The following is a 72,089-nucleotide window of genomic DNA, read 5'->3' as shown; positions in this document are numbered from 1 at the left end:
CAGTGGAATCCTCACATGATATGTGTTGTGTTCACAGTCATCATGGGATAGTTAGCTATGCCACACCTCTCTCAAGATATACAAGGTGACAATACTTTGAGGACAAATGTAATTAATAACCTGATTATTAATTAATCCTCAGCCTGTTTGTGTTCCATCCCCGGGGCCGCGTAGTGAGAGTGCTAAACTACTTTGAAATGACAAGTCAAGCCTCGAGACAATAACACGTCTGTCTTATCAGTCTACACTAGACCTCTCTCCTCACACACTTCCACTGGCTGAGGGGGGGGGCTGAGTCAGGAGAGGCAAATGCAACCACATTTGTCGCTGAGGCTCTGAAACTATCCAACCATAATCACAATAGATTTTACATAAGCACCTACTTTAATAAGGATGCTAAGAGGCTAATAAATGCATTCATTAGGAAAAGCTTCTGTTTCAACAGACTGCAGTTTCCACATGACATGTGGGAAGAATAAATATGAACTGGTGTTTCAGTCTCATCAGTTTGCAGATTTATCCACGGTGATGCTCCAAAATGTAGGAGAAAATGTAGGAGATGCAGGTTGCATCCTGTACATTCAGAATGAAAAACGTACGTACATCATGCATCATTCAGGTTTTATTTCTCCAGGCTTAGCTGTATCTCTCTGAGCTATCTGCCTTCATCACAATACAATAGAGTTGAGTGGAATTTGGTACTTCCTCACAGTGTTGATGCAGTTTGCCAAAGAAACAGTCCCCAATAGTTAACTGGATGCTTTAGTAGATTATCCTACCTGGAACACTGTTTCTGGATTAAATTAGACCTAAAACAATGAATCTATGAATTTATCAATTATTTGCTTTAGACCCTCTTTGAGTTTTGAATAGTCAAAACAAGGCATTTGATAACGTCATACTGGGCTTGTGTTTTCGCAGATTAAAATGATCTGAGACAAATAATCATTAGCTGCTGCCCTAACTCAGATATCAAATAAAACTAAAATGATGCACACAGCTGGGTATCAGTACAGGTAAGTGAGAAAATCTTTTCCCTCTGTACACAAAGCACCTCCATCCAGTCTATCCAACAGAAGCATCAGTGGCCTTCCTCTGCATTCTCACTGTGTTTCTGTTTCTTTTTTCTGATGACATGACACGGAGGTGAGACTGTGTGAGGAAAACACAGCTTTGGCACTAAATCGTCTTTATCTGTTTAAAACCACTGAGCTGTTCCTTGTAAAATCTTTACATGTTAAGCTGATAAGTGCAGCAAAACAAAAAACAACATCATCTCGGTGTTAGCTTGGGATCCCTCCTTTCATCTGGCTGGAGATTAGGTTCATTTGCTCGACTTGCGGCGCCTCAGTTACCAAGATTAAAACCACGCCAAGGCTTTGTCATCCCCCGATGAACACAACGCCAGGCATTACCTTGGAAAAGATTAAGCCGCGATTAGGCAGATCGGATACAATAACACTGCTGTCATGTCAGCTCGAGACAGCCCACTGGCTGGCAGACTAACCGTCAGATAGACACAGGTTTAAAAATAATAGCTGTAACAATGGCTGTGATGTACTGCCATGGAAATGGTAACCTCTTGGGTATCAGATACTACGACATCACAGAGATCCCTGGACCCAAAGGGGAAGTCGAGAACACATCAAGAGGGACCTTCATATGTGTTAATGTGTCTTTGACAAGGTGCGGAGAGAAACCAGTGGAGGTTTCTTAGAGAAAAATTTAAATGAGACACTATTGCATGACAACCAAACACTATGTGTGTTGGAACTTGGCTTTTTCAGCCTGAAATTGTCGACCAGGCTTTTGCTCATACTTTGTTCTTCATTTCATTGTGGAACTAACAGGTATCAAAGGCACTTTGTCATGTGGAATACCAAAATGCCAAATCTGTGCTGTGTATGGATTATTAATGCTGTTGTGTGTTCCCTGGAGCTTTAGGCAGAACGCCGGGGACCTGTAGCTCCACTATACGCTCTAACTGGATTTCACAGTTCCCCGTGGAGATATGAGGGAAGCCTAGGTAGGAGCCATGGGGAGGCACATCCAGAAAATCACAGCTTTGATTGCTGAGAATCCACATAACAAACACAGGTACACTCTGAGTGTTGGAAACGAGACTTGAATACAAGTCTGCGAATGTTCAGCCTGTCGACTAGCTTGGAGCAAATGTGTTCTCCAGCATGTGAAGATGAAGAGTTTTACTCATGAGCTCCTCCAAGTTTTTTTAAAGCAAAACTTTCCGCACTCCCTTAAAAATACATTTGTTCACTTTAGATCAGCATTTATTTTTGATTATCCCGTCACCTCAGAAATGTGTGAATGACTGTGCTGACTAATGAAATGAAAGGCCGTCGTAAAGCTGTCAAGCATGATCACATGGATATGAACTTCAGTGTCAGCTCTTCACTCTAACACTCCAAGAGTTGAGGAACAATTCAAGTCTTTTGATATCCTAAATAAGAGGAAAGAGAAATCACTGAAACATGAAATCTTGATTGAGTGTTAATTCAGCCGCTTGCTGCCACTCGCCCGCCTGGCATTGATTGACTCCTCTCTCAGTCCCCGTCACCCGCACTGACCCTTGTTCAAGTGTAATTTCATGTCTCGCTCTCTCCCCGGCCAGGAAATTAAAGCCAGTGCTCGTTCTGCGGTCACATGTAATGGAGGACAATAGAACAGCAGCAATTACCAAGAACTGTCAATGTGTAATAAGAATTGAATTAGATTACTCGCAGTGAAGGGAGGGAGGAGAAGAGGGGTGGGGGGTGGGGACAGGGAGAGAGGGAGGGACGGATGACCACTTCCGTCTGAGCATGTTTGGCCCCCTGCTTCATTATTGTGAGCCAGCAAACTGGAACAGGGAGAAAATCGAGGCAGTTAAATGGACTCGGTCAAACTACACCAAATCCATTTACTGTCCACAATTTCATTTCTAAAAGTCCAATTATATTGGAAAAAGGGAGACCTCCTTACACTAACACACACAGATGTGGACATGCACACACACTTGAATTAGCAAACAAAGGCCCCATCCTAATTAAAACAGCACAGTGTGAGTGTGTGTGAATGACCACATTGATAATCTGCTACTTTCTAGCCACCAATTAAACAGCAGCAGTGTTGCTGTTCAGATGAGGCGTCGGCTGAAGCTGCAGTGAGCGGGGAGGGAGAGGTCGTGTCGGTTGATAAGGCAGGGCCAGCGTTGGGTGCAAAAGGGGGAGGCTGTGGGGAGATCTGCTGTCGGAGCAGAGGCTAAGGTCAAAGAACCATCCAAGGGTAAATGGAGGAGAACCAGGGGATTGAGCCAAGGTCAAGGGCCCCCACATGAGCTCTCCTGTATTATGCATACTGCTGCATATTTTATGCATATTTGTTGGCGTGCAGCACAATGTTTTGATAGTATTCCCCTATCTATATCTCATTCATCATGTATGTTTTCAAGGTTTTAAGGAATGCTGTCATGTAAGTGCACAAAAATTGAAAAATGCACACACAAACCACACACCGTTCACCACAAATGTGCTCACATGCATTTCATCAGCATTTTCCTGGAGGGCACTGCATGTCAGTAGTTACAGGGGTTTCACCATCAGTCAGCCAGTATCAGGAGACAAACCATTCTAGCAACAATTCCCAGCAGCACCTCATTCACATTATCACAACTTTACCCATCATTTCGACCACTTAGAAATATGACAGTGACAGAGATATGACAGGAGGGGCCGTGGGCAGTCAACTGATCACATACACGCTTCCTCCAGTCCACATGTCACAGTGTCCTTGAAGCTCCTTGGACGCCAAGTGTGTTAAAGGGTGACTGAGAGGCCAGCTGTAAAGAGAAGTGCTGTATATGGTCTGAAGGCCTGTGTCTGTGTTTGCTCTGTGTGCTCATGTTTCTTGGCACATCAGACTTTGCGCTCTCAGATCTCAGCTATTTTTGTTACTACTGATAAAAAATGATGTCAAAATGTATGAAAATAAGTTACCCAAGTTGTAATAAACTAAATGCACTAGTGGTATTTTAATACATATGTTTGTGTGTGGATGAGTAAAAACCAGTGTGACTGTTGGTATGAGTCAGGACGTGAACTGTACTTTCCAATGGCAGTCACACATTTTGGTAAAGCTAGCATCCACTGTGACCTTCGTCCTACCACCAGGATCACACTATGTGACTGATTTTAGTCTTCTGAGATGGTCATTGTGTCACATTAGGTGATCACAGTCATACATGTGGCTGAGACACATGACAGAGTTCGCCACATTTCACCATTTGGGTGACAGGTAAGATGCCAGAGACTGAACTCACTGTTCCACCTGACTGCACCGTGAGCACATGTTCATGCATGCAAACACACTCTTCTGTGTAAAAGTGAAGCTTGAAGCCCTCATGGTCATGGTCTGTGTGTGAGAGCAGTACATGTGTGTGCAGAGCATTATGTCACCCACAGGTTTGATTCATTTGGTCGAATGCTTGTGACCTGAATTGTTTACAGGTTCAGTGATCTAAAGTGAAGCATTGTTCTCTGTGTTTGCTGTTTTCTGGGCTGTTTCCTGGGTTTCTGTTAGCCAACATCACCACATTCGTGATACATGATGTCAGTTTTGTTGCTGACGGTCCATGTGAGGAGGAAACTTATAGCAGAGATACAGAGAGGCTAGAAATCTCCTCTATCTTAGTCTATGTCGTGGCCCAATGATCAATATAAAAGTGACTTCATAGTACTAAAATCAAATAATGAATGTAACACTCCATGAAACACAACTGTACTTGTATGAGTTTGCGTCCCACCCCAGCTGCAGCAGATAATGGGTTCTTTATGTGGGACTAAAGCTTCGGTGTGATAGCATTCCTCTCTCCTCTCCAAGCTTGCCAATGACTTATTTGCCCACACTAGAATAACTGATGCACCCAACAAAGTTGTCACCCAATATTAATTGCTTAATTAAAAGGTATATATTGTTGCTTCGACTTTACAGGCAGCTCAGTCTCTCCTCACTGCATTTAAAATAGGCGAGAGATCAACGTGGGTGGGCGTGCATGAGATAGAGAGGTGGAGCAAGAGGGTATGAAAGGATGGGAAGGATGAGAGGAGCTGGAAAGATGTTTCTATTCTCATATACATGTAAACTTCTAAAGTTGGACAAATAGGTGTCCTATATATATAAACACATATAAAAAGCAAAGACCAAAAACATACAATGTCTATATACAAGTCAAGTCCTGTTCTATTGTACAGAAATATAAATAGTTCAAAGGAATAAATACTGAAAATATAATGCAATAAATGACTTAATAACTTCAAGTGGGTCCTTATGTACAGTATATGCATGTATACATGTCTATATAAAGTGCATACACTGTGAAGGATTTATGTTATATCCGTTATGTATGACAGTAATATGCTCATGTTCAAGCTTGGTACACACTTTAAACAGCACATACTGTATATATCCTTTAGAATTTATAGGTAAATGGATGTTGTAGTATTACAGGGTTTCTGACACATATGACTGATTTAAGTGTTCAGAGTGACGGCCAGGGGGAAGAAGTGCTCTGTAGTGCTAGACTGACATCACCAGACCATTGCAAAGATGCAAACTGGTCTGGAAACTCAGCTCATTTTCGATTCCCAAGGGCGTCAAACAGCCGCAGGCCAAAATGCCTCTGGGCATTAGTGGATAAACCTACAACCAATCAGAGCAACAAAACGTTTGACATCACCAAGTCCTGTCGGATGTACAGCAAACACATCTTTCTTATCGACAGAAGCTTCAAGTGCTGCTGTTTGGTTTTCTGTCGGAGAAAATACACCGTCCTGTTTATACTGATGTGATAGTGAAGTGAACTGATCATAAATCAATCAACAATCAATGATGATCGAAAATACAATTTCTGTCATGAAAAACTCAGTACTTACTGTAAAAATGCTGTGAGTACCTTACAGAAAGTTACATGTCAGTTGCTGCCAGTACTGTGAATTTTACGGTGATTTTCTTTTTGCAGTGCAGGTATTCACAGTGAGGGGATCCAGTGCTTCTGTTATTCTGCTGGCACCTTGTGATGAAACAGTTCTGTCCGATGGTCTCTTCCAAGATGGCAGTGCCCTGCCTGTCCCTTAGGGTACGAGGGCTCAATGAATGCTTTGAATGCTTTGATGAATCAATAGCAAGGGACACTGAAGCTGTTCTGGCAGCATGTGGTGACCCAACGACACTCGACGTTGGTTTTTCCCTTTTCCTGTATGTAAAGTTTTGTTGCAATGTCATCACCTGTTGGTGCACGGTCTTGTGTGTGTATGTCACTTAAGCGGGTCATGAGGGTTTAAGGTACCCCACCACTCAACTTTCAACATGCTCACACACAAAGACGCACACACACTGCATATACACTGTGTCTGAGTGTAGGCTAGAGGATTAACAGCCCATTTTCTTGGCACAGACGTTTGCTTTTAGGCAACTTTCACTTCTTAATCCACCCACCCAATCTAACGCGATTGCATTGCATGCAAGCAAACATGTATATAGGACAATTTTTTCCCCAGGTACACATGGCAAAATGTGAGCAGTCTAATACAGCAGCCCTGCAATAAATCCTGCTTTTCCCGAGGCTTATCATGTCCGCTTAATGTCTGCTACAAACTTGGTATCTTCCCCCGGAGCCTTTCTGTGCTTTTCTCATCCCTCAGGTTCCTGTGGATCCTGGTCCTGGTCCTGCTGCTGTGGTTCTCTGTCTTCATGAATCACTGCTGAGGATCGTCAGCCACTCATCATGTTTTTCAGTGTTACCATATTGCTAATTTATTAGTCATATTCCTATTGTCAGTGCTATAGCTGCTGTTAGTTTTCTCTTTCTCTCTCTCTCTCTCTCTCTCTCTCTCTCTCTCTCTGTCCAACGTCCACCGAACACGGACCCTGACGGACCCCCCCCCCGCCTGAATCTGTTCCAGGTTTCTTCCCGTTAAAGGGGAGTTCTTCCTGCCACTGTTTCCTAATATAATATCTGACGCTGCTCATGTGGGGATTCTTGAATCCTTAATGTTGAATTCCTGAATCGTTGGGTCTCTCTCTAATGGAAAGGGTCTTGAGATGACACTATGAATTGCTGTTTTGGGAATTGGGATGACACTATGGCACTGTCTTTTCAGAGCTACAATAGAAAATTGTAAATGTGTTCATACAGTGTATGGTTCAAGCATTACTTTTGTAGTATAGTTCAGGTTTCTCTGTGTACATTTGGGCTTTTGTTTTCAATAAATAAATCATTTTTTTGACCGTGAACATTTTGTGCCACAGTTTAGAAAATTGAACGGGTTTCAAAAAAGTGACTTTGGTAAACATTTGAGTGATAAATAGTACAATAGGTTTCATCTTAGTATTTGTTATAGTATGTAATGTTTTTTTCCCTAAAAAACAAGTGGTATGAGCTCAGGTAAATTAGGCCTGCAGGACAAACACAATAAATACAAGTTCAAAACTTGTAATGCTCACAAGTTGATAAAAAGATCTACTACAACATTAGGTGATACTATATGTATTATTGTGGATTTATGATGGAATCCTGGTCAAAAGTGACCGGGAACACTATGAGTGTTAGCCGAAACGAACACAACAGGAGGGTTAAACATTATTGTTAATGGCACTTTCCCCATAAGTAAAAAATTTGATTAAAAAATAATTTGAATATTAGTTGAACAGGTGCCTGGATTTCATTTCCATAACAAATGATAGATTAGGAGAATTAACAATGCTTCCAATGATGGATCTGCTGTGCTTCAGCTGCTGATGGTGCAACAGATAGGGCTGTGAATCTTCGCTAGCACTACATGGATCACTGTGGAGAGGATAATAATTCAGAACCTCATCAAAACAGGGAATGATAGTGATTTGTCTTTGAGAAGCTCCTCTTGAATACAGAAAGGGATTGTGGTGATGGCTGACTACCAGGGCTGGAAGAGAACCAAATGAAGTAGACTCTGCTGAAATCTGTCGCAGTTAATGAGCGACATCACAGCTGGAAACACAGACTTACAGCTGTACTAAGCCAGGTTTTCATGTAAACCTCCACCCATGTTTTAAGCCTAAATGGCACCTTTTTCAAAATATAAGATTAGTCTTACTTAGGTAAGGCACCATATTAACTTAATTTGGCTTTTCACTGTGTGTTTGCTTTTGCATGTACTTGAGAGGGCAGAGCAGCAAAGAGAGCACTGCAGTGATCTAGCCTGGTTAAGAATGCATGAATCAACCTCTCAGTAGGCTTGAGATATGAATCCTCCACATCTTTATATGTTTGTAAAATGATTCTGTCCCGGTTTAGTTAAAAAATAACTGAGGTTCTTGACTTCAGTATCTCAGTCTTGCCTTTCTTCAGCTGTAGAAAAATCCTGACAACCTGATTATTCAGAAAAACCCTGAGTTTTTTGGACCAAACAATCACATCTTTATTTATGTCCCAAAAAGGTCAATCCCAAAAATATCACTTTAAATGCATGAAACGGACACCTCTGGAGAGAAGATCATTATGTGTGGTAACAGGTTTGTCTTCAGCAAATGACTCCATATTTGGCTAAACTTCAGAAATTGTTGAAAAAGCATATACAAAGTTTTCAACTGCAACAAAAGACCAAATGAAATCTGTGACTTGCCTTCTTGCAGACTCCGGACATAAGTGTGATTTCCACTCCATCTAACATTCACAGTTGAGCTCTCTCCCATAAGGGCTCTTTAACATTTCTATCCAAATCTGCCTGTAAACACTGTGATTGATAAAAAGAAAAAGAGGGTGTAGTGGCACAGAGTGGGTAATTTAGCTGTCACTTATTTGATTGAACTGGAACGCCGTCCTGTTTAAGTGTGCTCTGTGTTTACTCAAATGCCTGTCAAAGCTAATGTGGTTTTGTGACTCATTCACGCCGTCTCCAGCAGACTCGACGAGAAATGATTAAATGTAATTGTCTCTGGAAAAGGTTAGACTGCAGTTATTAGACGTTTCTGGTGGAAGTCAGAGAGTATTCTAAATCCCTGTCTAATTTTAACCTTTTTCATTTCAGGCGTAGCTAAGCAACCTGCCACGGATTGCCTCTGACCTTCAACTGAACCTAGAGATTGCTGAAATAATCTTGTACTCTAGTTGTGTGTTTGCACAAGAGTGTGTGTGTGTGTGTGTGTGTGTGTGTGTGTGTGTGCGTGTGTGTGCTTGTGTGTGTGTGTGTGCATGTGTGTGTGTGTGTGTGTGTGTGTGTGTGTGTGTGTGCGTGTGTGTGCCTGCCTGTGTGTGTGTGTGTGTGTGTGTGTGTGTGAAAAAATCATAAAAAATTATGCATATTTCTCACTTTTACTGCTTTGTCTCTCGCCCTCTCTGCTGGCTGACAGAGACTGTATTGCCTCTGCTTCATTTCTCTGAGAGTTGTTAATAACAACCTTGCTTCTGACAATGTGGCACGCACACACACACACTCATGCCAACACACACTACATTCACACACACAGGGTCACCACTGCTGCCAATTGCCATTTTATACACCATAAACATTTGATTATTTCAGTTATCGTCAGGGCCGAAGAATATACACACGCTCTGTCCTACAGGACACTCACACACTTGCACAAACACAGGAGTACCGACATCTGCAAAATTAAAATACTCACATACACATGAGGCATGAACATCTGTGCTAATACATTCTGTGACACGACCTTACACACATAAACACCCCCTTCTCTCTCACACACACACACACACACTCTGAGATGAGGTGAGCGTGTAAGAGTACGAGTAATAAGAGCCAGCTGACGAGAAAATCAGAAACCCAAAGCTGACAGCACATTCAGCCTGCCACGTGTTGCTATAATATCACTTTTACACAGAGTGCACACAAATTCAGCATTTATCTGCACACAGAGGATGAAAGACAAGAAAATATTTATTTTGCTCATGCACACACACAAATAGACACACACACACACACACACACAAACAGTGACAGCATCATAGTGTATCATTAGTGGCATATGTATTAAAATGCCACCAGTGCATTTCATTTCACTTTATTACAACTTGGGTTTTGTGTTCTTAGCTTGGCAATTAAGTTCATTACTGAGGTCTGGGAACCACTAAAAAAAATCTGATCTGATTTTAAGTCAGCAGCAGTAAGCAGAACACGCTCAGCAACTATTTTTATAATCAAGTTATTTATCAATCAAAAATTCCTGTTTGAAAAAAAATAAAGCAGTTTAAAAAAACTCTCAGCCTTCTGTCTCAACACCTGGCATACAAAGCAGAGGGTCGTGGGTGAGAGTTTTCCGTGTTCATTAATAGCATGATTGCTGATTAGCATTTAGATACAGTATGGGACATTTCCCCTGGGCTACCTTAGGTGCAGCTCTGGCAGATTGAGGGGCCGCAAGCTAATGTTTCCTGATAGGACAACAGGGGGCTGCTGCCCCCGCGCACAACAGCAATTCAGTGGAGTGAACCACAAACTTCCAGCTAGAGTAATGGATCAGGCAGCTGAATGTTACAGTGCTGTGAGAAAGTAGAGGTGGACAAACTAATCAGAGACCTGAATGACCTGATGGCAGAGCAGCTTCGGCCTTCCTGTAACTGATGTCTTCCAGTGTGGTGCTCATTTAATCACAGTGCTGGTCGTTAATTCTTGGTGCTGATGCAGTCTGATTGTTTTGGTTCGGGATCTATTTTCCATAATATTCTACTCGTCACAATAAATCATTTTGTGATGTCTGTTCCCATTTGACTTATCTATATATCTGCTAGGAAAACTCACAACAAATGAAGCTCAAAGTGTGACGTGGTTTAAATAAAGCTTAAGTGCATGGTTAAGGTTACATTTGGATTAAAATGACTTCATTAAAGTTAGGGGAGCTTTGTCATCATAGTTTCAATCATAAACATGTAGTTAAGGTTAGTGAAGCATCGTGGTCATGGTTAAAAGACACCAATGTCGGTAGTGACATGTGTTTATGCTAACCTGCTGTTAACCTGTCCGTCTAACTAGCAGGCCTCACAGTGCTGCACATCAGCAAACTGTCCCAACACAGGTTCAGTGTCTTTTAATCTTGACGTGCACAGAGGATGATCACAGAACAAAGCTAACCAATAAAATCTCACCTTCACACACACACACACAAACACACACACACAGACACACACACACACACACAGATAAGATTGAACTGGAGACTTGAAATGGTTAAATTGAATGGACTTTTTACAGCAGTGATATAACTCCATTCCATCTCACGCACTCCTCTCTGCTTTCTTCCTTTCTCTCCATCCCTCTCTCCATCTCTACTCTCTGTCTCTATATAAGAGGGGTCAGCTGTCTTCTCCCATAGCTGTCAACTCTCGGGCCCTTTACAGCAATCTGACAACCCCCCACACTCCTTCCTCCACACCCTCCATCTCTCTCTGTCTCTCTCTATCTGTCTCTTGCTTGGCTGTCAGATGCACCAGGGGTGATTGGGTGTAAGTCAATGGAAGGTTGGAAAACAGAAAAGAAGACGAGAGGAGGAGGAAGATGGAGAAGGAAGAGCAAGAGGGAAAACAGTGGATGAGGGGTGATACCAGATGAGCCTTGGTGGACAATGACAGGCTGGGCTAAAGAAAAACGTACAATATTAGACTGAGGGGAGAGGGAAAAGACAGGATCGATAGACGAGGCGATGGAAGAATGAGAAAGATATAGAGGAAGACTGTAAGAAAGCAAAGACAGAAAATAGAAATCCTTCGGTCTCCAGTCTCCTCCGTTAAAGGTCTTGTACAGTGGCTTGTCTGTCTCTGATGATTTCAGGTCAGCACTTTATGCGAGAAGGAAAAATGTCCTTGCTCCCACCTGTCTGTAACTGACTGGACCAAGGGGAATTGATTGGCAGGCACAGAGGCCAATCGTTTAGGATTACAAGAGCACTGAAACATTCCTCTGACATGGCCTGAGGAGGATGGGGACAGCCATGGATCAGCAGTGACACCCATGTAGCCAGCAGCCACTTCTTTGCCTGTCACGATTCTGCAGGACCGTCTACTAGCTAAGCAGTTCCTAGTTCAGCAGGACCGCTCATGCTGCCAGCTGTGTCCAACCAAGCTGAAAGCAGCACAGCAAGAGGTTAACAATGGGGGAGGAGAGCTTTTTCAAAATGAGGAGCAAGGCCCCTTTACCTCCTAATAATCAGTGTTTCTATGAGCGCTCTTTAAGTCTTAAAGACACTGTTGTGTGTCTGGAAACGTGACATGGTATATTTGACTGTCTGTAATCACTTGTTATTAATTCATAGTATGGCTCAGATAGCCAACTGTTTCTACACTTTGGCACAATAAGTACACGGAAAATAACAAGCTGACATTATTTAGCTTCTACCTCCGATTTTAAGGCATCAAAAGTGTTTTCTTTTTTTCAATAACTCATGAAGACCATCATCTTTTCTTAACTGTAACCAGCAGCTTTCTGCCTAATTACAATGAAAAAAGTTCATCATGCTTTAGTTTGGGTACAAATAGGGTACAAATAATATATGTGCGTGGTAGAAGAGTTAGGGACCCTAACCAACCATTGAGTTCTGGTAACGGTAGGGAACTACTACTTCCATGAAAGTCTGACACACTATATGCCCACCCACCACACCAATCACCAACCCACATCCAGCACAGCTACTGAGTGAAGCTACTGATCATTGACAATATGTAAAACATGAGCCTAACCCATGAGTATGATCATCTGAGATGAGGCTGAATACAAGAGCTTCTGTCTGGGGATAGACAGATGTTTTGTACTCTGGCTAATTGCTGAAATGTTACATATACATCCCTTTGTGTGTTTGCTTTGTGTATATACCTGAAGAGTGTGCAGCTACTGATGTGTATACCTTTACCTCCCCATTTTGATGGAGGGACATTCCGATGCAGCGGCCAGTAGTTCCCTCAAACCTCTCTACATTTTTGTTTTAATCTATTATTTGTTACTGAAACATGGATTGGTTATGATTGATTGAAATGCACTTATGGGTCTCAGAAATCTTTCTGGCCTTACACCAAATGACATTTCAAACGATTTTACTGTCACAGACAAATTTCCAATGTTTGTTTAACAGTTTTAAAGCAGTGTTAGATTAGATTAGATTAGATTCAACTTTATTGTCATTACACCTGTACAGTACAAGGCAATGAAATGCAGTTTGGCATCTAACCAGAAGTGCAATTTGTAGAAAAAGTGCAGAAATATATATAAGGTATGTACAGAATATACAGAATTACAGGATTACAGGTGCTATATACAGAGTAGTGCTATGAACATGTGTGCTAGTAACTACGGTATAAATATAAATATAATATACGGATTAGACTAAGAGTGGAATGTACATATAATACAGGTGTATACAGATTGAGGTGATATACATACTACCTAGATTTAAATACTATATTTACAGAGAGGACAGTATGGTGATGTGTCGGGGCAGGGGGGTCAGTGGGGGGCAGAGTTCAGTAGGGAGACAGCTCTGGGGAAAAAGCTGTTCCTCAGTCTGGTGGTCCTGGTTCGGAGGCTCCTGAAGCGCCTGCCGGAGGGTAAGAGGACAAACAGTTTATGGGCAGGGTGGGAGGAGTCCTTGAGGATGCTGCGAGCTCGACGCAGACAGCGTTTCCTCTGGATGTCCTCAATGGCTGGAAGAGGAGTCCTTGTGATACGTTGGGCAGTTTTCACCACCCGCTGTAGCATCTTACGGTCTGCGGCAGAGCAGTTCCCATACCAGACAGTGACACAGCTGGTCAGGATGCTCTCGATCGCACAGCAGTAGAAGTTCACCAGTACGCTTGAGGACAGGTGGTGTCTCTTCAGTGTCCTCAGGAAGAAGAGGCGTTGGTGAGCCTTCTTGACCAGGTTGGAGGTGTTAGTGAACCAGGAGAGGTTCTCAGAGATGTGAGTCCCCAGGAACTTGAAGCTGGAGACGCGTTCCACAGCCATCCCGTTGATGTGAATGGGGTTGTGCGTGTTTCCGCTCTCCCTCCTGAAGTCAATGATAAGCTCCTTAGTCTTGCTGGTGTTAAGGAGCAGCTTATTGTCAGCACACCAAGCGGCCAGATGCTGTACCTCCTCCCTGTAGGCTGTCTCATCATTGTTGCTGATGAGGCCGATCACCGTTGTGTCGTCCGCAAACTTGATGATGGAGTTGGATCCATGTACAGGTCTGCAGTCGTGGGTGAAGAGTGAGTACCTCACGCCCCTGTCAACCGAGTCATTATATGTATGCTGAAAGTTAGGCTACGCTGCCATATTGCTGTTGTTGAGTCTTGGTGGCATTGGGGTTAAGGTTAGATGACAAGCTGTCAGACAAATGGGCTCTCAATCCAATGGGACATTTTTCAGACTTGGGATTTCAGATTAATTGACCGTTGGAACAGTAGCGCAGCATGATTCACCTGAGGCTCTTGACATCCTTGTGCTTATGAAATTTTGGAGAAACAAGCTTTTCACCCTGCCTCCATCCCTGCTCCCTCTCCCCTACATCCTGATTCTAGCCACCCCCTCCCCTCCTGTCCTTGTCGCTGACTGGTGCCAACCCCTTTTTACCGGCTAATACCACTTCTCCCTTTTCTACTCTCCTCCTTTTCCCACCCCGGGGACTCTCATTCAGTCGCGCTATCTTCCAGCAGCAGGCCTGTCAAATACACCACCACTGAGCAAGGGAAATTTGGGGAGCGGGGGGGGGGGGTGACCACACTGAGACAGAAAGAGTCAGCAATGAATGAAAAAACAGATATGGGGTGAATGTGATGGTGGAGGGACAAGGCAGAAAAGAAAGGGGTAAAAGTGCAAAAATAGGAAGGAAAGGAAAAGAGGGAGAACTGGACAACAGTGAAGACCTAGTGAAGAATGGAAGGGCAGAAGATGAGACCAAAGGGATAAGAGGTTGACAGTGAACGAATAGAGGGAGAACTGGAACCAAGAAAGGATTCCAAGGAGAGAGCAAGAGGAGACAAATGAGAAGAATTCATATATCATTCGTCTGAGAAAGAGCAGTTCCTCCCTCCTCCCCTCCACCTGACTTGTCATTCTGCCTGGTTTGGGTGACTGTAAGCTGTCTATTGTATGTCTGAGTCTCTGTCTGTACCACCAAAGCAGTTTCTCTCTGTGTATCATCTACCACACGTGACCTGGGACCGGGGCGGCTCAGTGGTAGAGGTTAGTCTCAGGTTCCTGTGGATCCTGTGGATCCTGGTCCTGGCCCTGCTGATGTGGTTCTCTGGTTCCTGTGGGTCCTGGTCCCGGTCCCGCTAATGTGGTTCTCTGGTTCCTGTGGATCCTGGTCCTGGTTCTGCTGATGTGGTTCCCTGGTTCCTATGGATCCTGGTCCTGGTCCCGCTGATGTGGTTCTCCATCAGCCAATGGATGTGCGTTTGTCCAAGGCTACAGCCTGTCCGTCCTTGGGAGCTGGATCTCTCCTTCATTGTGGTGCTCCCGGAGGTTTCTCTTTTCCCACTGGGTTTTTTGAGTTTTTCCTTCCCGAAGAAGGAGGGTCATAAAGGGCAGGTGATGCCTCGGACTGATCCATTGGACCGATCCATTGGCCTCATCGACTGCTGGACTCTTTATTAGATTGTTTGTTCGCTTACACTTCTTGTTTATTTCAGTGAACTTTGTAAAGCACTGTGAGACAACTCTGTTGTGATATTGGGCTATACAAAATAAATTGAATTGAATTGAATTGAAATAGAGTGGGTCGTCCCTCAATCAGAAGGTCAGGGGTTCGATCCCCAGCTCCTATGGGTCAACATGTCGAAGTGGTCTTGGGCCAGAACGCCAACTTGCTCCTGAAGCAGCTTCAGCGTTTGAATGAGTATGAAAGAATAGTCTCCTCCAAATTAGATTCCTCCTATATGAATGATGTGTGAATGGGTGAATGAGGATGTGATGTAAAGCGCTTTGAGTAGTTGAAATAACTAGAAAGGAGCTCTACAAATACAGACCATTTACCTGCTTTGGGCAAAACATTTTGTTGACAGGATAACCTAAAACAGCTGAACCAGTCAATCATATAATCTTTAAACCAATCAAGATTTAGTATTTGTAAAAATTTCCCAGATCTTAGAGAAGCTATTCATCAAAACAGAATCCTGTGTCATGGACCACATCAGTCAGCAGTATGCAGCTTTGACTGGAGTAAAAAAAGCTCCATATTGAAGCACAACATTTGGTCCCATGGTGTAGGTGGACAAGAGGGAAAAAATAGCACAATGGAACTAGTAAGGACACAACAAAGAACTGTTTTCTGTCCTTAGCTGAAAGCCATTCCATTGACTCTCCGCTATAATATCAATCATGGCGTCTGTGAATAACAATGAGTGGTAAATTGGTTAGTAACATTCTCCGTATTCCACTACCCCAAAAAACCTTCATGCTGTAGAAGCTTTAATTTTCTGCAAGAATTGAAAGAGCAGAGTAACACACAGCCTTTCTTCTTTCTTTTCTCTATCTGTGCTTCCTAGTGTCTTCCAGTACTCCAACAATGTGCCTATCGTTAAGTGAATCTAAGACAAGAATGTGTGGGCCGCTGTTTTGACAATTTGCATATGTTTCTGACTTCTCTCCATCTCTCCACCAGCACAGCAAATGTGAGCCGGGTTAGCAAGATTTACAACAGCACCTGACGTTGGTTTTTCCCACCAGTGAGCCAGACTCACTGTCCTACTGACTGCTGCACTGCCACACGCTGAAAGACATGGAGATAGTTGTAGAGCTGAAGACAGATGAAGCTGGTGGAGAGGGACAGCGTCTCATTTCTATACCACAGCTGACAGCTGGTCTTAAAGTTGCCTGAGGTGAAATTTGTGTAAAATCCCAAATTCCATCAGCTTCATCAGCCTAAATCACAGAGTGGGCCTCACAGAGAGGAGTGATTCTTAATTGAGACACAGCAGACTGTGCCCTCATGCCAAAGAAATTCTTGAGGGTGGATCGATTTGGAAATTGTGCACACATAAGAAGATTCACAACTCACAAACAGCAGTGAGTGTGGACTCCATGACTGGTAGGCATATTCGTGTTGTTTGCAAGTTGAGGACGGGATTTCTGAGTTTGGAATTTTCATGATTATAATGGATGCCATACTCTCAATGTGCAAGAATTCTACAGTGAAACTTCAGACTGGTCTAGTCTGTTCAGGACAATAAGTTCAAAAACTCACATCATGTATCAGCTTGTTTTTAACAAGCACCCCTTAAAGCAGGACATTTTACAGTGTCAAAATCAACTTGTCAGTGCTCTCTAGTTGACATACAACAGTTTATACTTTTATACATTTTCTTACTCAGACTGAAAGTCGGAATGAGATCTAATTGGGCCTGGTGTTTCCAGGCACCAGCGCTGTCTGTTTAGCACAGTGGCCATGTATCAATTGATACATGGTACACTTTGGCTTTAACTCAGTTATGAAAATGTTTAAACTTTCCCTCTGCAGCCAATGGAAATTTCAATTTGGGCTGGTTTCTTCTCATCTGTGTTTAAATGGAGCATTTTTACTGTCTTTGGGCTTACAATATTAGGGTTAGCAAAGAGGGAACCCTCTGTGAACACTTTTGTTAGTTTCTGCCCATCAAAACGTGATCATTTTCATTTTTTTCAGGAAAGGCTTTTCCTGCTGTGATTCTGTTGTTCCTCTCTTATGCTTCATTGACATTTTTCTGACTCAGGTAAGTAACATAGACGGCATGTTTTTTCAGAGCTTTACAGTTTATCTAGTCAGAGCTTTACAGTTTATGCTCTACACCGAGCCTTCATGTAAAAACTCTTTTTTTACTTTAAAAACATTCAATGATCTTTTAAGATCCACTCTGGCTCCTCGTTCTTATTCATGCACTCCCATTCTAATCTAAAGGCTTTTAGTATGTACAGCACAGTTTTCTGAATAAAGAATGATCTTGTGTTTGAAGGTGTACACTGTCTGTGCCTACATTATCACAATCAGCCTCTTTGTACAAGCTGCGATCCTTTTCTCTCCCCACTCCTTTTTCTCCGGGGTTTTTGTTTGAGAAAAAGCTTTAAACATCCAAAGTTGAAATACTTAGAGGTTAAGAGTCACAAAGCTCACCAGCTCTGGCCTCGAGCTGCAACTACAAACAGGGAAGTGTTGCCTAAGTGTGTACAGTACGGTGAAACCGTTTGCACAGTTTGCAGTGTGGAATAGGTGGGCCACAGGAAAGCTGTAAGTGCAAAGGACTGGAGGGGGGGTGCTGAAGCCCCCTGAGGCAGTTTCTGATTTGAAAGAAGATGAAGGTTTGAAAACATATGTGAAAATACAGTTATACCTTTAAACAGATGGCAGGAGGAACAGGAGCAAATATGGGTGTCAGAGATGTTGGAGATGTGCGTGCAAAAGACGAGGAACAGAGAGATGAGGGAAAGAGAGAGGGAGAGTGACAGTGTGTGTGTGTGTGTGTGTGTGTGTGTGTGTGTGTGTGTGTGTGTGATCTGTGGCAGCAACAGATTTACAGGTGTGTATCCACACTGTAGTGTGCAGACATAAATAAGGCAGACATAATGGAGAAAGCTCTCCATTGAACATAATCAAGTGGATTCTTTCGAGTGCCAGTCATCACACACACACACACACTCACATACGAGGAGAGGTCAGCACCTCCTCTATGAACCTCCATTGCTTTCACTTTGCTTTGGCTGTGTGTGTCAGCAGAAACGGTACACACACACAAAGAGTGCAGAATGTGAGGCAGCTTAATGAGGATGTCTGTGGCTACGAGCCAAACATCTCTTACCAGACACACACACACACACACACACATACAGACACATGATTCATTGAGTGAATTTTCCTTTCATCTCCACACATATTTATACACCCTGCACACCCAAAAGACTGATCCGTAGCTAAGAGATCACACTCGGCAAACAGCTACTATAGAACTGCAGTGGCTGGTACGTCTTCTGTCCATTTCTCATCGTGTAAGTGACAGAACAACCAATCATAATCATAGGGGGGGTTGATCCCACCCCTAGAGGTTGATTGACAGGTAAGTGTCAACCTGAAAAAAATATGCTGTATGCCCAATATGCCTTTATAGAAAAAGCCAAATAGATACTGAGAATCCATTACAACATATTTGTTTCATGAGTTTCATAATAATAACCATTTCTTGACAGTATTTTAGGGGATACAGATTCAGTTAGATTTAGATTTGCCTGCTTATTCGGGTATTTCATTGCCTATTTACTAATCTAATTTTAGTAGAGGTAATCATATTTTTCACCCAATATTAATTTATTTGATTTCTAACCGGGCAGAGCGCAGGATGGATGGACATTCCTTAGTGAGGAGAGCCACAAGTCTGGCTGGGACACATGAGATGGAGTTAATGTGATGGTCCATAAGAATGTTTTTCTCAGTTTTTTCTTTGACAAAGTCAATTCTCAAATGTTAAATGTTAAAGTAATCAGACTTTAACAAGTCGACAAGATTATAAAACTGAGACCTTTGTTGGCAACGGTGTGCTGCAGACACATTAAGGTCAGTGCCAACAGTAATGTGTAAGACAAACTACTCTTGTGGATTTTTCATATGAATAGAACACCTTTTAAAAATATGAGCCACACATATCATCAGAAAATGGAATAAAAAAAGAAACTTAGTTGGGTTTACTGAGCGACTCTTAAGATTTAATGAAGTATACAAAATAAAAAGACCAGTCATTTAAACAAACTAAAATGTCAGACATGAATTAAAATCAGGAATGTGGGTAACATGGCCAAAGGGTATGTAGACAGACTTAATCAAAAGCCAGCCATTTTGCTCATGATTTAACACACTGCATGGCTTTAGGCAGCGCTGGAATTATTCTCTTAGTATTACTCAGTAAAAATAACTTGCTCCAAAAAAAATGGATGCATTCACAGTACAATTGAATCATGATAGATCACTTACAGCAATGTTTCTTTAACAATCATCCTGAGGCTCCAGCTGGCATTTGTTAGTGACACAAATCAAAAACGTGAAATATGATTGCAGTAAAAGCAAAGTACTTTAAAAAATGTCTTGAAAGTGATTGAAAGTTCAAGTACATTTATATGTTGTTGACAAACCTTCAGTGAACAAATATGGAATATAATGCATATGAACCAAGTGGTACTGGGACTGGGCAGGTTTCCTTATCGAGGAAAGAATTCAAATGCAGTTTGAATTGTGTTAAAAGTGGAGGACATCTTGGACAGACACTGGACACGCTATTACTGAATAAACTCAAATAAAGTGAATAAAATGTGGAGCTTTAAAGCAAACGATGAGATTCTGCGCTGACCCCTAGAGTGAGCTCCGTTCAGTAAGGCTCAATAATATACTGTGACTTGTGAAAAGGAGCTGAACGGGTCTGTTCAGATGACAATTTACAGCCATATTTGCCAAGCTCCCTTTATCATGGGAACAGCTTGTACATCCAGCCTCAGAGATCCAGACAGCGAGAAGATCTTCACATATGTTTTCATCAGAAGACAAAAAATATTAAACACATCACAGAATGGAAATGTGTTCTCTGTGGTGTGCTCATATCTCATGTCAAAACAGAATATAATTCACTGAAAAACATTTATCTTTAAAAGAAAGCACTAGATGTTTTCAAACTTTTATTCTGTGTACAACAGTCTATTCTGTACATATGGATTTAACAGGACAAAAAACAACATGGGTGCATTTTTTTCTCCCAAATAATTTTTGGATGTTTCCTGAACAAGACCCCAATACCCATTGAAGGCACTCGCAAAGCAAACAGAGAATACAATAGTGCTGCTGAGGAAAACATTTTACAAAAGAGTGTTTGCTGTGATTTGCAGAACACCTGTTTCTAAACATCTCCAGCCGCTCTCTACAAAACCTCTCTGAATGCGTATTAACGGTTCACGGCTCCGTTAAAGCCCTTGTTCACATGCAAATCCCACTCTCGCTCCCTTCTGAAAGCCTCTGTCGCTGCGTTGTCTTCACCAACATACAACACACACACATTTTTCTCACACTTGTCACTGTGTTCAACACCTACGTCTCTCTCTCTCATCTCTCTCTCCATCCATCTCTCACTCTTGTGTAGAGGAGGGATTAGGCCCTAGGAAAAAAGACTTATCTGTGCTGTCAGTGCAGCACACCAGACAATACCAACACACACACACACACACACACCAACAACATGGTAGTGCATTCACTTTTAAACCAACAAAAACGTTCACTTAAAAACAGCTTGTAGGTGCGACAAGCTACAGTACTGATACAATTCATCGTGGGCTTGGATAACAACTCTGCTTCAAGAGATTAGGTGTTGTGTGAAATATTGTACCAACCCCACCAAACGATGCACTGGATTTTTTAAGAAAGCCCCAAATGATGTGGGTTTCATATGCATGAGTGGAACAGCTGTCTGAGGGGAAACTTTTTGGATGGCGTCTGACTGTGGCAGTCAGGAAAGTGTGTGATGAATCACAGAAGCAGCTGAAGGATAAAGTGGAATGTTCTCTAATGAAAATAGATGTTGATGAGAGAAAGAAAGATGTAAATGGAATATGTCATTCAGAATTAATTGTTGGTGTAGACATTACTGGGTGATGATGATGAAACAGTTGGCAATTAGACTGTGGAGCTTTATTTATTAGGTTTCATTCTGAGCAGGCAGCCACATTTGTCATTTAGCATCAAACTCCATTTAGGTTTTTTCTCCTTGATTCTTGATATTTTCTGCAAGTTCTGGAAAGGTTGTAAATGTTAGAGAATGTCTGCATCCACACATTTTCACATATAAGCACACATAAATTCTTAAAGCCTGTGCATTCTCCCGTCAAAAATAAGAGTCCATGGGGTGTCTGCGCCCTCACACTGACCAAGCCTACATGTGCACATTCACTTGCATGGATCCAGCAGTGCTCAACATGCCCCCATCATGACACACACTGACTGGTCCTCCCTTTCAAAAAAAGAAAAAGAAACCCAATAGAGCCAACTTTCTCCCGACTCTGGCTCCACTCAGCAGCATCTCCCGATGTGCTGCCGCTCCACGCTGAGAAGACTCTTTGAAGTAGACACACCCTGCCCGAGTGTCACCCACTAATTCCTTATTATGAGAGGAAATCCTGACAAAAGCCACAGATATCCTACCCTGAAAACGGCCCCCAGCCAGCATTCCTCCATCCTCCAGGAAAGCTCCCTGCTTGACACACACACACACATATGTACATTTGTGGAACAATCATACTGGTATCTTTGCAGGTACTCCTGGAAGTCATTTGTGCATTTCCCTCTTGTATCTGATTAACACATACGCTTCACACCGCTGAGAAATGTGCTTTTATCTTATGTGAACGAACAGGATTCACAGTCTAAATGATTACAGTAGGGTGACAGTAAGGCTCAAGCACATGTCATACTGGATGGGTTTTCGAGTCATTTGATATAAAACAAATCTGCGATTCAATGAACGTGATGAACAAGAAAAAGAACTTTAACAGGTTGTAATTAAAAAAAGGGCTGCAACAAATCCAACATGTGAGATGTCACCCAGCGACGTTGGGACATTAACTCCCACAACAATTTTCCAATTCTGTGGCGGCATTTCAGTGTGTCTGATTTTGACTTTCTGGCATCTGATGAAGGAAACAGAGCTGACAAAAGCCAGGAAAGAGAGTGGCTTTCCAGAAATAATTACTGTAAGTGAGGCAGAGGAAAAAAGAGAAGGGATGGAAGCAGTTATCATAATCCCTCTTTTGTAAAAGTTATCATAATCCCTCTTTTTAGTTCTCTTCTCACCACCCCCCTAACCTCTCCTCTCTGCTGTCCTCAGCATCAACAGTGCACTTTACAATATGCCTCTGGCATTTTCTCCAGTACGCCCTCCCTTTACACTCCCTGAGACAAGTGGAAACACTAAAATGAACAAATCTCATCTTACTGTGGAGAGACCGTTACAGTAAGTGATTCCAGCCTTTCCTCTGCCTCTGGTGGTGGTGAGTGGGGGGAGCGAGCATACATTTCTACACCGGTGTTGGAAAATACCACTCAACGAAGCGCAGCAGTGCTTCAGTTCAGAATTTAGATAAGATCTACGAGTGCAAAAATGTTACAAATATGCGTGTATGTAAGAAGATGTGAGGTGAAGGAGCATCACCTCAGGATGAGAGCAGATAGCAGAAGATAAAAAAGTCAAACACACCACACTGTGGAATTGTCCCGTCAGCGGTGTGGATGTTGATCTGCAGCTCTTTCACAGTGAAAGCTCCATTTACATCTGGCAAAAAAAGACTTTATGCATGTAAGCAGCCCACATCGGATGATTTAAGTAACACCATGCCCATCAAAATGCAACACATTTCATACACACAAAATTAAAAGAAGTATGTGAATTGCCTGCACCAAAAGCCTGTATGTGTCCAAGACCAGGAGATGATTAAACCAGAAACACTTAAGGTGCAAGAAAAAACACCAAAAAAAACCAAATACATGAAAAAGACATGTGCATTGCGAATCTGTGAGTTATGAGCTGGTTTTGTAAGCATTCATTCACAGAAACTCTGTGCTTGATTTCTTTTGTATTTCTATGAGCGGAGTACCCAAGTCAGCTCAGTACCCACCTTTCCATGTCTACACATTTATGAACACACACACACACACACACACACACACTCCTTCACATGGCACATTCTGCAGCCTCACACTGAGGAATGTGACTCCAGCCAACAATGTGAAAGTGCATCTTCCCATGCATTTCTACTGTACTCCAGCGTCTACGAGTGCACTGTCCACCCGCCTACTGTATAACACACAGCCCAGCTCAGTCAGTTAGGAAACAGCTCCCTCAGTATTGAGTGAATGGAGAAAAGCATGTATATACAGTACAGTACTCACGATGGTGAGGAGTGTTGCTTCCTCTCAGTCCGCTCAGTCCTGCCTCTGGATCTCTCTCTCTCTTTCTCTTTCTCTCTCTCTCTTCCCCGTTCTGTCTGCCTATCTGTTTCTCTCTCTCTCTCTCTCCGTTTTCACACACGCCACAGCAAACGCACACTCTATTCTGTTATACCGCTATGCCGAATGAACTGCTCTGAGCAAGAGAGTGAGATAGAAAGAGTGAAAAAGAGAGAGAGGAGGAGGGGGCAAGGAAGTGTGTGTGTGTGTGTGTGTGTGTGAAGGGTTCTGTTTGGTGTGGGTTGAGCAGGCGAGCCACAGTAGGGGAAAGCTGTTGCGAGTGACACACACATACACACTGCAGTTTACATGCCAGAGTGTACATGCACATTCATGTGGGTGGCTGCATCCATAATGCTAATGTAAACAATGAGCGGAGTATGTATGGTAATGAGACAAAGAGAGACTCACATCCGCACGCACACACACACACACAAAACGCTGAACACATCACAAAGCAAGCTGCAGCTTATGACAGAAAGAGAGAGAAAGATGAGGAACAGAGAGATGAGGGAAAGAGAGAGGGAGAGTGACAGTGCGTGTATGTGTGTGTGTGTGTGTGTGTGTGTGTTTTAGTGAGACTTAACTCAGCACACCATGACAGGTACTGATCTCACCACCTTTTTTATCCATCCTTTCACATTTTTGCAAAAGTAGTTAAAACACACAAGATTTTACCAAAATGTTTACCCCCAAATCGTAATCGTAATTCTTTGCCAATACGACAGCAATTCTTTGAGCCGCATTTCCTTCTAGACACTAAAAGCACCACAGTGAGCTACTCATTTTCTCTACAGTTTTGTCCTGTGTCAGGCCAGACACAGCCTCTGCTGCTCCCCAGCACCTTTAATTAAAGGTGAAATTGACTATTAGACTCGCGTTATGCAGCTACACTGGTCCAATGGAGAGATGCTTGGCTGCACTGTTCCATAGGGAAACAGAGGCAATGATGAGGTGGTTGTTGCACCAACAATTGGCTGGAAGGTGTGTGTGTGTGTGTGTGTGTTAACCAGTGACATTCACACTGTTCTGGCATTTCAGTTGTGTTTTCTGAAGGTAACACATAACATTGCACTGCTTAACTTTCACCTCACTTCTCTGTGTGTGTAGCCTGATCAGCCCCTCCATGGCCCACTCGCTGCTCGGATTTGTGCAGTGGTTCACATACAAATAACAATCAAGCATCTTTTGGACTTAGTAGAGCGCCCTTTTGCTGTTATGACCTGCTGCAAATATGATGCACAGCCAGACTCCAGGTTCTGACAGCGTTCCTGAGGAACCTTAGCCCATTCCTCATGGTCAACAGCCTCCAGCTCTCTAATATTCTTGGGTTTATGTGCTGCAACCTCCTTCTTCAAATCCCACCACAGATTTTCTGTGGGATTCAAGTCAGGCGACTGTGACAGCCACTTCCATGACTTTTTCTGAAGCCAAGCCTTGGTGGACTTTGAGGTAACGTCACTGTGAATAAACCTCTAGCCAGTCCAGGTATTTGATGTGTTCTATCTCAAGCACATCTGATGCAACTAATGAGGCCCTTGATTAGATGCATCAGGTGTGCTGGAAACAACACCTGCTTTGTAAATGAGCACTCTTATGAGGGATTCTATTCAGGGGGTTGAAAATTGTTGACACTGCAGTAGTCATTAAAAGTGGCATTTTGTTTTGAATTTGGAGAAACCACCTGTAATATTAGTTGTGTTGAGCTATTTCAATTGTTCTTGTTTGAATTGTTCATTGAACACAGCTGAAAGTTTGTATATTTTGCCAGTACACCTAATTTGAAGTGGGGGTTGAATAATTTTGAGTGTAGCTGTATATCCCTTATGCAAGATCCAATATTCATGAAACTCCATCTCAGCTCATGGGTGCTCTAATGTACCACTTATGTACTACTGCCCACTGGCAACAGAGGGGAAGCCAAGGTAGCACATAGTTCATCAAATGTATACACAATTTCCAACATGTCACCTCAGTGACATCAGTACTACACATGGGAAATGTTTTTATTTATTCATTTATGCAGTGTCCAATAGTTTTTCAGAACTGTGTCAACCAACCTGCAGTAACGACACCATGGCTGCCGCTCCCCCAAGCACATGTAGGGTTGCAATTCAACACGGCCTCCAACTAACTCGGAACTAATTAGTATTGTGTATTGTTGTATTATGCCACAGCTCAAATTGCAGTGAATCTAAAAGCATGAATGGGCTAGCAACATGAAGTGTGGCCCAACAACTGGAAATGATGTGCAAACGCTTCCCATAAATTACCCTGGTTTTAATAAATCTGCAGTTCATGTTTGGGAATACAACAGAGTAAATTCAGTTTCATGAGTAAAATGAGTGAGTAAGTTTTTAAAGGCGGGCTTACTAATATTCATATACAAGTAGCCCAGCTTGATTACAATTCATTCATGAATTATGATGGACATTAAAGACAGATTTCTTTGAAGGTCCCGTATTCTGCTCATTTTCCAGGTTCAGATGTGAATTTAGGTGGACTACTGGAATATGTTTACATGGTGTAATGCAAAGCCCTTTATTCACTGCAAATTAAAGTGCATGTCAGCTGGTCATGGATTTTCCAGGTCATCTTCCTGAGATACAGAGATTTCATGATGTTGGTGACAGCTGTGTGTCTTCAGGTCATCACTTGACTAAGCCAGTGCCGCCATGTAAAGCATCACAATAGGCAACATGAAAATATTCTACAACTTCACATTTTATATTCAAAGCATTTTCTCAAAAGATACAGGGGTGTTTGGATTCAATTTACGGCCGACTGGTGGCAAATGTAAATGGAACTGATGGTGGAGAGCCCAAATAAATAGTCGAACATGCTTATTTGAAAGATACTCCTATTGAATATGTCAAATATCTAGTAGAACTAGTAACAACACTGTATCAAGATGATCTATGTTAAGAAAGATTAACTATGTTGGTTCATGTCATATATTTAAGCTACTATTCTAGAAAATGACGATTACAGTTCACAAAGTAGGGTTGTAAACAGATCTATCAAATATCCAACTGTCAAAAGGGACCAACAGACCACAAACCAACTAGCAACCATACTGTCAGAAGGACAAAGTAAAGGATGCCTATCCTTCTGTACCCCGTGCAGCTTTGGGACTCATTGTGTGGTTCATTTTCTCCTCACTTACAGGCAGAAACTAAAATCTGCCAAGCCTGTGGTCTGACTGTGAGGAACCAGTTTTCAGCCAATGACATCAATGTGGAGAGACGTGAAAGACATCACTAACTACAGGAGACAGCCTGGCAACTGGCTGACAACCTGAATGAGTCCTACAGTAGGTTTGACAAACCCATTTTCACACCCCTCCCCCACAGCAACTTCAAACAACCACCTGCAACATAGGTCACTAATGGCGCGTTTCCACTAGTACCTACTCGGCTCGACTCGACTCGGTTTGGTTGTGTTTCCACTAGCGCTAGTACCAGGTACCAGGTACTATTTTAGTACCTCCTCGGCCGGGGTTCCAAGCGAGCTGAGTCGAACTGAAAATGTGACATCAACATATTGCAGGCAACTAATTGGCCAGGGAGTGACGCCACTGGATCAATCAATCAATCAATCAATCTTTATTTATATAGCGCCAATTCACAACAGCGTTATCTCAAGACGCTTTACATAAAGAGCAGGTCTAGACCTTATGGCAGATTTGAAGTTTAGCCAACTGATTGGGTTCATCTGGCTTTATTGATAAATATAATTGTGTATCATCTGCATAACAGTGGAAATGAATGGAGTGCTTCCTGATAATATTACCCAGAGGAAGCATATATAAGATAAAGAGTACTGGTCCAAGCACTGAACCTTGTGGAACTCCATGTCTAACCGTAGTGTGGACAGAGAATTCATTGTTAATATGTACAAACTGAAATCGATCTAATAAATAGGACTTAAACTAGCTTAATGCAGTTCCTTTTATACCAATGAACTGTTCCAGTCTCTGTAACAGGATGTGATGGTCAATGGTGTCGAAAGCAGCACTCAGGTCTAACAAGACCAGGACAGAGAGAAGTCCTCTGTCTGATGCCATAAGGAGGTCGTTTGTAACCTTCACCAGTGCTGTCTCTGTGCTGTGGTTCGCTCTAAAACCTGACTGAAAATAGACTATTAGAATTTAGAAAATTACACAGCTGATTAGCTACTACTTTCTCCAGGATCTTGGAGAGAAAGGGAAGGTTGGATATAGGTCTATAGTTAGCTAATACACTTGAATCAAGAGTAGGCTTTTTCAGGAGAGGTTTAATTACTACTACTTTAAAGGACTGTGGTACATAGCCTGTTAGTAAAGACTGATTTATCATATCCAGTAAGGACTTGTTAATTAGGGGCAGGACCTCCTTAAGTAGTCCAGTAGGAATTGGGTCTAAGAGACATGTTGACGGTCTAGATGAGGAGATTATTGAGGCCAATTCAGCAAGATCAATTAGAGAAAAACAGTCCAAGTACACATCAGGTGTAACAGCTGTTTCTATGGTTCCTAGGTTTGAAGTTGGACCAGACCCTGTTGAGGGCAGGAGGTGCTGAAGTTTGTCTCTAATAGTTAAAATTTTATCTTTAAAGAAGCTCATGAAGTTGTTACTGCTGAGCTCTAAGGGAACACAAGGATCAATAGAGGTCTGGCTCTTTGTCAGCCTAGCTATTGTGCTAAAAAGAAATCTAAGGTTGCTTTTATTTTCTTCTATTAATGAGGAGTAGTAGGCAGCTCTGGCATTACACAGGGCCTTTCTATAGGTTTTAAGACTATCTTGCCAGATTAAACAGGATTCTTCCAATTTGGTGGCAGGCCATATCCTTTCTAGCTTTCGTGAGTGTTGCTTAAGCTCGCATGTCTGGGAGTTATACCAGGGAGCTTGTCTCTTTTCTTTAATTCTTTACTGGATGAGTTGCGAGACCGACTTGTTCACAAGAATCAAATCCGCCATTTTTAAAACCCTGGCAACAGCGACCATGCGTTTTTATTATATAACGAGGTGAAACGAGGTAAATGGCTACACGCAAACCAATACTGTGGTCCAACGACAAGGTGCAGACGTTTCTGTGCTTGGTGGCTGACGAGAAGATCCAGAGGGAGCTAGACGGAGCCACCCGAAACAAGAAGGTATACCAGTGTTAAATTAGAATTTTAGTATTACCATAAAATGTCTTAGACCTGCTCAAAGATAGAACTTAGACTCTCCCTCATTGTGAGAGTGGACAGATAAAGGCCACCCTGACCTCCACAGAATGGTGTCTCCTCTATTGTTTTGAGAAGCAGATAAAGATAGAATGTATCAAAACATATTCTAAAAGTTATGACTATAGATGCACGCCTACACAAACAACAACCCACAAGAGTATCATGGCATAACTTCAGGGACGTGCTACCTGTGACGCACGAACCTCAACAGCAAATCAGAAAAGGTTACGTACTTCACTCTGACCAAAAATCATTTAAAATCAGATGTTTGGCTCAGTTTGTTGCTCTTCTGACTGCCTTTTGCGCTTGCTAAGTATTCGCTTCTGAGAGCAAAACGTACTAAGCTAGTGTTATTACTGGTTAAAAAGTTGTTTTTTACGTGTCGCAATTTTGTGCTGTGCGTGTACTTAAATTTAACCAGCACATCCAGCATGAAAAGCTTCTCAGTGAGGCAAGGGAGCATGACGTTGCCTTGCAAAGGGAGGAGATTGCACAGAATGCTGCTTTCAATCAAGTATTCCTCGGTGTGCTGGGCGAGCTTGTGCAGGCGATGAGTGGCCGGCGTGTGTGACCCATTCCCCCCATCCCAGGTTTTTACATCAGGGATGTAAAAAATTGTTTTACTTTAGCCCTCTGTTCTGGGAGAGCCTTACTACTGTTTGAATTTTGCAAGTTGTAAATGCTGATTTTGCTGCTGACTGTAATAAACAATTTAGTGACTATTATGTGATTGCATCATGATTATATATTTTCTATTTTGTCTGTTAAGACAGTGTAAACCTTCACAAATAAAACTTATAAACAAAAGAGGAGACATATCTGCAAAAGGTATAGAAGTTTATTGTCAAAAATCATAGTGAGATACAATATGAGTACATGTGTAGGCACATGACCAGGAAGGCAATAAGAATATTTTTAACTATTTCACAAGTACTTCATCAGAGCATCTTGTACATCTCTGCCCTCCTCCTCTACACCCTGTGCCACTGCCACCACTCTCAACCACGCTCAAGTGCTGCTGCTGCAGGACACTCTCTCCATGATTTTCACACAGATTATGCAGTGCACAGCAAGTCAGCACCATAGATTTCACTAGTTGGATATCACAGTCATTCCTTTTCAGAGGGCAACGCCACCTTCCCTTCAGCCTGCCGAAAGCATTTTCGACAACCACCCGTTTTTGGTTTTACGATTGAAATAGTCAGTGTGATAGTGCTGTGGTGCTATGATGGGTATGTGGGAGCCATCAAAAGCACCCACACAGTGTTCTCGATGTACACAGCCATTTCTCTGAACCTCCCTTAATCAGGAAAACTGATTTGTTCTGGCACCACACAACGTCTCTGCTGTAGCACAAAACTCCTGCACACACCTGCACATAGTTGTGATGCTGACTCCAAAAAGATGTCCAATACTCTTGTACTCTGAGCCGCTAGCAAGCTTCCACAATGCAATAGCCACTCTCTTCTTTAGGGGAACACATTCGCGGAAAGTCGTGTCTTGTCACTCCATTGCTGGATGTGTGGGTGCAATGTGTTGTACAAGAAGCTCAACATTTCTTCAGACATCCTGAGGTTCTGCACCCACTACGTGTTTGTGAAGGCAGGAAAACGTCCCACCACTGGGAGGCTTGGTTGAACACCCAGACGAATGGTTTGCGCCAATAATTTTGCGACAAGAGAGTCATCTGAAACACACACACAGCATACATATTTTAATGCCTAATAGCGATAACTTGCAGCCATTACAATGTTGTACACAGGATTTATTATATACGATGACTGTAGCAAACTAGCATTAGCTACCATTAGCTTACCCTCATGAGTCGTCGTCTTCAGCTTGATACTGCTCTATGGCTTCCCAAACTCTCCTGTACTTTTCCTGAGTGTTTCGTCTCATCATGCAGCCTTCTCTGGCTCTCTTCTTTTACCTTGAGTCTGACAAAAAGCCACAGACCGAGCAGCAGGTACACCATCGCCTGTCCTTAGTTGTGTTGTGTTTGTGTCACATACAAATGACGTCACTGGATTTACTGGATTGGACTGAGGCAGAGGACCTCAGGAATGTGAGAGGGCTCTGGGGGAGAGTTCTCCTCAATCCAGATGAGAAGGCAGAAAGAGAGCACTGAGCTTTGTTCAGCTGACCCTCCGAGGTCCAGAGATGAAAAGAGGAAGTTTAGTGGAGGTTATCTGGTTTTGTGGCCTGAAGTTGTAAGGGTCATGTGTCCCTCATTGGCCAATTGTGACTGTGAAGCTTGGTCCATAAATGCATTTGGCACCTATGTGTGAAAACTTAAGGAGTCATGAACTATGCATGCAGCCATGCATAGTTGCAACAATAGTTATGATTTCCATGTTATCTTTAGATGAGCACTAAACCTAAGAGCCACAGGGCCATGGGAGATGGAGAGGGAATGGCAAGGCTGAGGGTATTTGCCAGCTCTTTGGCCTTCTGGAGGCAATAGACCAGCCCCAAGGCAGCTCAAGTGGTATAACCTCTATCAGAAGGTAAAGTATAGCAAAATATGTAGTTATTACTTTTTTCATTACTTATAATTACCATGCAGCTTACTGACCATCCCAGGCTAAATACCGACTCTTGATTGTTTCAGATTGAGAAATACCCCATGCAAGCCCATTGGCAGACCACCCTCTTTTGAGAGTCCTTGGCCTGTAATTGTGGATTCCATGCCATTAAGGTAATGTATTTAAAAATTACATCTCATTATTGATTATGTTCCATCATGTGTCTGTTGCAATGCAGTTACACTGTAGCTGTTACATTGTGTGTCGCAATGCTGTTGTTTTGGTAGCCTGCCACTCCATCTTCTGCTAAAGCCCCCCAGTCTGTGGCCTCAGACTCGGCCCCTGCTGCAACTGCCGCAGCCCTCCAATCCTTCCTGCGGCCCCCTCCGAGCTTGTCAATGGTGAATATTTTCTTTGTAATTAATGCGTTGTATGAATAATATTGTAAGTGTATCATCGTGAGATTAACTTTGTTTTTCTTTTGTCAGTTCACTAAATCGCGTTTTAGTGGGTCACCTCACTGAAGCCCAATTTAGTTTCCAGGACGACCCCCAGCCCTTCTCCTCCTCCTCTGTCTTCTGTGAGGGCCCCCAGCCCTGCTCCATCCCCAGTGAGGACCCCGTACCCTTGTGTAAACACCAGCCTGGCAGTGGCCCCTGTGAGTGCAGCATCCATTCATTGGTCTGGCTCTCTAATTAAGTAATTTTTAGTGTAACCTTTATGCAATAAACGTATTCTTATTTGTTGTTGTGTTCCAAAAAGGCCAGCCCCTGCTGAGGCTGCAGCTTCATTCTGGTTCCTGGGCGAGATGAGTAAGACCATCCCTGTGCAGGACCAGAGGTGGGTTGCCAAGAAACTCTTTCACTCTGGCCCAACTGTGGCCAGATTTGAAGCTGTGGTAGGAGCCCCCTGTCCCAGCATTTACTTACCACCAGGCACAGACTCAGCTTGTGAGAAGCAGCTGATGGGGTATGGTGTCCACAAGAGGGCTCAGATGGTCCTGGACATTGACAGGTATTACCTGATGGTGACAGAGACACTCAGGTGCACCGTCTGTTCCCTGAACAATCTGTCAACAAGTCAGACTGTCTGGGAAAAGCTGGACCATATTAAGGCCAGCATCACCTCCACATTTGGCTCCAAGTCAAGAAGAAGATGAACTCAATCAAAAAGGTAATAAATAATCTTAATGTCTAATAGATTTCCGTGTACATAATATACTATATATATATATTATAGATGCTGTTATTATGTATATGCTGTGTGATAAATATACATGCACTTGCTGCCATACATAATGTCATTTCAGATCACAATGAAGCTGGCAGGGCACGGCAAAGGGATAGCTCTCTGGGTGACCTCAATGGGCAACCCATCACCAAGGGTGACGCCGTCCTGACTCACTACCATTGTACCAGAGGGTCCACATCCCTAGTCTTTTCACTGCCACCTCAATACATTCATTCCAAGTTGGTGTCTCTCTTATCCATGATATTTAAAATAATTTTTCTTTTTTATGAAAATATTATTCAGATTGAAAAGCAAAACCATTTTCATGGGCATAAATATTTTGCTGTTTTTCCAGGAACCAGTGCAACTTAATTTCCAGTTGTACCTCCTGGAAGACCTAAACAGGTGGAACCAGGATCAGGGGATGGCGACAGTTTCCAGCAAGCCGTTATCTCTCCTCAGCTAGTCCGGGGATATGGCCCACTGTGTTACCATCACAGTGGTGAAATTGAACCCTGATTCAGATGAGACTGAGGGCATATTAGAGGATGTGGATGAGGGTGAGGAAGAAGAAGAAGATGAGGGCTTTGAGGAAGATACTGTTTCAACTCTCCTTGATGATCCAAGCATCCCTGTTTCCTCCAGCTTGTCCTGCCTCTGAGCCTGCTGCCCCCCCCCCCCGAACCAGCTGAGGAACCAGCCTTTCCTGACACTAATCAACCAGCAGGTCAGAAACATTGTCTTTCTTCTTTCTCTGTGTGCCCTGTCATACATGTTCACCCTTGCAAACGTTTTTGTCTTTTCATGTGCTATTGTGTTCTCTATCTGCTAGTGTAATGGAATTTGCAAGATACAAAACTGTCAGGACCACTGCTCCTGCCCCTGCCTGTGTCTAGGGGCGGCCCTGTTTTGTCTGTCTCTTTCTCTCTCTGGGTGTGGTTGTGTGTTGATTGCAGGAGTGGTGACAGCTGTGTGGGTCACCTGCACTTAATCATCCACCTCCTGCTATTTAAGACTGGTTCAGACATCCACTCATTGCGAGAATGTTGATTCTGCTACACACTCCCTGACCAGCCTCCTGCCACAGCAGAGAGGATTTGCAGCCCACTCCAGCTCCTCTGGTTTCCACACAGTAGCCTCCTGGATCCTTCACCTGCCCGTCAGCTCCAGCCCTGGTTTCAACCCCTGCTCTGCCCTGCCTGTCCTGGTTCCTTCAACCCCTGCTCGGCCCTGCCTGTCCTGGTACCTCCAACCCCTGCTCGGCCCTGCCTGTCCTGGTTCCTTAAACCCCTGCTCGGCCCTGCCTGTCCTGGTTCCTTCAACCCCTGCTCGGCCCTGCCTGTCCTGGTTCCTGATTTCCGCCTTCAGCCTCAGAACCCTTGCTGAGCTCCGATTGCCCAACCCAGCCCCTGAGACTCGGCAGCTAAGCATTGTGTATTTTGTTAGCTGTCTGCTTTTTGTTGTTTTATATGCCTGTGCTCTGCCACAAATCCTTACTTTGGTTATCTTTTTAGTAGCAACCCTTAAGGTTGTGTTTTTCTTTTCTGTTCGGTCTATACTGTAAGTAAACCTGTTTTAGATCTTTAATTTGGGTCTGTCTTGTGTCTGCATTTTGGGTTATCTGACTAGCTGTGACACAAAACAAAAATCTCATCCTGAATGACTGCAAGAACATCAGGCAGTACATTCTGGCTCTGCACAAAAAATTAATTAATGAATATTATATTAAGCAACAGTGGCAGAAAAAAACTCCCCTTTAACAGGAAGAAACCTCGAACAGACTCAGGCTCAGATGTGGGTGGCTTTCTGTGAGGGTCCGTGTTGGGTGGAGGTTGGACAGAGAGAGAGAGAGAGAGAGAGAGAGAGAGAGACAAAACAAACCGCAACCAATATACTAACAGCAGCTATAGCACTGACAATAGGAACGTGACTAATAAATTAGCAGTATGACAGCATTGAAAAACACGAGTGGCTGACGATCCATAGCGGTGATTCATGAAGCCAGAGAACCACAGCAGGAGGACCGGGATCCTTAGGAACCTGAGAGATGAGAAAAGCACAGAAAGGCTCTGGGGAAGATACCAAGTTAGTGACAAATATTAAAGAGCCCAGGGCATCATGAGCAGTCTAAGCCTATAACACCATAACTAGGGGCTTCATCCTAATGTTCTATTATCATTCTGACCATGCTTTTGCCTTTCTGCTGAGAGCTACAAGCCATGGGAGCATCAGATGCATTTGCCATTCCTTTAATGTGTTTGTGTGGAATTGAAGGCCCCTTGAACAGGAGTATGTACAGATTGAAGAGCGGTCATTGCTGCATCCTGAAGGTGGTTTCAATTAATGGACGAGGCACTGGGCCATTGATTCATCCAACCAGGGTGTGGTGGTTGTCTCTCCTCTCTTATCAAAGGAACCTCAGACAGAGGCAGAGAGCCCCTCAAAGAGAAAGGAGTGTGTCCAAATTCTTAAAAACTGTCACAGAGAGGAAAGAAGAGAGAGAAGATCTGTCTGGAGAGAAAGGAAAGAGGAGAGAGAGATGCACTGGGAGATAGGAGAGGAGGGAGAGACAGTGGAAAGAGTGGTTGGAGAGGAGAGAAAATGAAAATGCAGAAAGTGCTGAGAAGAGACAGAGATCTAATGTTACTGGTGGGATAAGTTGTTCATAAAATGAGGGTCCAATGAAAATTGAATTGAATTTTGGTGTCTTTTTTACTTATAATCATAATTTTGTTTGGTACGTGACACTACAACAATCATCTTTGTTGGTAATTACAGGATATTGTATTGCATCCTCCTTATCATGTTGTCCTAGACAGCATATCAATACAAGAATATGATATTAATAACGTCTGCAAGTATTTTTCACTGGATGTTGTAATTTGCATCATAATGTGGGTGGGCGAGTCACATCTTAATCACCATCATCAAAAAAAACCAATGATGATGGTGCACAATTATTATGAGTGAACATAAATAATGCTTTTCATAAGCATGGATCTTAGTAACTGTTCTGTGGATGGTGTAAATTGTACACTACTTGTCATATGAAGACAACAGGTCCAACTAAACCAGCATAGCAATGACTGCACCCTGGTGTTATAAAAGACTACAACAAGTTTTGCCACCATAGAAATACAATCATAGGCTCCAAAGACTTTTGAGGTAGAGAATAATCTCATCTAGTTCTTTTTGTGAATACATAGAAAAAAACAGTCAAATGTGACATATAACTGAATCATTGCATAGTGCTACTATCTCAAACAAACAAACTGAACCCGAACTGACTAAATGGACAAAGTACTATAGCTTATTAATTAAACAAGGAATGCATTTAATAGTAAATGGATTACTTGAATTACTTGAATAGCTCCTTTCAAGTATTCCCAACCTGTCAAAGCACTGTAAACTACATTCATATTCACAGATTCTCTGATGACAGGGGCTACCATGCAAGGTTCTAGTTTTAGTCTTTTATTTAGTCTTTATTGGTTAGAATACTGAGTAAATCTTTGAATTTATTTTCTAATGACCTCAAAAATGACCCCACTTTTCTTCTTAATTTCCCTAACTGCTGCTCAGCAATCAGCCCTTGTATGTAGTTACATTTACACAAATCTTGTGCTCTCTCTTTCCTCAAGAGCCTTGAGGAAAATGCTGCACCATCGGGTTTTCATCATCATGATTGCCCACTCCACCATCTGGCCCTGGAGGGATGCTGGTTGTACCTTGCCTGAACCAGATTCTGCACTGGCTCTCTCTTTGGGCTCATCAGGCTCATGCGTGTGACCAGGCATGGATAAACCCCATCTCCAATGATGAACCAGCCAGGAGGCGAGTACAGCTGCTGGACATAAATGGAGCTCCACTGCAGGACCTGTGCATCATGTAGTGCACCAGGTAGGTCTGTAAATAGTCATTGTGAAAAAAGGGTAACAGTCAAAATGCCTGATGCATTAATACTAGTGATACACACAAAAATCTTTGTAACAACAGATTCAAGTAACAACACATTTAACAATTAAACGTTAATACAAATCCCACATAAATGTAATATCAGAGTTTCACTTGAAAAATACTATCCAAATCTTAAGAATGTAAGCAAAACCCTTGCCGATCCCTTCCATCTCATCTGCACATGTTAAATGGAACACCATTTTAAAGACGGCCATGAAGTGGACAACATCACATGCTTTGATAATTTTTTGATTTATGTTATTCAAATTCATGCAACATGCTCATGTGACGGCCTTGTGATGTCTCCTTCCCTGTTCTCCAGCTGGACTCTGGAGAAGTGGGCGTAAACTTGCCTGGCCACGCCTGTAGGTGTGGTCCAGGCATATAAAAGGCTGTCTGTTCTGCTCTCTTGCTCTCTGTCTGAGCTGAGTTGATGGCTGGCCACATGGCCAGAGCCCTTTGTTGTTTAGAACAGTATTTCTGTTAAATTACTTGGTGGAAATAAATATCTTTTTTGGAACTTTTGTGTGAACTCTCTCACTTGTTGCAACCTGTGAGCCAGGGTTGTAACACTCATATAATATGAACACAAGTATTATCAGCCAGAATGTTTTATGAAAACACACCCAGTTTGATTAAAGCAAGGATAACAAGGAGAAACCAGGAAAAACTAGCTCCAACTCGTTACATCTGCTGTTAAGTAACGTGACAAGACACTGATAAATCCACATTAAGAACTAATCTTTTTATGCAAACGGGGATGCTACACAGAAGCAATGGTTTGCTATTGTTTACTTCCACTTTCCAAAACCAGAGGCTAGTTACATCCATAGGTCCTAGTATACTGCAAAATAAATCAATTTAACAATCTGTTCCTGCATACTACTATAACTCTACTATGACTCATCAGGAGTTTGTAGTAGGTGATTTTGGATACAGTCAGAGTGTATACTTTGGCATGTTAAATCTCTACAGGCGTAATGGAAAGTTCACAGTCTTTGCTGGCTGCAATTTAGTCACCGATTGTCACAGAAACTAGAGCACTCAGTTCTTCTTCGGATGTCTCTGCAACAGATTTTCCTCTTTGGTCTTGAGCAGAGTTGGGTGTTTCTCTTGACAGATGGTCCACGTGACACAGTAGTGACTGTGAGTAATGAGGCTACTTCATTAGGTGGTCAGTTTAAAAGTCTTTGATCCAGAGGCTTTGTTGGCTGAGCAGGGATCTTCAGTGTTTCCAAAGATGGATTCTGAGCTGATCCTGGCATGTTTTTCAACAAAGTGTACCAGGCCTCTGAAACTTGCTCCCTATTTGTGTATTTGAATGTCACAAGCAACAGACCTGAATTCTTCCCTTGAGCTTGAAATGGACTGTAGCAATATTTATTCTCACGTTAGAAGGTGTGTTCATCTCTTCAATGTACTGCATGTTATAACATCCATCCATTGTCTATACTGCTTCTCCTTATTATTTGGACTGTGGAAGAAGCTGGAGTACCTGGAAAAACCATGCAATAACAGGTGAACATGTAAACTCCACACAGAAGCCAGCAGGCTCAAAGCTGGAACCTTCTTGCTGTGGGACAACAGTGCAGAAAATGTCCATTAGAGTGCAAGGCATTGGCCTTCTCAACTTTTATGGTTTGCCTTTCATGGTCAAAGTTCTCCAACAGAAGTCTCCTAGCCTTCCTGTATCCTGCTGAGGCCCTTTGCTTGCTCACTTGTGAGGTATTCTAAAAAGTTGGTTGCTGTCAGTTTTACTTTAAATGCAGTGTTCAAAAGCTTGAATAAAAGGCTGGTACTGAGCATAGACATGTATATAAGAAGTGGGCATAGCCACCCAGTTTTTTGACAACTGCTGTTTGAAACCTCAAGTTTGACGTTATTGTTGTTTCCAACTTCCCTTTGTTAATTATACCACAACCCTAATTACCATGCCTGTGGCCAATTTGCTAATCAGCAGCTGAGCTGTCAATCAAATCAGTGAATCAGCGCTATAACCTAAGACTATGAGAAGCCTTGAAATAAATAGTTACTCTTTAAATAAAAACAAAAAACTGCTGTTCTGGCTCCTACAGTCATCATGGAGAAGGTCATACATCCAATATGGTGGTCTTGTTGAAGGAGAAAATTATTTATTTTATTCATTATCTACATTGTCAAATTGTCATTCGAATGATGCACCATACTGTGTGGCAGCATGCACTTGTGGCACTTATTAGTAAGTGTATATAAGTATATTGTGGATTAAGTGTATTTCTTTTGTGTTTTCTTCACATGTTTTTTCAACCACTGATGTTGACTACAGCTTTGGAGAAAGTTGTATACACAAGGAAGCTCTCCTCTCGTTGCAAAGGACTGGACATGGAGTCAAACCAGGACGAAGCTCACCCCATTCTGGCTGAGCTGAAGAAGCAGTACCACGGGTGCTGAGCTGGTGCTAAGCTTAAGGCTAAACTAGCAGCTAGGAGAAGGAAATACAGACTAACAGACTGATGCATTCACTGTGATATCTGGTCAGTGGCCTGGTCATGTCTCATTCCAGTATCCAAAATAGGAGGCTCTGCCAAACTTGATGACTACAGACTGGTGGCCCTTACATCGAACATCATGAAGACACTGGAGTGGCAGCTTGTTCTCTACATGCTCCAGCAAGCTGACTCTCATTTGGATGTGCCAGGTGGTTATGTGAGGATTATGTTCTTTCAACACCTTCCAACCTTCCACACTTAGAGACAAGCTCGAAAAGATGGGAAAATGGAAAGGATGGTGAGATGAAAGGCCTCCTACTGAACACCTTCAAGACCAAAGAGATAGTCATGGACTTCAGTCAACATTCGAGGAAAAGGCATCAAGGTGGTGCAATCCTACAAATACCTGGACAACAAACTGGACTGGTCCCTGAAAACAGAGGCCCTCTCCAGAGAGGAACAGAGCCGGCAATCTTTCCTCAGGATGCTCAGGTCCTTTGATGTCTGCAGTGAAATGTTGCACATGTTCTACTAGTCAGTGGTGACTAGTGTACTGTTTTATGCTGCAGGACCAGCTGGTTAATAAGGCTGGCTCAGTGCTGGGTAGGAGCATGGATTCACAGCGGATGGTGGTGGAGAGACGCACACGGAGCTGCAGGCCATCATGGACAATGTCAGCCATCCTCTTCTCCACACCCTGGCAGGACAGAGGAGCAGCCGCAGTGTGACAAACCGTCCACTGCGGCTGAGGACTGAGCGGTACAGAGGATCCTTTGACCCCACAGACATCAGACTGTCCACCACCCCCAACTCTAACACCTACTGGCAGGTACGATACCTGCCAGTAGGTGCCGACACTGGCACAGAGTCAAATTCCATCCTAGCACCATGAGAGGAGCTCACCACCTGGAGAGTAACCTTTTGTCCCTCCCCTTTCAGCACCTGTCCAGCGTTGCAAAGAGGTGAGGTATGAGGAGCAGAATTATATTAAACATGTCTGCCTCTTACTTTCTCTCTCTCTGTTTTTCTGTCTCCTTACCTCTCATCCAGCCCCCACAGTAAAGGGTCATGGGATTTTGTGGGTGGTGTCTGTAAATAGATAATCATCTCCCTTGGCAAAATACACACACACATATCCTTATATGCACCAGGCAGGATTGTTTATGCCCCCACACATACACAAACGCACACCCTTCAAACAGGTCCTCTCTCTCTCTCCTGGATTAGTAAATAGGAGAATAACGGAGTGATAAGTAGCAGGGGGTTTGCACTGTAACTGGCAGCAGCACTACAGACATACAATACTGAATAATGAAGCCCCATTTATTATTACTGCACATGGAACAAGCTGAGAGCTGTTTGAAGTGCTCTGGTTTCCCCTTCATCTCCTCTCTCCCTCTGTCTGTGTCTCCCTCTCCCCCTCCCTTTAATTGTCCTTTTCATTCCTTCACTCTCTATCTCTTAGTCATTCTCTGTCTTCCTCCTTGTTCTCCCTCCGTCCTTTTTGCTTCCCGTCTCTTGGATGAGCTTATCCTGGCGAAGAAGGACAGCCTGTTTTTTGTGTACAAGCTTATAGACTATCTTAACACACATGTGTCCTAAAAGAAGTTAACTGCATTCAGTCATGTAGGGAAATGAGGTCAGTACAGCAGCAAAAGTCTTATCAGGTGAAGAAATGAATCAGAAAAAGAATGAACTGAAATGAAAAAAGAAGATAAATGTAGGGTTCCTCAGACACACTGGTCACAGTTTCTACACTAGATCAGATATACACACATCTTTGAGAGGAGCATTTGTACAATGCCCACTGGTTCGGTACAGTGCCAAATACTTTTTTGACTGATATTTTATTTCCATTACTTTTTGTTGGTCTGATTTTTGGAAGTAAAGAAGTAAAGAAAAAAATCCCTAAACAGATTGTGCTCCTGTCACAGACAAGCATGACTTCAGCACTAAAATCCATGAATCCTTGAATAAACCGTTATAAGTGGAGCATGAAAGGGCCTTCAAAGACATGTGATGTTAAAAAGCGTTGCAGATTTCTATTACAGAGGACAGGGGAGCTGCTACATAAGAGTATACACCCTACACTCAAAAAAAGGTGCTTATCAGCTGATTGTATTTTACTCATGTGGCAAATTTCCACTTTAAATAAACAGATTAGTATAGCTGGAGCTTGTCATGTTTGTTGGACGCAATAAATAGATTATAAGCTATGTTACATTGACCTGATGAGATTTTACTACAGTCAAATGTAATTGCATATTGCTCAAAAATGAAGACATAATGCTTGCACAATGGTTTGCTTTGTCAGATTAATGAATGGTCATGGTTTGAAGCCTGGATGAAGCTGATTTTGTTATAATGCCACATTGGTGTGGATGGATACAGGTACAATTTTCTGAAAGGAGTGAAGATCTCTGCCAGGTGACCTCTGCTACACCTAACCCTAACCCTAAGCCTAACTCTAGCCTAACCCCAACCTACCCCTAACCTAACCATAACCCCCAAAAATATACTCCTCCCTTGACAGGCAGAACGAGGTCTAAACACACAGTAGTTAGTCATGAGACCATTGATATGATATGAGAAATTAATATAAATAAGAGATTGTAGAAAATTGCAAAAATAACATTGAGCAATGGCTCTGCCATCTGCTTATTAGTCCAGACTGCACTATATGATACAGTTAGTCTTGGCTATACAACGGAAGTATGATAAATATCACATGATGAGAAACACAATATAAAATATTGTTTCCACTATGGCTTGGCTCAATATTTGATGGATATTACTGACCGAGAGAGAGAGAGAGACATGTTGCCAAGTACGCCCCACTAATCAACATTTTAAGTTCAATATTTAATCGATAGTCAGTGTCGATCCAGAACTGTCTGTCTGGCATGAGATACACCAGATAATCATTGGGCCACCAGACAGACAGACAGAGCAGCAGCCTGAGTCAGAGGAGAAGACCTGAAGTTGGAGCAGGGAATCTTTGCGAGCAACAACATACCAAGAAAAAAACAGATAATCATTGTGCTGTGTGCAATCATAAAGTTTGAGCAGGAGCAGTGCAAATCCAAGTTTAATCAGGGGCTATCTGAGTGCGAGGGCAGACTTTGGAGAGAAAGCATCACAAATATGAAGGTGAAATCCCAGAGTCATGTTCTCAGATTTAAGGACCATGCTCTTGAATACAGAAATACATTTCATATCTTGGATGCTCAATTTGAAATGTAACACAAACTTAACTGTTCACAGTTCACTGTTGATTAACAGTTAATCGGTGGGTAATGACCTAAATCTGCCCTGCCTGCATTAGTTGGTATTTTGTCTTGTATATTCAGCCGAGATTACCAGAACATTCTACACACTAACATGTCAATCAATCAATCAATCAATCAATCAATCAATCTTTATTTATATAGCGCCAATTCACAACAGCGTTATCTCAAGACTCTTTCCATAAAGAGCAGGTCTAGACCAAACTCTTTAATTAGAGAGAGACCCAACGATTCAGGAATTCAAAATTAAGGATTCAAGAATCCCCACATGAGCAGCATCAGATATTATATTAGGCAACAATGGCAGGAAAAACTCCCCTTTAACGGGAAGAAACCTCGAACTGAACCAGGCTCAGAGGTGGGGGCTTTCTGTCAGGGTCCATGTTGGGTGGAGGTTGGACAGAGAGAGAGAGAGAGAGAGAGAGAGACAAAACAAACAAACAAGGCCTGAGCCAGCCCTAAACTATAAGCTTTATCAAAAAGGAAGGTTTTTAGTCTACTCTTAAATGTAGAGAGGGTGTCTTCCCCCCGAACCCAAACTGGAAGGAGATTCCACAGGAGAGGAGCCTGATAGCTGAAAGCTCTGCCTACTTTTGAAGACTTTAGGAACCACCAGTAGGCCTGCATTCTGGGAGCGCAGTGCTCTAGTGGGGTAGTACGGTACTATGAGTTCTTTAAGATATGATGGAGCCTGACCCTTAAGAACCTTGTAGGTAAGGAGAAGGATTTTAAACTCTATAATTAATTCTATAATTCTATAATTCTATAGTTAATTTCATGGAGTCAAGATGAGCACTGACTTTTAATCTTTTATATTTGGGGCCAAAAACAATTATTTCAGTTTTATCTGTGTTTGGAACATCCACTCATTGATGTGTTTGATACATTTGTTTGGCAAATGTAAGGGACTGTAGTCATGTGGAGACACTGTTACGTACAGTTGTGTGTCATCTGTATAAGTATGATACAAGATGTTGTAAGATTCAATGATCTGAGCAAGGGGAAGCATACAGATGTTAAGAGGAAGAGGTCAGAGAATGGACCCTTGAGGAACCCCACGTTATTTTTGTTTTTAAAAAATGAACCAGTTTAACAGACAGTCCCACCCACTTTTCTAATCTGGCCAACAGTATTTCATAGTCAACGGTATGAAATGCAGCACTGATATCCAATAAAATTGGAACTGAGATTCTTGATGCGTCGCTACTCAGATGAACTCTAAGAAGTGCAGTCTCAGTGCTTGGTCTGGTCTAAACCATGCTGAAAGAGATTGAGGGAATTATTTTGTACAAGGAAGGTGTTAAGCTGCCTTTTCAATGACCTTTCCCAGAAAAGACAAGTTTGATATTGGTCTTCTTCCTTTTTGATAAGGCATATAGTTAAGGGCTGGCTCAGGCCTTGGACCAGCCCCTAGTTATGCTGCTATAGGCTCAGACCGCCGGGGGACTCCTATGATGCACTGGGCTCCTCTATCCTCCTCTTCCTCTCCATCATTATGTCTCATGTCTGCTTAATGTCTGTTACTAACTTGCTATCTTCCCCGGAGCCTTTCTGTGCTTTTCTCATCTCTCTGGTTCTTGTGGATTCTGGTCCTGGTCCTGCTGATGTGGTTCTCTGGCTTCATGAATCACTGCTGCGAGTGGCTGACGATTGTCAGCCCCTCGTCATGTTTTTCAATGTTACCATATTGCAAATTTTTTAGTCACACTCCTATTGTTAATGCTATAGTCGCTGTTAGTATGTTGGTTGCTGTTTGTGTTGTCTCTCTCTCTCTCTCTCTCTCTCTCTCTCTCTCTCTCTCTCTCTCTGTCCAACCTCCACCCAACACGGACCCTGACAGAAAGCCGCCCACATTGAGCCTGGGTCTGTTCCAGGTTCCTTCTTGTTAAAGGGGAGTTGTTCCTGCCACTGTTGCCTAATATAATATCTGATGCTGCTCATGTGGGGATTCTTGAATCCTTAATGTTGAATTCCTGAATCGTTGGGTCTCTCTCTAATTAAAGAGTTTGGTCTAGACCTGCTCTTTATGGAAAGGGTCTTGAGATAACACTGTTATGAATTGACGGACCACTGTTACACTACAGTAAAGGATGCCTATCGCTCTGTACCCCGTGCAGCTTTGGGACTCTCTGATCATTGTATGATTCATTTTCTCCTCACTTACAGACAGAAACTAAAATCTGCCAAGCCTGTGGTCTGACTGTGAGGAACCAGTTTTCAGCCAATGACATCAATGTGGAGAGACGTGAAAGACATCACTAACTACAGGAGACAGCCTGGCAACTGGCTGACAACCTGAATGAGTCCTACAGTAGGTTTGACAAACCCATTTTCACACCCCTCCCCCACTGCGACTTCAAACAACCACCTACACCATAGGTCACTAATGGCGTGTTTCCACTAGTACCTACTCACCTCGCCTCGACTCGACCCGACTCGACTCAACTTGACTCGGTTTGGTTGCGTTTCCACTAACTATTACTAGTACTATTTTAGTACCTCCTCGGCCTAGGTTCCAAGTGAGCTGAGTCGAGCTGAAAATGCAACGTCACCAGGCTGCAGGCCACCGATTGGCCAGGGAGCAGCATCACTTGATGAGTCACGAGAGCAACTCGTTCACAAGAATCAGAGACCGGGCATTTTTATTATTTCTGTGAACAAGGTAAACGGATACACACAAACCAAACGCTCCATGTCCTTAGTTGTGTTTGTTTGTGCCGTATACAAATTACGCCTCCGGAGTTTCAGCCCGCCTTCCTATGACAACCCCGTCCACTTTGAGGTGGTACGCTACTGTAATGGAAACGCAACCAAGTAAAGTCGAGTAGAGTCAAGCCGAGTAGAGCCAAGTAGGTACTAGTGGAAACGCGCCATAACTGGTGGTCCAGGTCCGGACCCACACGCCATCCTATAAGGACCGGGACCTATTATCAATAAATTATGAGGGGATTTTAAATTTGACGAGACTCTTCTATTTTAACCGGCGCAGCTTTTCTAGTGTTTAGTGTGTGCATTGGTTGAGCAGATCAGACCAGTTGCATTCAAGTTAAGCCATCCCACGTGACACTACTCAGCCAAAGACGTCTCTGCATTCCAGACACTAAACATTGCTGCTCTGCATACAGACAAAAGTTAAGACGTGAGGGACAGATGAAAAGCTGCTGCTAAACTTTATTTTTCTCAAGTTATGAACTTTATTTAAGGACGCACAATTATTCAAAAACTATTTTATTTATTTTCTCTTATTTCTAAATGCAGCTCTTCTTTGGCTTAATGAGACAAGACCGTTCTACCTATCTACAGTATTATGTATCTGTTTACTTAACCCTCCTGTTATGTTGCAGGTCAAATTGACCCGTTTAAAATTTTGAAAATCTAGGAAAAATAGTTGAAAGTATTTTTTCAGTATGAAACTTTTTCTGCTTACCTTAATTAGTGTAATCAACATATAAAATGAAAATGGTTAATTTCACATTTTTTGCAACACTCCCCTACATTTTATACCACATAGATACTGTTCGGGTCAATTTGACCCAGCAGTCCAAGTGGAGACTAAAAGGGGTCAGAAGTGTTGCTATTTCTGTCTTTGCAACTATGAAACATTTATCACCCCAATCTGACCCCATCAGTAAAGTGCCAGTGCAGATGTTATTATGACTTTTGATGGGAAACTTTCATGTTCACGTGGGAAAGCTCCACCCACACTCACCCACAAGGGAGGGGCTAAACATATAAAAGGTCCTCTGCATTGGAGTCCTAAAAACATTACACTCTGCAGCTACATAGGTACAGGCTACTGACAGGCTACTGTCAGATTACAAAATGAGCAGCAGAAGCAAACAGATGAAAGCTCTGGAGGCTCTGGAACTCATCTTTGATCATGACAGTGAAATAGAGGAGGATGTGTCTGAAGATGAAGACCATCTTGAGGTCAACTCTGACTCTGATGATTCTGATTATGAACCAGATGAGGAAATTGCAATTCCAATTCCTCCAAGCAAGACATTCATGTCAAAAAATTGTGAAAAACAGTGGTCCTCATCCCCAAATATACACCAGGCAAAACTGATAATAAACTGGCAAAACATAATAAAGACAGTGCCGGGGCCCACTAGGTTGGCAGTGACTCGTGTGACAGACATCAAGTCAGCTTTTGGGCTGGTCATGCCTAATTCAAAAATCATTCTCGAAATGACTAATCTAGAAGGGAGGCATGTTTTTGAGCAGAAGTGGAAGGAGCTGGACGAAACACATTTATATGCATATTTGAGGCTCCTTATCCTGGCTGGGGTCTTTAAGTTGAGGGATGAATCGACAGCCAGTCTGTGGGATGGAGAGACAGGCAGGACTATATTTCGAGCCACAACGTCTCTGGAGACTTTTCACAATTTTCTCCAGAGTTATCCGATTTGATAATCGAGAGACAAGGGCTGGCAGCTATTAGGACAGTGTGGGACAAGTGGTGTAGAGCAACTTCCACTACTCTACAACCCAGGCCCTAATGTCACAGTGGATGAAAGGCTGGTGGCATTCAGAGGTCGCTGCCCATTTAGGCAACACATGCCTTCCAAACCAGTCAAATACGGCATAAAAATCTGGGCAGCATGTGATGCAAACAACAGCTATGCATTGAACATGCAGGTTTACACTGGAAAGCCGGTTGGAGGAGCCCCAGAGAAGAATCAGGGCACGAGGGTCGTGCTCGACATGGCAAAGGGTCTCAGGGGGCACAACATAACCTGTGATAATTTTTTCACAAGCTACAACTTGGGTCAGGAGCTTCTAAAGACAAAGCTCACAATGGTCGGAACTGTCCGAAAGATCAGGGCTGAACTCCCTGCTGAGCTGCTGGTAATCAAAAACAGGGCCCCTCAATCTTCTGTGTTTGCCTTCACAGACACCACAGCCCTTGTGTCTTACTGCCCCAAAAAGGGAAAAAATGTTGTGCTCATGAGGACACCCCATGAAAAAAAATAGTTTTAAAATGTAAAAGAAAATTTCAAAAAAATCAATGCTATGTAAAACTATTGTATTTTATATATAGGTCTTTCCAATGTGCTTTAAAAAAAGTTGTATTGTATTATGTATTTTTTAAGAAAAACGAATGAATTATCCTAATTGAACCATGATCTATGAGAGGAAAAGAACACCATTGCACTAAATATTGATGGAATTGTTACTAATGGAGTTAGTAATGAGATATAAACAGTGTTTATTAGGATGTTTTTGTTTGACATTTTTTGTATAATTAAACATATGGGTCACATTGACCAACGGACATCATTGCTGTTCCTGACAAATGAACATAACAGGAGTGTCGATAAATATTGTCAAAATGTTTTTGAATCATACTGAATTTATTTGATTTGACAGTTAGTTATTGATTACATGCAGATGTTGATACAACTACTAGGCTACATCAACATATATCACACTAACTCAAGTTAGACATTAGGATGTTCTGGACCTTTGCTTTAATACATTTTCTCTGACTGGACTTTTTTGAATTTTAGTTGAATAACCCAGACACCTTCGGCCACACCCCAACCTCCCCAGCTAACCTCTCCCCCCCTGCAGTTTGCCTATCGGGCAAACGGGTCAGTGAATGATGCAGTCAAAATGGGACTGTGCAACATCTTGACTTGCCAGGGTCATATGCCAGGATCCTATTTGTGGATCAACACTATTGTGGCGGCGCGGAGTGTGGGAAGGGGCTAAATAGGGGAATATAGGGGAGCTTGAGCCTGAGTGGGGGTAAGCCCACTCAATTGCCAAGCGGTTGCTGACAACGCCACCTTGGGAATTTCACCCAAGGATTCATTCCACCTCTATACCACAGAGGCACACAGGTTTGTTATACTCATGAAAGAGAGAGACGTGGTTCCGTACAAATAACAATCTTTTATTAACAATAATTAAAGACAACACACTAAAACGTCCAGACACCTGAAACAAGAGTAAAATGAAATAAATCAGAGCTGGGGCTCACCTACGGTGCGGTGTGTCAATAGGGCCGTGGATCCCAAAGGAAAAGGGTCACCCTGTGTGATTATACGAAAAGACACGTGAAAGGGAAAAAGAAAAAACCAAGGGTTGACGACACAGCACACTAGGAAGGGGGACCACCACCGAGACACCAATCCCACCACCGCAGGGGCTCAGCTCTGAAACAGAAAAACACAGTTAACAGGGCACACTCAACCAAACAAAATCAAACAAATTTTGAAGTCACAAATAAATGACAACAACTCAAATACCAAACTGGAAATTAACATTCCAAATTAACAGAAGTCCTTAAACTGCAAACCAATTACAGAACTAAACAAACTGATGCATAATCGGAAACAGAATAAATTAAACCGATACAAAATAAGGAGAAAGAAATTAACAAAATATACTCAGAAAAAGAGTGGAACCTGTTGTGCACAACAAACCAATTTAAACACTAAAAACGGGCAGTACATGCAACATTAAAACAGTTCATGCCGCGGACATCAATGTAGCAGCCGAGCGGTGAAGCAGAAGCGGCAGCGAAGTCCGACGCCAGCAAGCTGCAGTAATCCAGCGGCAAGTCACAGACACTATGCAAAATACATCAGCAAAGCATCGCAGTGAGCGGTGGTAGTTCAGCCGCGAGGCAAAGCAAAGCAGTGAGCGGCGATAGTTCAGCCGCGAAGCAAAGCACAGCAGTGAGCGGCGGTAGTCCCGCCGCGAGGCAAAACACAGACGTGAGCGGCGGTAGTCCCGACACGAGGCAAAGCAGCAGTGAAGTACAACAGCAGCCAGCAGCACCCACGGCTCTTCCGTCTCACACTCGGGGGGGGGGGGAGCGCGTCAGATGCCGCTAGCCGCGTAGCTTCCTACAAAATCACAACATTGAGTTACCATTCATGCAATGTCGTAACCTGGGTCAACTAGCATATTTACAGGGACAAATAAGTGAATCGGCAGCTGCCACTACTTCTACCTGGCAAGGTTTAGAGGTACCTGTGACCTGGAAGCAAACCAGAGAAGGGCGTGCACTCGGCCTCAGAGGAAGAGAGAGTGCCCCAAAGGGCCACCACCCCCAACTATATAGGAGGCCAGCGTGCCATGATTGACTTATTACCCCTGAGGTACCCAAAACAAAAGCAGCCCATTGGCACAAGGCAAGACGTCGGTTACCTATTGTAACCTCAGATTCTATGAGTATAGGCGCAGCCCTTTGAGACCTGTCGCTATTGGGTTTATCCCTCGCGCATGCGCAGTACTGAAGATTTCTTTCGCGCCCTTATGCCCAGCATTGGACCTTCCAGGTCCGCACCATGGGTATATAATACCCGTGCGACCTGACCTCTGCTCCCTAATTAGCAGCTTTTTCTTCAGCTGAGTAAGCAGTGGGGCCTACAGCTTAAAGGGCTGCACCTATACTCATAGAATCTGAGGTTACAATAGGTAACCGACTTTCTACTTCGTATAGGCTTCGCCCTTTAAGAGCTGTCGCTATTGGGATAAAGGGCGAAGCTGGATGTAGTCAATGCCCCACTGGCTCACTGGAGTCCACAAGCACTAACACAACCAGAACACCAACACAGGGAAGATCATCCTTCCCTGATTCCATCCTGCTCCAAACTCCAGTTAGGAGGCAGGATGAGAATGAACACTTTCCGCTCTGTACTCGAGCGCACCTGCTGCTGTGAGAGGGCAGGACGATAGTTACGTATTGTAACTAAAAGTCCAAGGCCGAGAGCAGAGCAGGTACGAGAGTCAGACCGCCTCGCTCAGCCATGCTGAGGCGAGTGGATGTGCGCCCGTGCGTAAAAACACACGTCCCTGCACCAGAGCTTGTGTTGAGAGAGCCGATCGGGACGATTGTCACGTACTGTGACAGTCCTCAGGCCTGAACAGACAAGTGAAAAGTCAGAGAGCCAGGCAACACGGCATGTCGGGTCTAGACTGGCTCTCTACTCCAGGGACGGAGAGTGGGTAAGATGAGCAGAGCTGGTGGAGCTCTGCTGGTCAACACGTTTAATACAGAATGAGTCAGAGACCCAGATGTATCGCGCAAGTAAGACTGGATGAAAGAGCACGGTGAGGCCCATGAAGCCGCCGTGCATATGTCCTCCACCGCCATGCCTCTAAGGAGAGCTGTGGAGGAGGACACTGCTCTCGTGGAGTGAGCATGGACACTGGAAGGAGCTTCCAGCTGCCATGTAAGCCTGCGTGAAGGCGTCACACAGCCAGTGAGACAAGCGCTGTTTAGTCAGAGGCTTCCCCTGGGAATGGTCTCTGTAGTGGACAAACGGCTGCTGTGTCTGTCTGATCGCAGCCGTGCGCGACACATAATGTGACAGTGCACGAACAGGACAGAGGCGATGTGACATCTCTTCCCCCTCATCCCTGTGAGAAGGGGGAAAGAAGCCCTGTAAGGAAATAACCCTCGATCTGAACGAGCTGGTTATTACCTTTGGCATGAATGCAGGGTTCGGTCTCAAAAGAGCAGAGCTGCCATCCTCTCTTATGGAGAGACAGGATGGAGAGACCGAGAGAGCACACAAGTCACTCACTCTTTTAGCAGATGTTAGTGCTAAAAGAAGAGCTGTCTTTAATGACAGAATTTTAATGGAAACCTGCTCCAGTGGTTCAAAAGGTGGCTTCACCAGAGGCAGATCCCAAGATGGAGACGCGGGACGCACAACGGGCCGCGAGATTGTGCCACCACCGCCGCCGTGGAGAGGGTCAGGATAGCCGACATGTCCTGTCTGAGCTCCTCAGGCCGGGGAGCTCCGGGCTGGACAGTGGTCGCCGACACTGAGGAAGCCAGCAGGGTGATATTATTCAGCGCTGCTGTGGATTGAGCAGCGCACTGGTGGATCTTGTCCGCCATCCGTGCCGTCGTCTGTTCCCGCGGTGTCGGAGGAGTGGGCTTCCTGCTCCCAAAAAAGGTGGCCTTCAGTAGCAGGAGAGACGCCAGGCTCGGCTCCAGCGGTGGCACGGCAGGAAAACCGCGCTCAGTGAGTCCCTCCACCTGGGTGAATGGGATGTAACAGGACACCGGTGCCTGCTTGCTCCCCTGCTCCACCCGTTAGAGGAACTTGTCTTCTTCCACCGAGATGGGGATGGGAGCCGGGAGCTCTGCCGGAAGAGCTATATCCTTCTGCTCCACCGCCCGCCTGATGACAGCCCAGAGATCACGGGGAAGGCGCCGGTGGACAGGCGCTCAGGAGGAGGAGGAGGAGCTTCGTCCTTGCACTCAAGGCCTCCCAGTGGGGAGCCGGGAGTGCAGGACAAGATGTCAGCGGACTCAGGCCCATCATCGCAGGTGGGGTCAGCATCCTGGGCGTGTCCCGTCTTGGCTGTGAACACCGGTTTATACCACCCGCCGTCCTGGTCCTCGTCCCGCAGAGCGGTAAACGCGTCTGCCCGTCGTTGGGTCTCTCCTGCCGACAGGAGAGCGCAGTACGGGCAGGTGGCCTGAGGGCTGATTACCAATGACTGCACATCACAAGACCCGTCTTGCAGACGACACAGCAGTCACTGTCAGGACTGCAGAGAAAATCACTGGTGCCAACCGGCCCTCCATCCAGGACTTAGACACACCCTGTTCCCTCATAAGTGCCCTGCTCCTGTGCAATAACTCTGTTACACTGTATATACTCTCTCTTGAGTATATTCTTTCTAGTCCAGAAAATAGTTTTGGTTAACACACCATTAATATACTGTATGCACCCATATCTTACCCATGTATATAATGGAACCTGTATATAGTGATTCCATATGTATGTATGCATTTTTTTTAACATTAATACTATCCATATATATATATACATATATATATACATACATACATATATATATATATATATATATGTATGTATGTATGCATGTATGTATGTATATATATGTCAAATTCCTTGTACGTGTTCACATACTTGGCCAAGTAAGGCTGATTTTGATTCTGATTCAGATTCTACCTCTCTGAGCCAGAGGTAATCATAGTATAGTATGTGATCTTGATTAGTGTTTCCCAATTAGAATTGACACTTACCCGAGATCCAGGCTTCTTTTGGAAGATCATGATTTTAGATTTGTTAAAGTTGACTGGCAGGGTCCAGTTCTGACAGGAGCCTCAGGAGATCCAGGTTCTGCTGCAGTCCTTGTTGTATGGGTGACAGCAACACCAGGTCATCAGAACAGAGCAAGAACTTAACTTCTGCCCTGATTAGCTTCCTTTTGTTTCTATGCTTTTATGTCCTTACCTCCTCCAGTTTCCACTGTTTTTTCAATTCTCTGCTGGAAAACGGTGAACTGCTCCCTCCAGGTTGGGAGTGAGTTGCTGCCCCAAGCAAGTGACTTCAAGTATCTCGGGGTCTTGTTCACATTGAGGTAGAATGGCGTGTGAGATGGACAGACAAAATTATGTGGCATCAGCAGTAATGCAGATGGATCGTGAGAACTGGATCGTGAATTGGAGTCGTCTACGTTCCAACCCTGATATATGGTCATGAACTGATCGAACTGATAAAGGATCGAAAACTACACAGAATTTAACAGCAGAACCAGGTTAAGGATGTGAGAGCATATAGTAGGGTGAGGAGTAGAAGTAGAGTGTGGTAGAGAAGTCACAGCTTTATGATCTGTAACAGGTATGCCCATCAAATTGAGACCCTCGAGAGAAATTAGATGAAAGTACTAAGGTATGACATTTAGAATGTGTGGGCCCTTTAACAGATTGAGTAAGATTAATAGATTCAATAAGATTTAAAAATGGGAGGTGAGGGACGGGGAGGGACAACAGATGTGAATATTAAAATCACCAAGAATAAGCACCCTGTCATAACTAGGAGTTAAAATTGTTAAAATTAAAATACAGAGTAAGGGGGCAGGGCCAGTGATTAAAAAACTTAAAAATTAAAAAAAACTAAAATTACCAAATGTAACAGACCTCTTCCTGAGGGCCTGAATATTGAAATATGCAAAACTTGGGGGTCTAGTCTTGATCAGGGGAACAATGGCCCCTGGAGACAGCCAGGTATCAGTCATCATAAAAATCATTAATGATGAAGGACTTATTCCCAAGCGATCTCACATTTAAGAGACCGACATTGTAAGGGAGAGTGGAGGGGGGAAGAAACAGGCACACTGTGAATAAATTGTAAGTTGTTCTTGTTCCCACCTTTAGAAGAGGTATATGATTGGGAGGCTCTGTGCCTGGTAATCGTCTGTATTGGGAAAATTCCAGGTGAGAAAGAGTTGACGACAGATGAGGCCAATGCGAATGGGGAGCTAGCGGGGAGAACAGTACTCTGAGGTGATGAAAAAGGCTGAGAAGGAGATTCCGGTGAGAGGATATGAAATGTAAACAGTCAATCATGTGGAGCGGTCTGTCCAGCATGCTGCAAGTTAGCTGGTGGCATTCGGCTACCCAGCCTGTTAGGGTGGACTTGATCTGTCTTGAAGAGGGGAAAACGATACCAGAATAAATTATAATTGCCAATAAAACCAACATTGTGAGCTATCTCTCAATCACACAATCACTCGTGAGCTAGGTGTTGAGGCTGAGGAGTCTACTGAAGCGTGCAGCTCTGTGGGCCACTGTGGGAATCGGATCAGAGATAAAAATCGACTTAGGGCAGCTACTTAAAAAGTTAAAAAGGTCCTTAAAATCCTTTTAGGTCAGCTCACAATGCTGACGAGCCAAGTCATTCGTCCCCACGTGGATAATGAGCCAGCTGACTGAGCAGGACAGACCACAGCGTCTGACCCTGGCCTCCTTCAGGAGTCGCAGACAGGAAGAAGAGGACTTTACACGGGATGAGGGCCACTCAATTAAAACACGATAAGAACACACAGAGCCTCAAGTAGGTAGACAGAGACACTGGGAAATTATTGATTTTATGAAGTAACTTGTTTATGTAGTTAAAAATCAGCTTAGTAATCAAATTATCTGCAGCCACTGTTACGACTGGACTATGTTACTGTGATCACTTGAGAAGTTTTTACCTGTTAGAAATTCCCAAATTTATGCTTCAAAATGTTTGTCAAAGCTGCGGATTATTAGTTTGATACTCTTTAACAGTACTTTATACTGAATGTTATATTGTACAAACACTGTAATAAAGTCGGTTGTTACTTATTAGCAGTGGTAAAACTTTCCCATCTACATAGTAAGCGTGTTATGTAATCATCCTCATTTTCACAAATCCCTTTGCACTTTGTCACTACACTGCACACTAGATAATTACTACACTAGATAATTCAGAAATTATCTATGCTAAGAAAAACTAAATATCTTAGTTTACAGTGGATATAAAAAGTCTACACACCCCTGTTAAAATGCCAGGTTTTTGTGATGTAAAAAAATGAGACCAAGAACTTTTTCCACCTTGAATGTGCCAATAACTTGTACAACTCAATTGAAAAACAAACTGAACTCTTTTAGGGGGGAAAGTAAAAATAAAAAACTAAAATAATGTGGATGCATATGTGTGCACTCCCTCTTATAACTGGGGATGTGGCTGTGTTCAGAATCAACCAATCACATTCAGACTCATGTGTCAGTACACACTTGCCATCATTTAAAGTGCCTCTGAATAACCCCAAGTACAGTTCAGCTGTTCTTGTAGCTTTTTCTCACATTTTCTTAGTCGCATCTTACAGCAAAAGCCATGTTCCACAGAGAGCTTCCAAAGTATCAGAGGGATCTCATTGTTAAAAGGTATCAGTCAGGAGAAGGGTACAAAAGCATTTCCAAGGCATTAGATATACCATGGAACACAGTGAAGACAGTCATCATCAAGTGGAGAAAATACAGTGACATTACCAAGAACTGGACGTCCCTCCAAAATTGATGAAAAGACGAGAAGAAAACTGGTCAGGGAGGCTGCCAAGAGGCCTACAGCAACATTAAAGGAGCTGCAGGAATTTCTGGCAAGTGCTGGCTGTGTAGTAAATGTGACAACAATCTCCCGTATTCTTCAAATGTCTGGGCTGTGGGGTAGGGTGGCAAGACGGAAGCCTTTTCTTGCGAAGAAAAACTTCCAAGCCCAGCTAAATTTAGCAAAGTCTCCCAAAAGCATGTGGGGAAATGTGTTATGGTCTGATGAAACCAAGGTTGAACTTTTGGTCATAACTCCAAAACATATGTTTGGTGCAAAAGCAGCACTGCACATCACCAAAAGAACGCCATACCCACAGTGAAGCATGGTGGAGGCAGCATCGTGCTTTAGGGCTGTTTTTCTTCAGCTGGGGCTGGAACTGGGGCCTTATTCAAGGTGGAGGGAATTATGAACAGTTCCAAATACCAGTCAGTGTTGTCACAAAACCTTCAGGCTTCTGCTTGAAAGACGAAGAGGAACTTCATCTTTCAGCATGACAATGACCCAAAGCATACATCCAAATCAAAAAAAGAATGGCTTCACCAGAAGAAGATTAAAGTTTTGGAATGGCCCAGCCAGAGCCCAGACCTGAATCCCATTGAAAATCTGTGGGGTGATCTGAAGAGGGCTGAACACAGGAGATGCCCTCGCAATCTGACAGGAGCGTTTTGGCAAATTAGAGTGGGCAAATATTGCCAAGTCAAGATGTGCCATGCTGATAGACTCCTACCCAAAAAGACTGCTGTAATAAAATCAAAAGGTGGTTCAAAGTTTTAGTTTAAGGGTGTGCATATTGCAACCACATTATTTTAGTTTTTTATTTTTACTTTCCCCACCCTAAAAGATTTCAGTTTGTTTTTCAATTGAGTTGTACAGGTTATAGGTCACATTAAAGGTGGAAAAAGTTCTGAAATAATTTATCTTGGTTTCATTTTTTACATCGTAAAAACCTGGCATTTTAACAGGGGTGTGTAGACTTTTTATATCCACTGTATGTCAAATATTTAAGCTACTTAGGTTTAGATTGGCAGTTCTTACAGTATACAAAATAGGGGGTGTAAAAAGATCTTCGGAACATATCAAATATCTAGTTCAGCCACATAGTAATAGCACTACACATAGATGATCTATGATTTAATTCAGTAATGTCAATGATATAGTAGTATCGTAGTGTGACAACCCCTCCCGATCCTCCTCCTCTTCCTCCCCTTGCATGTGTCTCACTCTGCTCTTTGTTGCAGTCTCTGGGAGATGGTGGAGCTGGGAGGAGCTGGGAGGGGCTGAGTTACCTGGCCAATAGGGCTGGGCCTCCAGAAGGCATAAAAGGCCTGCCTGCATAGTTGTTCTCTCTCTCTCAGCTAGGCCTGCATCTGCCACCCCAGCCAACGCCTTGGTTTGTTCATCATTCAACATCCATCACACACATGTTCACACATCCATACACTCCAGACACTACTGAGTTTAAGCTTTACACATTTCACATATTTATGATTATTTTTGGTTTATTTCAGTTAAATAAAATATTTGCTGATGGCTATTGTTGTGTGTTGCCTCCCTTCTTGTTGTCTGCCCTGAGCCAGGCAGTAACAAATGGGGGCTCGTCCGCCATCTCTCCCTTTGTTCCCCAGGGAGAGTTAGGGCTGTGAAACCTGGTTAAGTGTGAAAGGGAGGTGGTTCACATAGTTATTAGCTTAGTTTGTCTGACTTTGTAGGTGGATGGCCTGTTGAGGAGATTGTTTTCTAATCTGCTGATTGGTGAGGGCTGTGTAGTCATTTGGGAACCCATATTCCTGTCAGGTACAAGCAATGAGGGGCACTAGATGTCCACATTGACCCTTGTTTTGTTTTAGTTTGTTTTTTTGTGCAGCAAGTGGTCAGAGCTGATGCTCGGGTGCGCTCCATGGCTGTCTAGGTGGCTGTTAGCTCGCTAAGAGTCTACCAGGTTACTGGGCTCTGTGCTTAATTTATCCTGCCGCTAGCCTTCATGAAGACTAGGGTTGAGTGAGTCAGCTAGTATTGGTTAGGTAGTTGGTTAGAGGAATATGGTCCCATATTAAAGCAGCTTTTCATCTTGTTAGCAGTGTGGAAAACTTTGTTTTGTGCTTTGTCCTCTCTGGTGTGTTAGTTTTAAGCAAAAGAACAGGTAAATATCTTAAGTGCCTCCTTTTCAATGAAGTGCCCTAAGTGACAACTGAAATGAATTCAATTGAGGATTTTGTTCAATCTCCCAGTATACGATTGCTTAACACTTACAAAAAGGAGCACCTCTTGCAAGTAGCTGATCATTTTGGTGTTGAGGCTTCTAGAAAGTTAAGTAAGGATGACTTGCTTGCCACAAAAGATATTGTTTGTTCGGGTAGAGAGTGAAAAGGCCCCTGTGGAAATTGCCAGTGTTTCTGATGTAGCTTTCCCCAATCCAGGTTTACCAGGTAAAGTGCCTAGTGTAGCACCAGCTTTGGGTGGGTTTGGGGGTGGATTGTCTTTTGAGCAACAAAAAGAGTTCCTACTGCTTCAGTTGCAGCATGAACGGCAAGCTGAAATGACCCATGCTCAGGCCAGACAGCAGCTCGAGATGGAGCGTTATAAGCTGGAGCTTATGAGTCAGGGAAAGTTCCAGACTCCTGAGGCTCAAGAATCAGCCATGTTTGTTCCTCCTGCTCCATCAGTTGATGTTGTTAACTTGAGGTTGGTTCCACAATTTAATGAGAAGGATCCCGATATTTTCTTTGTTTGAACGTTTGGCAGAGGCCAGAAATTGGTCTGATGCTGAATGAACTCTGCTGCTTCATTGTGTATTTACTGGCAGGGCCCAGGAGTTTTTTTCATCCCTGAGTGTTGCTGATAGTGGCAATTACCAGTTAGTGAAAGCTGCGGTGCTTAAAGCTTATGAGTTTGTACCAGAAGCCTATCGTCAGCGCTTTAGGTCGGTCAGGAAAGAGAAGCAGTCTCACATTGAGTTTGCTCGTGATTTAGCAGTTCATTTTCAGCGCTGGTGTGCTTCATCTCAGTGTGGCATGAGGAGCTCAGTCTAGTTGGGGATCCTGCCGACAACGCCAGAATGTGGAATTGCACCCCAGGAAAAAGACACTGCAAATGCACACACACAAAATCAAAAAAAGGAGGGAGGGGACCGTGAAGAACGCACCACCACTAGGGAGTACTGCCGCAGTCAGCCCACAGCACCTGAAAGCAGCAGAAAACACAGATTAATACAACATGCCCATAAACATAACAAAAACTGGTGTGGACTAAACAAAGAAATCCCCAAAACAATGATTTAATAAACTAAAAAAACATAATAACATAAAAAATGTATGCAAAAACACAAACAAACCAGATTAACACAATACAAATGAAACGAAAATTACTACATCTATCGTTAAACAATCAAACGAAAAAAGGAACAACTTAATTTGTGAAGGCCTTCATCATAAGGCCCGTGTCACGAGGCGTGGGCGGCCATGCGGCCAGCCTTATCTTACAAACGGGTCCAGGCTATGGTCAGCCGCCCTGAACCAAGGCAGAATCCTCTCTGCGCTGACCCCACGCCGCAACGGAACCAAAAACGAAGAATGCAAAAATAACCAAAACAGCAGTGTAGTCCAGGGAGTGGTGATAGCAGTGGGCAGGCAGTTGCTCCAAGCTGCTATGAACACAGATGTAAGGTTTAGCTGATTAACAAAATGAAACAAACTTAACCCGGTTTAGAATACAAACAAAAAACAAAAGAATTATATCTGTACATACCAGCACAGCAAACCCCCAAGCCACCGGAGGATGTGGGCCTCGATGGTTGGCTCAAACGTACAGCCTAAAAGTTACGCTCTATGTTAGCAAAGCAAACGGCAGACAAAAGAGCAGGCAGACAACATGGAACTTATGTACCGGAGCGAGCAAGTGACCATACACGGTGGTGCTCCGATGAATCACTCTCTCTCTCTCCCCTGCCCCGGTTGTCAGCCGCGCTGAAAGGAGCGGAGATCTTGTGATTCCCACTGAACTTAAGGGTTCACCTGGCACCGCCCCGCAATCAGTACCTGCGCCGCTGGCGCAGTGCCCAGCCGGCAAAAGGGGAACAATCACATCAGGTTAAGACCTTTGGGGATCTTCAGGAGTTAATCCTACTAGAACAGTTTAAAAACACTCTGCCTGATCGTCTTGTGACCTATTTAAATGAACAAAAAGTTCAGGTCAGTGTCATTGCTGCTGTGCAGGCACACCTTAAACCCTCTTCCTCAGAGTCGGTGGTTGTGGATACTGTCGTGAATCCAGATCAGACAGTTTGCCACACGGACCTTGGTTATCTCCCTTTTGTGTCTGATGGCTTTGTCTCACTGGTTGGGGGTGAGGACAGAGTTCCTGTGAAAATCTTAAGAGATCCAGGAACATTAGACAAATTTATTTTGGACTCAGTGTTACCTTTCTCTACTGAAACTCAGTGGTACCAGTGTGGGGGTACAAGGTATGGGTTTGATGTTTTTTTCTGCTCCACAGCATAGATTAACATTATTCTCAGACCTGGTGCAAGGTGAGGTGGTAATGGCGGTACGCCCTGCCTTGCCCATGGGGGGATACATAAATACTTGGAAATGATCTGGCTGGCGCTCATGTGTGGCCTGATTCTCCAGCTCAGGTGGCCTCTCCCATTTCCCAGGTCAAGGTTTCTGAGTCTCCTATCTCTTCTCTAATGGCACTTCCTAGGTGGTTCTGGTCTTGAAAACCCAGATAGGAAAAGTGTGTCTGTATTTCCAGTGCCTGTTTTCCCTTTGCTTATGTCTTCCAGTGATTTGGTGAAGGCGCAAAGGAGTGATTCCACACTTCAGGCTCTTTAGTCAGGTGCTTCCAGATGATGAGGTGGAGAGTGCAGCCTGCGGATACTTTCTCCAAGACGGCTTGTTAGTGAGAAAGTCGGTTCCTCAGGGGGACTGTTTTGTGGGTGATGTTTGACCTCAGTACAAGGTCTAAAAGTACAGGTTTATTCACAGATTTATTCACAAGAAGGCATGGGGAGGACCAACTAGAAGCACAAGGCTCTCCAATACCATTTTCCAACATGTATCTGACCTTTGCCTCTAAGTGTTCACCCTTGTCTGGAGACATGTGTTAAAAGCGTTGTCTGAGAATCATCTACATCAATGTCAATGTCAATAAGATGAGTACGCAATGGAATATCTTCAAACAGACGGGAATAACTTCTGATTAACTCAATCAGGTCTTTTTGCTTAGTTTCAGATAAATGTTTCAACTCATCAAGATTTGCAAGCGACTCAGAATTTTTAAGATGACCTCTCCAAATTCCATCATCTGGAGCTTCCAATCCCTCCTCCCTCTCTCCTACCAGACCCAGAGGAGGAGAGAGATCTATTGCAACCACTGCAGCCGCAGAGGAAAGTGACTGTTCAGAACCAGAGGGACAAGCATAATAGGGCTTCAACAAGTTAATGTGACACAACTGCTTAGACTTCCTCCTGTCAGGAGTTGAGATTAAATAATTCAGATCTGACACCTTATGGGCCACTGTATATGGGCATGAGAACTTAGCCTGAAAAGGAGAACAAGCTAAGGGCAAAAGGGCAAGAATTTGATCCCAAGGGCTAAGCTCTCTCTCTTCATTTTAGTCTGAGCTACATGCAGCTTTTCCCTTGCCAATTTATTTGCCCGATACAGCCGTTGTCTGAAACCATTCACATAGTCTATCAAGTTGTTGGGGGCCTCTTCACCCTTCCAATCACTGTGTGGAGGCTAATGGGCTACGAACTGTGTGACCAAAAACCAAGTCATTAGGGCTAAAACCTAAACTCTCCTGAGAAACCTCCCTAGCAGCCAGCAACAACCAGGCTAATCATTCCTCTCGGTCCAACTCAGTGCAATAGGCCTGGAGAAGAGACTTGAGGGTTTGATGAAACCTCTCCAGAGCTCCTTGGCTCTGGGGATGGTAAGCACTTGACTGGGAGTGTTTGATATTTAGCTGCTTTAGCACCTATGAACATTTTGGAACAGAAACTAGAGCCTTGATCTGACTGTATCACCTTTGGGACACCAGAGATGGAAATGAACTGTGTCAAAGCTTTGACAACTGACTTGGTAATATTTTTGAGGGGGTAGGCAGCTGGGTAGCGGGTAGCCCGACACATCACTGTAAGCAAAAAATTGCTACCAGCTTTTGAACATGGCAAGGGTCCCACACAATCAATAAGGTGCTCGAATGGCTGATCAACAGGAATTGGGTACAAAGGAGCAGGCTTTATGGACTGGTTAGGCTTACCAGTCAGCTGGCATGTATGACAAGTTTTAACAAAGGCAGAGACATCCCTCTTCAACCGAGGCCAGTAGAAATGCCTCAAAACTCTGTCATAAGTTTTCCTTACTCCTAAATGACCCGCTACCCCATCATGAGCAACCTCAAGCACAGTCTGTTGCACTGAGGAAGGCACAGCGACTTGCAAAACTTCAACCACAAAGCAGTCCCCCTGAGGAACCCACTTTCTCACTAACAAGCCGTCCTGGAGAAAGTATCCGCAGGCTGCACTCTCCACCTCATCTTCTGGAAGCACCTGACTGTAAAGAGCCTGAAGTGTGGAATCACTCCTTTGCCTATGTCTTCCAGTGATTTGGTGAAGGAGCAAAGGGAAAACAGGCACTGGAAATACAGACACCTTTCCTACCTGGGTTTTCAAGACCAGAACCACCTAGCACGTGTTGCCACACAGGTAGGAAGTGCCATTAGAGAAGAGATAGGAGACTCAGAAACCTCGACCTGGGAAATGGGAGAGGCTCTTAGCGAGCTAACAGCCACCTAGACAGCCATGGAGTGCACCCGAGCATCAGCTCTAACCACTTGCTGCACAAAAAAAACAAACTAAAACAAGGGTCAATGTGGACATCTAGTGCCCCTCATTGCTTGTACCTGACAGGAATATGGGTTCCCAAATGACTACACAGCCCTCACCAATCAGCAGATTAGAAAACAATCTCCTCAACAGGCCATCCACCTACAAAGTCAGACAAACTAAGCTAATAACTATGTGAACCACCTCCCTTTCACACTTAACCAGGTTTCACAGCCCTAACTCTCCCTGGGGAACAAAGGGAGAGATTGCGGACGAGCCCCATTTGTTACTGCCTGGCTCAGGGCAGACGACAAGAAGGGAGGCAACACACAACAATAGCCATCAGCAAATATTTTATCTAACTGAAATAAACCAAAAATAATCAAATGTGTAAAGCTTAAACTCAGTACTGTCCGCAGTGTATGGCCCCTCCTAGCTCCTCCCAGCTCCACCATCTCCCAGAGACTGCAACAAAGAGCAGAGTGAGACACATGCAAGGGGAGGAAGAGGAGGAGGATTGGGAGGGGTTGTCATGTGAAAAAACAGATGATAATAAGCTTGATTGTTTTTAGAATCAAGGAGGAAATAATTCAGACTAATGGCCTTCATCGTAATCCATCGTATTGTTGAGCTGACAAAGACACTGTCATGTTTTTTGTTTTGAGAAATGTTTAACAGGAAGTAGCAACAGTGAAGAAGAGCAGTGTCTTCGTCTCCATAGAAATAGTGGAGCCGCTTCTGCTAAAAAAACATGATTTTCAGGATGGAAGGAGAAATGAATTCAATTGGATGGTCACGTCATTAACTGATCGTATTGTTGACTTATCAAGTACACATGTTTGACCGTCATTGAACCATCTGGACTGCCGCAGACTGATGTAGACTGATAAGATAAAGAGAGGAAAACAAGGATAAAATCTGATTAAATGTTCAGTAATGTAATGGTTATAGTTTAAGAAGGAACATAAAATGAGAATTAACAGCACAGCTTCTGTGCTCCCAGGTCCTTCGAAATACATACATGCATACAATTTCTTGTCCACAGACACAAATTCACAGATTAACATTTTGTGAGTATTTCACAAATTTCTGTGAGACTGGGTCGGGAGCTCAGACAGTTAGTGGTCATTGGAGTAAAACACATACAGTTTTCCAGTGGTTGTGAGGGCATTTCTGTCCCATTCACTTCCTCAGAAGTTGGGAGGACATCTTGAGATGGTTTTTGCAGCCAACAAAGGAACAATTGAAATTCTACCACTGACATCTACATGTTACCTGCAGACAGCCTATTGAGCAACCAACAATGGTGGACAGCGAGGTGGACTCAGGTTGTCAGTGGACAGGCCATCATGCTGTTGATGGTCTGGAGGAGGTCAGCAGCTCCCTTTCTGACATCAGGAGGCCAAATCTTTTCTCAGACTTTGGGGGCCCCCCAGACACACTAGGGCATATATTTTTGTTGAAAAGACATTAGAAAGTGGTTTGTCATCACCACTGTGAAGGATTTAGTGGCATCAAGTAGTGAAGTTGTAGATTACAACCAAATGAATCCCCCTCGCCTCCCCCCTCCCTTTGGACAAACTACAGTGGGCTTCAGGTAAATAACTAATATCATCCTCCATTTGTATTCCTCTTCCCTGTGTTAAAAGCAGTCATTTGTGTTGACAAGGTTGTCCTCACTTTTGTGATAGTTAAATTCTTTCAGTTTTTGCGATAAGTGATCAAGAGTGAAGCTCCAGCCTCTCGTAGAGTTAGCAAAAGCTACCTCAAACTAGAAATACACAATGTTAAAGAGGACGTTAGCATCAAACCCACCAGACACTGTGTAGAAACCCCAGTTTCCTGCCTCACGGCTGTGAGCTGCGAGCTGCGCAAGAATGTGATGATGGTGAGGAAAACCCAAAATAATGATTTCTCAGTGTCCTCTCTGTCCCCCGCAGTGTCACGTAGACTGGCCCTCAGAGTTAGCTCAGCTGCCGCAGTCAATCTACCTCCTCTGCCATCCTCTTCACGCTAGGCTTGGCCGAGCAATGTTGCGCATCAGACCGGGCCTCCACTTCACACACAACAAACAATCAGTGTTCATGTTGCTGTCACAGCAGAGCTACCTCCACTCACAACTGCCTGAGGAATGCAAGGTGAGCAGACTTCCACTCTGAAGAATGGCCTTACGTGCTCCGCCACAGTGTTTGTCCTTGTTTGCTACATCATTTTTTATTACTTTCAGTTTGAATCTGATAGATTTTATCTGTGTTTAATAAATCCAATCATCTTCTTTAGGATTAGGATCAGGATTAGGGTTGAAAGTTCGTGTTAATGCTAAGGACAGCATGCTGCTAAGGAACTAGTGTTTTCAGGTATGTTTGTGTCAGAGCAATGTCGTGAAATGTGAAGATTATGGTCCAAAGACAAGCAAACACATTTTGACGAGGATCTGGTTCCAGGTGTGAATCAAGGATTTCCTTAAAGAGTTTCTTAACATTTTTAAATGGGGTGTCTTTAACATTTGCTGCTGTGTTTTTCTCATGCTCTGACATTACTTGAGGGTACCCTGTGGAGTTTTCCCATTAACAAACAGAGGTTGTGTTTAGTCAGAGTTGGAGACTCACAAGAATGTACTGTGTGTCTGACAAACAGGTCGGTGCATTTCCTTCGTATTTGTAAAGCCCATGTTGGAAGTACTGTTTCCTAGCTTGTACTTTGCTGCCTTTGCTTGCACAGTGCAGCATGCGTCAGCATGTTCTAAGCACCTGCTGACCAATAGAAAAGTGTGACCACGCGTAGAACTGTGGATGTGACAGATAACAACAAACAGGAATATGAATATTATATTCCACATAGAAGCTCTTGCCACAAACTCTTGAACCATGATGGAGACGTGACGTAGACATGGCACAGTCAATCAATCGATCAATCAATCATTCTTTATTTATATAGCAGTAATTCACAACAATTGCTATCTCAAAACACTTTAAACAAAGAGCAGGTCTAGACCAAGCTCTTTAATTAAGAGAGAGACCCAACGAAAATTAAGGATTCAATAATCCCCACATGAGCAAGAACCAGGAAACAGTGGCAGGAAAAACTGCCCTTTAAGGGGAAGAAACCTCAGACAGAACCAGGCTCAGAGGAGGCTGGCTTTCTGTGTCGGGTGTGGGTAGGGGGGTGTCAGAGAGACAGAGAGGGGATGCAAAGCAAACAACAACCTTAATGATAATAGTAACTATACTACTAATAACAGAAATATGATCAATAATGAGCTATATGGTTACAGTCAACAACATGACAATAGTGATGTCGTGTTATGGATGTAGTGGTAGAGCCTGATGGAACCTTTGAATGCCCCTTTCCTGTGTGTGTGTGTGTGTGTGTGTGTGTGTGTGTGTGTGTGTGTGTGTGTGTGTGTGTGTGTGTGTGTGTGTGTGTGTGTAGAGATCAACAAAAACACATTAAAATCTACTTTGATACAAGATTAAAAATACACAAATTGCAAGTGTATCTAATTAAACTATAAAATATGAACTATGCAATGTTTCAAAATTATTTTTCAAATACAAAAATACACATCCCTAAAAAAAGACTCTCAAGTTCTAACTGCACAATAGTGCTTAGTTATACATTTATCACACATTCATCTTTTATTTGCAAAACACAGGTGTCACATGGACACTCATTACAGTGATCTGTCGCACCCCTCTCTCCCTCATTTTCTCTCCCTCTCCCTCTCCTCCTCCCCCCTCACTCCTCTCTGTTGCTCTGCCTTCCTCCTCAGCTAAAGGTCAGTGTTAATCATTGGCTGCAATAAAAGGGATATTTTTCTTATGAGTCCTGTTGTACTCTGTTTCCAATTAGCTCAGGCTTAAAAATACAGCTTCTTTGCATGGCCAAGGGACAAGTCCCCAGGAATTCCCTCTTACTTCTCACACACACACACACACACACACACATACATACATACATTTGTGTGTCATTTTGAAACCTCTTCCCTCTCACTCACCAAAACTTCCATTTACTCCCAGCAGAGGCAGCAGATAAAAATACCTCATTTTGAAGGAGCAGTCTCAGTGCTGGTGGCTACTCACACTGAAACACATTTGTTCTGCTGGAAACAAGACAGTAGAGGCTGGTATTCAATCAAAGCCACTAAAAACAAGTCAAAAGGCCATCCGTCATCCTCCACAAGTATGGATTAACTGCACCCAGGAGAAAATATCTCCACCATGAGGTCATTTATAGTATACTGTCTTACGCTGAGTTAAAGCCTGTGCTCTATTCCCTGTCTCACACTGAGCACACATATCACAACTAAACCGAAGTCTGAGGCCAGGTCCCACAGCCATGAATCCACCAGAAGGCCCTGATACCTGAGGGTTTTATGAAAACACCAGCTGTACATTCCTCACTTGTCAGCAAGAGTTTCAACTCAATTTGCTTTTAATGGCTTTGCAAACTCTCTGTCTGAAGTTACCACATTTAGGATTTGGTCTGTCTGAGTTCCCCAAGAGACGACCCATGTTCTTACTCACCTGAGATGTCAGAGGGAAGAAAGGCTCCCAAGCCACTCCACCACTCATTCTAATTAACAACCCCATTTTAATTAAACATTGATTAGCTGGTAATTAGCCCATGATAGCTCCCAGATGTGAGTGGGTCCAGGTACTGGGAGTGACAGGCAGGGGGTAGGATGAAGGATCTGTGGCACAACCAAATTGTGTTGCCGATCCCCCAGGGCTGAATGTTTTGTGATTATTTCTTCGGTTATAAATGATGCCTTCGCGTGGCATTCCTCCTAATTGACGTTATATTGATAGCTCCCGAATGATGGACGCAAGGAAGATTGAGCGCGTGTGTGCATTCTCATCAAATTTAGACAATTTCTGCCACTGGAAAGAAATAAATACATTTTTTAAAACTGGGAGAGATGCTGGCTGGTAAATGAAAAAGAGCTGGGGGTTTTTTTGGGAGGGGGGGTCTAAGTGAAGTACCTGTCAGGGACCTTGCCTTTAGTCCTCCTCAAGTCAACGTCTTGACTCACAGTGTGCTTCTCATATCGCTGAATATTTGTCTCAGTATATGAGTACTCACTCCCCAGACCTCCATACATAAAGTGCACATGAAACGCTCTGGCTCCCAGCCTGCCCTGAGGTCAACTACTTTTAATAAGAAACAAAATACACAAAGCACATGCTCACTTGATTCAAGAATTCCTACATGTAAAAAGAATAATCAGCTCTGTGTCTTATTCATTCCATGTGATATCTACTGGTACTGTTGTAACATAAGACTAAAAAATACCTGTATTCAGCAGTGAACAGCATGCTAACAGCTGTGTGATTACCAGCCAAGTGAGCTAATGGCAACATGCAAATGAAAGCACATGAAATAAAGTCAGTAAACAAATGCACAAACATTACAAAGGCCAAATGTATGAATAATGAATGCTGTAATCTGCCTTTCACTTATTCTGCCTCTGTGTGTGTGTGTGTGTGTCTCTTCAGTCACAAGCATGTCTCCCGTATTGAATGGGCTGCAGCATCAACTGACAGCAAGCACTTATACATGCATTATCATAAGCAGCACCCATGGATTTGCTGCTGCTTGCCTTGTATGCTCGCATGCGCGTGTGTGTCAGACCTGCAGCTCTCCACAGAACAGAGAGCAGAACAGGGCAGAGAGATGCAGAGAGTTGGTCTGAAAATCTTATGTACATACACAACAGACTATTATTATATATTAGGGGGCAGCTGTGGCTCAGTGGTGGGTCGTCCCTCAATCAGAAGGTCAGGGGTTCGATCCCCAGCTCCTATGGGTCAACATGTCGAAGTGTCCTTGGGCAAGACACTGAACCCCAACTTGCACCTGAAGCAGCTTCAGTGTGTGAATGAGTATGAAAGAATAATCTCCTCCAAATGGGTGAATGAGGATGTCATGTAAAGCGCTTTGAGTAGTTGAAATAACTAGAAAGGAGAAATACAAATACAGACCATTTACCATTACCATTTATATTACAGATTATTTTAGCATTTGCCTTCATTTCAGTGTGTGTGCTCCACTTCTGATGATATTATGCCCAGATGTCAACAGTGAAGCTGGTGAATTACGTCTTTCACAAATCAATGCAAATCAATGAGCTCTGCTAGTCCCTCTTTGTGTAGGTCCCATATCCTGATCAAGCAGGAGGACGAATATGATGGTACAGATTATAGAAAGAAAATACAGATTCATGTCACATACTGTCCACACATGTATAATCACTTTTTTACTTGTAGTGCAGACAAATGTGATCAGTTTGTTTCGGGGCAGAGCAGACTGCTGAAAGGTCTCAGCTGGTCTGAAAGGAGAGATGGAGGAGAGGAGGTAGGGGGAAAGGGAGGAAGAGGAAGAAAATCAGCAGAGATCGAGGCACTCAAAGTGGAGAATCACATCACAAACTGGTATTGATCCGTGTTCCTACACAGTGTTTGGTGAGAAAAGATAGAGTAGAGAGTTAATGAGTGTTTGAGAGGGTGAGGGACGAAAGAGAGACGTGTGTGTGTGTGTGTGTGTGTGTGTGTGTGTGTGTGTGTGCGGGAATCAAACATGACTCAACTGAATTTCATTTGAATTCCAACCAAACATGAGAGGAACTGATCAGCTCATACTTAGTGTTCTTTATAGAAACCTGCACTTTAATGACTCGCAAAGACTATTGTGACTACTGATAATTATTGCAAAACAATAGATGTTTTTTTTTCTGGCAAGTGTGTGTGTGTGTGTCTCTCACTCTCACTCTCACACACACACACGCACACACACACAACATATAGTGTTCGCTGCAGTCCTCCTCTCTGTGGGTTCATTTCTCCCAGGTATCAGTGGTGATTACAGGCCCAGTGGTGTGAGACGCCACAGTGAGATGGCCAACGGAAAGATCGATTTCTGCTTTTACCAACTTAATTCAATGCAGGCTATTTAAACTGGCAGGGCAGGGAGAAATTAGATTGTATTTGCTGGGTATAGATTTTTGCTGTGTGAAAGCAGAAAGAGCAAAGGGAGGGAGAGGGAGGGTGTTTACAAGGCCTGACTCTCATTTCGGAGCTGTGCACACGTACACGGGTAATCAGAGAGAATTACCTTCTATTGATTATTCAATATTTTCCCAGATCATGTTGTTTTCATCTCTACTAAAAGTCTTAACAGGTTATTGATACTCACAAACGCTGAGAGTGTGTGTGTGTGTGCGTGCGTGTGTGTGTGTGTGTGTGTGTGTGTGTGTGTGTGTGCGCACATACACATACACACATAAACACAGGCACATTCGCTCACACAGACACATACACACACTAGTGTCATGTAATAAACGGAAATGAATAGACTCCATGTTGTAGTGGGTGTGTGTGTGTGTGTGTGTGTGTGTGTGTAAACCTGTGTACACAGTCACACTGTGGGGACAGAACACAAGTCCCCATGATGTAAGTCTCCAGCAAATGAATGTGTGTTAATGTAATGTTGTCTGAAGGGATGAAACATGGCTCTGTGTGTGTGTGTGTGTGTGTGTAGGGAGGAAGCATGTGTGACCATGTGTGTGATATGAGGTTAGAGAACTAAATGGGCCAGCCAAAACTGACCTTACTTAAGGCTTTTCTTGGGTATAATGGAAGTGTATCAGTCAGTTAAACCTCCAATGAATCCTCACACCAGTAAGTCTGCATGTTGAAGCCTTAGCATCAAATCTGTATGACTTGGCTGTTAAATATTTGCCCAAGTGTGTCAGTGGTTATGACATTTTAAATACTTTTACTAAGTTGGCTGCAGCTGTTGTTTTGTGCTCATTTCCATGGATGGTATGGGTATCAACTTGAGAGTTTAGTCTTGGTGCAGTGAACATTATATCATCATGTAAAAATACACTAGATTGATTTGAAAATAAGTGACTTTTCAACTGAATTATGAATAGTGTATTGCTGCTACATTCATTGCTTTTCATGTGAAGACGACCAACATAACTGAAAAATTTAAACGCCCAACTGAAAATAAATCTGGTCTTTTAGTCTCCTTTGGGTATGTTGCATTAAGTATTGTCCAGCAGTAGCAGCATAGACCTGCCACTAATAAAAACAAGACGCTGTTGTTAGAAGGCAAGACAGACAGCCTTTCGCATTAAAAGTATTTTCTGCTGACTAACAGGCTGACACTACTACTGAGCACTTTAAGAGGATGCATTGTGCTGCAGGAAGCTGTACAAAGACACTAACAAAAAAAGTTTTATTTACTCAATTGGCAAAAGGTTTGCAAAATGTATCTGTCCTGTGGTGTCATGTCAGCAATTCTAGCTGACATTGGGTGAGAGGCGGGGTCACCCGGGACTGGTTGCCAGCCAATCACAGGGCCAACACACAGAGACAGACAACCTCTCACACTCACACCTACAGGAAGTCTAGAGTCACCAGTTAACCTGCATGTCTTTGGACTGTGGGAGGAAGCCGGAAAACCCAAAGAGAACCCATGCAAACACGGGGAGAACATGCAAACTCCACTCAGAAAGGTTCAAGGTTCAAACCGCAGATGTGCCTACCAGCAGATTTGAACCTGGAAACGTTTTGCTGTGAGGCAACAGTGCTAACCACAGCAGCACCATGCTGCCCACAATTCATCAACCCTTGCCCTCAAAACAATAAATGATCTGTATAGTCCCTTTCTAGTCTGTCCAACCTCCACCCAACACGGACCCCGACAGAAACCCACCTCTGAGCCTGGTTCTGTTTGAGGTTTCTTCCCATTAAAGGGGAGTTTTCCTGCCACTGCCTAATATAATATCTGATGCTGCTCATGTGGGGACTCTTGAATCCTTAATGTTGAATTCCTGAATCGTTGGGTCTCTCTCTAATTAAAGAGTTTGGTCTAGACCTGCTCTTTATGGAAAGCGTCTTGAAATAACGCTGTTATGCATTGCCGCTATATAAATAAAGACTGATTGATAGTATTTTTTTTACATTACATTCACCCCTTCACACATCATTTATTCAGGAGGAATCTAAGTTGGAGGAGACCACTGTTTCAAATGGGGATTGAACCCCCAACTGGCCGATTGTGGAACAACCCATTCAACCTCTAAGCCACAGCCAACTCAGTAACACTGACCCCCAGACACTTTGCTCTAACCCCTGGAGACATCCAAACAAACAACATATTCAGCAATCCAACCAATACATTTGTGCGAAGTACAATACATACACATAATTACATACACACCTCAGAACAAACATACATGGGTCCGAAAAGCCTCCACAGCTTCAAACGACGACACGCCCCATGGAGTACCCAAACCTTCAATACAGAAACATACACTGCATCATCAGTACCCCTCACAGTCACAACTCCCCAGCAGCATACAAAACACATAGACACACTCCCACAGACTCTTACCATTCACTGCAGCTCGGTGCCCCAGGAAAATTCACACCGCAAAGCAGTCAGCGCCCCACCCCCCACCTGGCTTGGCACTGCCTTATGACTCCACTAGCAGCACGGCTGGCCACCAGCATGCCCCTCTAATCACAGTTTCACTGCCTTACACAGATATCTGCCTCGGAGACATCAGTGACAAAGTTTAACATGCGTTTCATTTAATCATGATACAGTTAATACGTGCATAAAAAGGCAATAACAATATGTATGGACTGTGTCATTGTTTGATTTATTTTTATTGATGCATTTTAAACCTTCCATACAGCTCAAGTATGTTTTCTTTTGGGGGTGGGGGCCGGTGTTTCCAGTGTCTCCCTT

The 72,089-nt window shown here is 43.4% G+C and overlaps 1 pseudogene; it reads left to right on the top strand.

The window, feature by feature from the left end:
• Positions 1–46,459: 46,459 nt before the first annotated feature.
• Positions 46,460–47,614, top strand: LOC139220219 (piggyBac transposable element-derived protein 4-like; annotated as a pseudogene).
• The last annotated feature ends 24,475 nt before the right edge of the window (positions 47,615–72,089 follow it).

The sequence above is a fragment of the Pempheris klunzingeri genome, chromosome 20 (assembly GCF_042242105.1).
Source record: "Pempheris klunzingeri isolate RE-2024b chromosome 20, fPemKlu1.hap1, whole genome shotgun sequence".
Classification (NCBI taxonomy): domain Eukaryota; kingdom Metazoa; phylum Chordata; class Actinopteri; order Acropomatiformes; family Pempheridae; genus Pempheris; species Pempheris klunzingeri.
The sequence above is the reverse complement of the archived record's forward strand: the minus strand, read 5'-3'. Positions and strand labels throughout refer to the sequence as shown.